This window comes from Furipterus horrens, unplaced genomic scaffold, assembly GCF_987537825.1.
Source record: "Furipterus horrens unplaced genomic scaffold, mFurHor1.1.pri manual_scaffold_5, whole genome shotgun sequence".
Lineage (NCBI taxonomy): Eukaryota > Metazoa > Chordata > Mammalia > Chiroptera > Furipteridae > Furipterus > Furipterus horrens.
In genome coordinates, this window is record NW_028327175.1 from 194,213,209 (window position 1) to 194,285,297 (window position 72,089).

General features: G+C 40.9%; 1 protein-coding gene across 3 annotated transcripts; it reads right to left on the reverse strand.

The window, feature by feature from the left end:
• Positions 1-9,699: 9,699 nt before the first annotated feature.
• On the reverse strand, positions 9,700-40,249 carry FAM204A (family with sequence similarity 204 member A). 3 transcript variants are annotated; one of them, XM_090278676.1, is made up of 8 exons: positions 40,162-40,249; positions 34,332-34,519; positions 33,693-33,780; positions 33,525-33,555; positions 33,240-33,339; positions 21,721-21,810; positions 10,640-10,746; positions 9,700-10,352 (listed from the first exon to the last, which is right to left on the reverse strand). In XM_090278676.1, exons 1-8 carry the CDS (start codon positions 40,232-40,234, stop codon positions 10,301-10,303), a joined length of 729 nt encoding a protein of 242 aa, XP_090134802.1. In that variant the 5' UTR covers positions 40,235-40,249; the 3' UTR covers positions 9,700-10,300. The 3 variants fall into 3 exon arrangements, with proteins under 3 accessions (XP_090134802.1, XP_090134801.1, XP_090134803.1); XM_090278675.1 differs by having other exon boundaries at positions 34,278-34,519; XM_090278677.1 differs by lacking the exon at positions 40,162-40,249 and adding an exon at positions 39,662-39,741 and having other exon boundaries at positions 34,278-34,519.
• Between the last annotated feature and the right edge of the window lie 31,840 nt (positions 40,250-72,089).

Below are 72,089 nucleotides of genomic sequence, written 5' to 3' on the forward strand. Positions count from 1 at the left end.
CTCCCCTTGAGTTTCCCTGTCAATCAATTACCAACCCTGGTTAAGTATTTTTTGAGGTCAAGCAAAGCACTTGACATGATTTAGTTTTAGAAAGTCTTCTCTTGTCTTATCCTCCTTTCTGCTTCCAGAAGGGTCTTGACATGACTGTTCGGTACCCAAGGGCTCAGGAAAGCTTGCTAATACTTTGACCCTTGGGTTTTCTCACATTTAGTAAAGGAAGGGGGAGGAAAAATATGCTTATAAAAAATGTGTCAAGTATTTTTAGGATTATAAACATGATCAGTAAGACAGAATGAACCTATTTTTAGAAATAACGTTTTCATTAGCTGATCTCGATAACCACAGCCTGTTGTAAGGAACTCCAAATGCCTAAACTTTAACCTTTGCTATTCCTAAATCACAAGGAGTTTGGGGATACTTAGGTGTGGCCTTGACTAGAGGGATGAAGTAGCCACGGAGCTGCAGATTGTCCAATAGTGTGCCGATTTGGGACAGATAGATGGAATGGGATTCCGGGCCTTCATAGCTCAGTGGGCTGGGTCCCCTAGAATGGGAGTATTTTCAGCAGGGACCTCAAAATGGAAGGGTTTAGTAGGTCTGGGACCCCCTGGACTCATGTCAAAATGCAGTATGTTCACATGCGTAACTTCTCAGAGACAGGGTTTGTCTGTAGCTCCCAGAAGGTTAAAAGCCAGTGGTAGAGAGGAAAGTAATGAGGAGCTTTGTCAAAAATCTCTTGGTTTCAGAAAAATAGCACTGAGGACACACTAGAGCAGAAATGTCTCTCAAAAGATGAAGAAAATACAATGTATTAGTAGGTACTTACAGCCATTCTAGTCAAAAATTTTTACTCAACACTTACTACATACTAGTCATTATAAAAGGTCCTACGGATACAGTCATGAAAAAGGAATGGCCCGTCAAATCATGGCATTGCAGGCTAGTGGACTGAACATTGGTTGAACACACTACACATATATGCTAAAGAGCTTTATGCACATTAATAAAACTTTCACAACCAGATTGACTTCAGATCGTTATACTGTCATACTAAGTCTCCGATTACATCCAAACAGAGAGCTCTCGTGGCCACTGTGAACGGTGGAACCTCAAGCAGGTTGCTCCATCTTTGTAACTTGGTCCTTCTTCTGAAAAACGGAGGTGACAGTACCTGCCTGCCAAGGCCGTGAGGATGTTTTGTCCAGTGCTGTATCCTCAGTGCTTACAATGGTGCCTGCCACATCACAAGCCCTCAATACATATTTACTGAAAAAATTAGGAAAGAGAATGGGGGAAATCCATTGCTTCCAGATTCTGTTCTCTGCCCTTTACTTTGGAGAACATTCTTGCGCCATCCGTGAGCAGTCTTGGAGGTAGAGGAACCAGGACACAGAATCCAGAAGGAGGCGGCTTGCTCCTGATGGCGCTGGGCTATTTACAAAGCTACTCACGAAGCTTTTGTTGGACCTGGAGCCACTTCTGATAATATATGGATTTCATAAAAATGCCTTCCAAGGTGAAGAGAAACATCTGAGGACTTTAATTAAGCCCCCTGCCATGGGGAATGCAACTTTTGTGGACATGGACTGGATTTTCTGTATTTTTTTCTTTTTGAGCGCTGCTGGCAGGGAAGCAATTACCAAGCGAGGATTCCAATCGAGTTCTTTGACATGGAACCTTTCTCTTTTTTGGAAAATTGAAGTGGTTGACTGAGTAGAGCCAGCCAGTTGGGGGATATGAGCATTTATATTGACAGAACTGGACTCAACATTTATACTACTTGGTACACCTCCCTCCCTGCGGCTTGTGATGAAACATGCACGTTTTGTTGGCTTGTTTCTCTTTCCCACTCCAGCATCCCCATGCAGGAAAGGGGTGCTACTCCCAAGACAATGATTTTTTAAAAAATTTGTTTGTGACAATGATTCTTTAACATTAGTATGCATCGACCAAAGGAGCCTATTAAACCGCAGTCCCAGGCCCCACCCCAGAGAGGGACCCTGGAGTTTTCGTGTTTAACGAACGATTCTTCTGCTTGCAAGCGACGCATGGGTCACATCTGAGAATCCCAGGAACAGAAAGAGCGCAGGCCTGGCCTGAGTTCTAATCCAGGTCCTCTCCTGCCAGGCCCTCTCATGTCTAGCTTTAGAGTTCTCTCTTAAACCTCCCCTCATCTGTTTCCCCATCTGAGAAACAAGTAAAATGTGTATTGGCTTCCTTGGATGGATACTTCCGAGTATGGAAAGTGATGAAAACATTTTAGCTTTTCAACCTGTAGACTTTCCTATGATGTATACAGAACTGAGGTGTCTTTTTAAGGCAGGAGCCTATACAACACTGAATAATCAAAGTGTTTTAAAAAATTAAATAGAACTATGACATCAGTTCCAAAGCTTACATTCCCGATGGGTCGTGAATACCAAATAAGGCTACCAAGACAAGGAAATGGTTTAACTGGGAGGACCAGGTCTTTATTCCCCATCCATCCATCCACCCACCCACTCAGCCATCCATCTACCCTCCCATGAACCCACCCATCCATCCACGCACCCATCCACCCTCCCACACACCCATCCATCCATCCATCCATATAAATGTGGGCCTGCAATCCTGCCAGGCTAGCTGCAGAAGAAGCACCTTCCAGCCTGCATGCTAGGAGATTCAGTAAGTCTAGGTTGGAATCGGAAAACTACATAATATAAGGGTGCAGAGGATGTGATTTCCATGCCCTGGGGACAAACGTCAAGAAAAACTAGGCAGTACCAAGATTTAAGATAAGCCTCAGATCAAATAAAGGGAGACGAGGCAGGGGAGGGGTTCAGCGCGCACTCCAGAGGGAGATGCACAGAGGTCCTCCCCAGACAAGGCTGCGGGGGCGGAAGTGTGAGATAGTCTAAGATGTTACTGCTCCGTGGGCATGGTCCAGTTAGGTTTGGGTGTTTCCCGGAGTGTGGACTCAATCTGTGTATTGTTAATAGTAGGTTAAAAAAATTAAAATGACCGTATTATTAAACAGAGTTGAGAAGCATTGTGACAAATATCAACAGGGGTCTACTGATTCTCGAAGCCCTTGAGCAACCAGGTGTATTGTCACGGTAACGGCGGCGACAACATGCCATGTTTCTTTCCCCAATGGACCTGGCCACAGAAGCCTCTCTTTCTGAACGGGCCGAGGGTCCACGGAACTTACGTTGGGGGTGTCTCCGCTCTGTGTACCGATATATGTACTAACTCGCCTACATAGTTAAGCATATATCCTACAGTAGTAGGTGGCTTTAATTTTTACCCTTTTCCCTTGCACAGCACCTGTTGTATGCACAGTGCTCACGAGGTGTTTTTTTTTTGTTTTTTTAAAATCTGTAAACAGCTCATTATTTTTCATACTATCTCAGGGAGGGTTGTTAAAGGGTTTCATTTATTCTTAGAATCCATAATCACAACACCGAGGACTTTGACAACTCCAGCAGGCTGCCACCTGCACTCTTAGTCCTACCTAGCTCATTTCATCGTGACACCAGGAGTGACGCGGATTATTTAAACCCGTCTGACGTCAGGCCCAGCACCCAGGCCTGTGCGTGTGCCCCCGCCCCCACGCGTCCCCGTTACTGGGTCTGTGTACCCATCCCCCAGCTGCCCCTTTGCCAGACACCTGCCAGGGCCGTGGGGCCCCTCTGCCCCAGGGCCAGCCCAGCCATTGACTGACCGAGATGCGGCCATTCAGAAGCGGGCCCCTTGGCTTTACGGGTGGTCCGTGGTGCCACGGCCTTTCCTTGCTGGGCTCTTTCCCTCTAGTGTTGCCTTAACTCCCTCCCTGACAGGTTTTTCCAGAAGTGCACACACACCTTTGTCAGTCATTTCACAAGGCATTTCTGAGACGTTGCTTCTAGGAAACGCAGCCGAAGCCACCATCTACTGAGACCAGGACCTGAGTCTCGGACGTGGCCCAGGTCCCCAGGGCGCTCTGAGGCTGCGTCAGCCACCACCCCCCCCCCCCGGTTCTCGTTGGGCAGCTCGGCAGCATTTATGGCTCTTGACAACCCCCCCTTTAAAACCCCTTTCCTCAACCTGTCCCCCACCACAAACTCTCTTCTGACCTCCAGGTCTGCAGGTCCACGTCCAGAATCCCACAGCTATCCGGACACAGAATACCTAAGTATGACCCACCTTGCTAAGCATGACATCACAAAATGTCTAATCTGACATCACTAGATACGAGGAAGTGAGTAACCATGACCCACATTGCCTGCCCTCTCCTACCTTCCGGATGACTCTCTAGACATTGAAGTCCAAACTCACCGGCGTGTCTCCCAAAGCTCCGTGCAGTGGGCTCCGGCCGCCCTCTCCAGCCCCACGCTGCAGCGGCTGGGCCTCCATCGCCCAGACCACCCGACACCTACATCCCCTGCTGAACCCCGTTGCTCCTCGGCCTGGGACGCTCTGGCCTCCATTGGTCTCACGAGCGCAGTCCCCATCACCCTTGCGAATGATACTAAGCATCACCCGCGCCATGGAGCCTTGACTGGCTTTCCGCGGGTGACTCCGTTCTCATTTCAGCCTCACTGAGCATGACTGTTTCAGCACTTACCACGGACCGCAGATCCTGGGGACCACACCACGCATGCTACCTGGTAATACAAGTGGCGATTTTGATCAGCTCTGTCCACACATCCTAGGAAAAATACCCACATCACATCACGAAGAGCGGCTTGTACCCTTCAACGTGCCTCAGTGCCAGTTACTACTGAGTCAAGGTCACGTGTGATTGGAAAACACTGCCAACTAGCTACTAAGTTATTTCAACTTCTTCCCAGGAAACAGCCAGTGTACATTTTGCAGCCTCCTTGCAGGTAGGTGTGGCGGGCCCATGACTGCCCAGGAGTGCGCTTCCTGCTCTTCTCGCTCCAGGTGACGGCGATGGTGACACCCAGGATTACGGGGGAAAGGTGGTGAGAGAGTGGCTGTCAGCCTGGGTCTCGGAATGACTACATGGAGCACAGTCCCCTGCTGACAGGAATACCTTTGTGCCATGAGCAAGAAATAAACTTCGATTGTGTTTGAGTCGATATAGGTGGGAGGCATATTTCCTGCACCCTACCATGAGCAGGTGCTGGGACACAGCCGTCCTAACAAAAGGATACATTCCAACAGTCTAAGAAAAATGTGACACTTTAATTGCCGAGTATTGTGCAAAAACAGTTGTATTGATTTCCTCTCTGACCCTTGTCTCTGAGCCTCAGAAGCAGATGGAAGTCTGGGAGTCGGGCCCCCTCCCTGGAAAGGGAGCACGTGCAGATGGGTCACTGAGCTAGCGAGGGGCTGCCACCCGCCACCCAAGTGGGAAAGTCTGCATCCTGCGGAGACTGCACACCCGGGTAACCAAAATGTTTAAGTCTAGGTTACTGATTTGATTACATGTAGATTATTTCTTTGTATTTAGCAAAGAAAACGTAACTGGTTTTCTAAAACCCCACCTAAAAAAAATCAGGTTGCCCCAGCATGGTTCATGACTATTTCCCATCAAGCTGTGCTTATTCATCTTGGCATGCGGGGGAGTTTGCTTAGCGTCTGACATAAAGCAGGCGTTCAGCAAATGTCTCTCGGAGATGGTGTAGGAAGGAATTCAAAAAACACGAGGCCCCACTGTTTCACTATTCCTTGTGACGTTCGTAATTACTTCTGGTATCACCCACATTACAAACGAAAACAGCTTTCATTCTGCGCAGTCATAATTGTATACCAGCCCATCAAACAATAAAACATTATGAGCTGAGGCACATTCAGCCTGAAGATGAAGTGATGTATTAACTTCCTGACCAAATGCCAGGACTAACAGATGAATACGAACAGACATCAATAATTACAGCTTGTACTGTGGCTGCTGGTTTCTAAGCCTTTAAGTTCAATGAACAAGTAATAACTGGGCAGACACACCCCTCAGAATGAGAGGTGGGAAAAGATGACCTCACTCTGTACCTGTCACAGAGAAGGCCCCCTGCAGCGATGCAGGAAGAGGCAGCCCTGGGCTCAGAGCGGGGGCGGACTGGGGCTTCCTGAAGAGGCCCCTGAGTAGGCACAGGAGGAGAACAGGCAGGGGGGCTCCCAGGAGCCGAGGCTTCTCTCCGGGAGTGCCCGCCCCTGCCCCCCATTCCTTCCCGTCCTTGCCTCCTTAAGAAACCTGGTCTAGATACAAAAGGCACATACCGAACTTAAAAGTTCTAAGCATTTTTAATGTAAATCTGAAAAGGGGTTCCTAACAGTAGTAAAAAGATTCTGGCCCCTCAGCTAACTCTGGACTCCAAGCACACGCACAGCATTGAACGGGACCCCACCAGAGGCCGGGCGTGCGGTCCGGGGGCTGAGGTCACGAGAGCAAGCGCAGCAGGAGGCCCCTCTGGCAGCGCCGCTGTATTTGGGGAATCCTGCCGAAACGAACACCCTTCTCCAGGGCGCCCACCAGGGGACAGAAGGAGCCACCGCTGAGCACGCCGCGCTTCGCTTGAGTGCAAGAGCACAACGGCCTGGCTCCCTCCTAAGGTCCTTCACGGCACCGGGTCTGCTCCGCGCGGCCTGCGGCTCCCGCCTGGAGTCCAGAGTCCCTTCCCCGGCAAGTCCCTGTGCTGACCACAGCTACAACCCTGTGAATGTGTGGGTTCCCTTCTCTTTTAAGGGGAGGAGTGTGGAGGGAAGATAAAATACTAAAGACCAGAGAATGCAGCTCTGCTCATTTTATCAAAATCTACAGGGCACCGCCTCAGACATGGGCCATGGGTCACATCATGCCGCCTCAGTGAGCTGCACGGGGTAAGATGGATACACAGCAATCAAACAAATAATCTTCTAATAGTTCACTGACATTCACTCTAACACAGAGTCTACTCTCTAGCAGAAAGTTTCTAATTTAAATCTGAAAACATACGAAGATGCTCTGATTACTTAATAAAAATTAATAAAAACACAGTGCCCTGGGTTTTTAACACCTCAGACTTCTCAAAGTACTTTAAGATCTATTACCATGTTAGAATGCACGGAGGCCACCCAGGCCGGTCTACATTTGGTTCTGGAGAAAGATGTTGGTGTATGTATTTTGTCCAAATATTACTGTTTGTTTCATGAAAGTCAGCTAAGACTTCAGCAGAGTTTAAACTTTAAGCCAATAAATAAAACAGTTGGCTTGAAAAATAATATTAAACTGACATGAAAAGCATTTACTGCTCTGCCAGATACTAAAAATAAAAGCGATTTCTGCCAACATGGAAAAACTTGAATTGTTTCTGAATTTGACTACTAAGTTACACTACATTAACTGTTCCAGAATGGAGTCTCACAAACATCATCTGGTTTTCCTAAACTTTTTCTTTAAAAAAAAAAAGCAATTAAAATCTTAAATATCAACCTTATATAATAATTTTATAGTTTAGTAAGACATACATTTAAAAAATATCTTAACGTAGCAAATGAAAACTTGGACATTTTGAAAACTAATCTTCATATTTTAAGAATTCAAACTTGCCTTATACAGAGTAAACAACAAGCTAAGTTATTAAATATTTAAAGAATAACATTCTAGACAAAAGGCATCAGGGAAATCAGTAAGACTTTAAATGTGAAGTTCTAAGCTGTTGTTACTTGAAGTTCAGATAACATTTCACTCCCATCCTTGGCCTGTCCCTCCCTTCGCTGTCTCTCTAAAAAAATAAGTGTGTTTAAAATATGGAGTTTGAGATTTATGATCAGTTGCAGAAACCTGTTTAACTCCTGATTTATAGTTCTGGCCAAGGTATTTAACTCTGTCATCAGAACTAATTATAGCAAACCTGAGATTATACATTCAACTCTCCGTGTGGTGAAAGAAACAGAACGTCCTGCTGAAAATCGGAAACATCCCGAGGGCTCCCCAACAGGAACGCACTGCCGACTTCGCTTTCAGAACCAGCACCGTAAAGCTCACAAGCCTTGTTCTTCAGCGAGTTGTTGTAGCCTGAAGTACTCAATAAATCACAGTTACATTAATGCCATACCGATGGCCTGAAACATATTCCTCTCCGTTAACAGTAACTGACATTTACGTTACTAGTCTAACTCAGGCATTCCGGGGTAGTAAACGCACATGTCAAAGCTTCAGGAACGGGAGTTATTGCTGATGCAGAAGAACACTTAACTTTGCTGTGACCAGGTGAAGAGGACAAATGGCTGACTACACTTTTTAGGCAACATGGGTACTCTAAGAATCATGTTCCCATTTTAATGCTTTAATGAGTAAAATGTCTAATACGAACTAAAGCTAATAAAATACAACTGGTTCCAAATGACCTGCCAGGAGGGCGAACCCAAGACAGCAGGTCCTTTCCTTTCCATCAAATCCCCCACTTCTGCTGTACTGTTTTTTTCAAAGCTCTTCACAACGCAGGCCCCCAAAGAGTGGGGTCTTATGAGCTACAGCTCCCCTTGCCATATGTGCCCCTGCTACACCTGATTCTGCCGTAATGCCTCCCACTCAGTCCAAACGCCCCGTCTGCGTCAGGCAGTAGGTGCAGAGCGGGCAAGCGCTGGCACTGGGACAAGCTGAAGAAGGGCTCCCAATGAGACAGACGCTGAAGGAGGCCACTCTGGCGAGGCCCCAGCCCGAGCTGCAAGGGTCGCTCGGTGCTCCAAGGAAGCAGATGCAGGAAAAGAAAACCAAGGCAGAGGCTGCAGGTCGGCCTGGCCCTGCGTGAGGAGGGAATTCTGCCCCCCGTCCCCCCCGACCCCGCTCAAAACCACTTCAGACAAAACTACTGGGTTGTGTGGTGGACTTTTTAAAGGACGGGTTCCTATATTCACCTCTTAGGATTTTAAAATGAGATGTACATAAGCAGTATATGATCGTATCTACAAAATGCAACGGAATATTAAATCATAAAATATAAGATGTTCCAATATTTGGTCTGGACATCTTTTCGTGGTGAATTCTCTAAGTAGATAAATAATCTCCTAAAATCCTGCTTCGCTATACTGGCTTTTCTCACCTAAGTGGAGGCAAGATATGATTTTTGTTCCCTTAAATGGCAATCTACTTATTCCAGAAGACCAATAAAACACTAAATATGCCTACAATAAATTAGTAAAATTATTACTATAAGTCTAAAAGAACAGAATAATAATAGGGTGACAGTCGTGGCTTATTTCCTGTGTTCCTAAATTTGTATCATCAGCCCAGAGAAGGTTTCTATCAGATAGCTAGAAAACGTCTGATGAAAGAGGAAAGAGGAAGGTGAACTGATGAAAACCATGATAAGTAGTTCCTACTCTCAACCGAGCAGCTGGCAGGGAGGTGCCAAAACACCTGAGGCCTGCCAGAGAATCGGGGCATCCGGCTGCGGGCTTGTTACCAGATGCTTATACGACTTCTCAAAGCCCCTTCTAGTTAGGACCAGGCCACATCCACCTAATGACACCCACTTCCCACGGCACCAAACCCTCTTTCGGCTCATTAATGCGTCAATCTTTTAAGCAGCAATGGGGGAGAGGAGTGAAAATCATCAAACCATGTTCTTAGAAGGTTCCAAGTTATACTGTCTTCCGTTATAACATTCTCATATAATTATACCCTTTTCTCTTCTAAGAACCGTCTCATAATTTAAAGAATAGCAAGGCGCAGAGAGATATTTAGGAAGACATTTCCAGGCAGAGCTGAATTTAAATCATCCTCCGAACACAACATTCTGTCCTTTTTTTTATTGCAATATTGTATCTGAAGGTTACACGGAAACTAACCAATTGCTTCTACTACATAACTGTCGAGTGTCAACTCTACTACATAAAGAACCAATAATTACCTTTAAAACATTAAGGCAGTCAATTGTAAAGACAATATCAATTGAGGCTTTCTTACATTTATGACTAATCCATCACAAACAAATGCCGATCTTAAAAAACACAATTGCGGAGTAAGTGCAGTCACGCCGAGGACAGGGAAGAAAGCGCAGGGAGCTCACAGGCTCTGCTGCGCCAGACGCATGAGAAGCAGAACCGACCTTGTACTGCAGGGCCCTGAAACAGTGAATAAAGCCCTACCTTCTCCCTGTGTGTGCGCTTGGATCCCTGTGCAATAACCCAGCACTCCGTTCCGTTCCCGTCAATAGAATGAACTCTTTAGGAAAAGACTGATAAGCAACTCCCGAATTTCATGGTTATTTTTCTACTTCTATCAATTTTCTGACATATTTAACAAAAGGAGGGATATCTTTCCAGTCAACTGAGCAACTGAAGACTCAAGTAAAAACTCAAGAAAAGACACAGTGTCTTGAAGAACTCTGGCAAGTTACATGTATCCCATGTTGCTTTTGGTTTCCCATCTCTTCTTTGCTTCAAATCTAAAATAAAGAACATAAAAAATCTCAATTTACTTTTAAAATATTTTATAAAGTAACACGTTTACTAAGTGCTGAAGTAAAAGAGACCTAAATTTTCACATAGTCCATCGATTACAAACTGCACATCAAACAGGATAAAGAAATGCTTCCTAATTTACAATCTGCTAGACATTCAGCACAAAGAACACAAAGAACAATTAAACACAAACCGGGTTCATAAAATGTGTCGCAGGATGTATTCATGTCTATGAAATTAGGAGAATTACTATTAAAAGTCTTAAACTTACCCCCATGCAAGTTTCTTCTTTTTCCGAACAACCTGTGAATTCTCAGCTTCCTTTTTGGCTTTTACAAAGTTATGGCAAGCAATTGCTTTGGCAATTTTTACACCAAGCTAGGAATTAGAAAGAAGGGAAAAAAATCAATATTCCAGCTAATACAAGAATACAAATATGTGAGAGCTTGGGGGTAAGCAAGCTGAGTCCAGCGACAAGGGTTTCTTCTGCTCAGGACCCCGGAACCACCGCAGAACAGCGGCCACACAGATGCAGCCCGCATTCCCCTGCTGCCCCCAGACCCTTCCCCCTAGTTGTACCCGTCTCCTGGAAGGAAATCCTTCCCGAACTGAGGCCCCTTGAGGGTCCACAAAGGTTGTGATGAAGATCTGGCAAGCTATTTCAGCATTTCAGTGGGCTGAGCAGGAATTTACCCCGATAAGACTGCACAGACTGACAGAGACATCAAGTTTCTTTGCTCTGGGCTAGAATTACAGCAACTCAGTACGGTCATACCCGTTATCTCACGCTGATCAGAAGCTCTGACTGGCAGTCCTAGATGTGATTAATAAAACATGGGAAAGCTAATTACTCCTTCGTAAGTGCACTTTGTATGATGAGCAACAGCTTTTAATCCACTGGTGTAAAAAAGAATATAAAGGATGCTAAGAGGTGAAAAGGCTGGACCACAGCACCCAAGTCTTCCCTCCGCTGGTCCCTCGGTTCATTCTCCTCCTTTCACCCATCTGCCAGTCCTGGAAGGTCCAATCAAAACGAAGCCTCCTCCTGTCCGCCCTACGAAGTCTCCTCTCTAAGTCAGCCTGCAGGTCTTTGTTTCTGTACCTCTCTGGCCCATCGGCTTCTCCGGTTACGGCAGGGCTGTTCCTTAGGAAGGGTCTCCAGGACAAGTACGGTGATCTGGTTTTAGTGGGCTCTGATTTTTAAAAACATGTGTCTATACGGATGGCTCAAAAGCATCTGTTGGGAACCCAGGCTAAACAACAAAGGCTAAAACTCTTTCTGGTGTCTCTTACCTTTGCTATCCCTGTATTCAACCAACTGCGTATTAGTGGCCAGCAGACTTATGGAAGAGAGAAAAGGACTGGAAGCCTTCAGAGTCAACGTATTGAGGCCCAAAGTTTAGGAACCCATTTGCCGAGAGTGAGGGACAGAGTCAGCAGCTAAGAGCCAGGTGTCAGGACAGAAGTAGGTTTAGCAGCGTGAGAGGCGGCGTGCTCAGGATTTCTCCAGTCTGTCCTGGAGAACCGTTTCCTTCGGGATGAAACTGTGAGCAGTGATCAAGCCCCGACCGGGGTTTCTGAATGAAAGCAAGACTAGATCTGCTTTCTCAGTCCCGGGAAGGGGCTATATAAAGAAGGGACACAAATGGAAGCACTGAACAGTTCACGAGGTGTTGAAATGGCCAACGCCACCAGGAAAGCCACCGAAGAGAAGGTGACCAGCTGTGACTGGAGAGCCCCTGGAGAGAGCAGACCGGCCTGTCTGTGCTCAGAACTCAGGCGGGGTGCGCGGTGCCCCTGCCGCTGCTGCCATCCCTTCCCATAAGGATGGCGTGCGCCCCGCAAGTATGTCACGCGCACAAGTGCGCTGGTGCGCCGGGCCCTGCTCTACGCATGGAACCAGAGCACGGAACCAGAGGACTCGTTTTCAAACTGTGGGGTTGGGGAGAAGGGGTTGCCGGTGACAATTTACTGCGTCAAGACTGGACTTGTTCTCTTGGTCGTCTTTTTACTTCCAGTTCTTTACTAAGGAAAAGTCCGTGTAGGTCAACTAAAAAAAGGCTAAGACTCGGAGGGCTGCAGCACTATCATCCGAAGAGGACACGGAACCCTGGAAGGATGCTGCGGTACGATTTATCAGTAAGAAGGGTTTCCTGTCCACTGGAAATCTATCTGTTTGTCATAAGTGAAAAAGCAGGCTGGCACCTGTCGGGTTAGGCTAGTCAAAACTGCAGTATCAGACAAGTCCCCAAATCTCACTGGCTGATTGGCTGGACTCTCCTCCACCTTGTGGTGCCAGCATCTCAACACATGGCTTCTAAGGTCACGGTGGCAGAGGAAGAGACAGCCAGAGAGTCTCACTCTGGCGACTAAAAGCTTCAGTCCAGAAGTGACACTCATGGGACCCTGTGAGACACCGTCCCAGGAGAGCAGGAAGCGCACCTAGCCAACAGCCTGCTGCTATGCAACACGGCCCGCTGCCTGCATTTAAGATGTACCCTGCGCCCTGACCGGCGTGGCTTGGTGGGGGAGTTGTCGCCCCGCAAACCGAAAGGTCGCCAGTTAGATTCCGGGCCAGGGCACCAGCCTGGGTTGTGGGTTCATCCTGGTCAGGGCACAGACGAGAGACAACCAGTCAACGTTTCTCTCTCACATCAATGTTCCTCGCCCTCTCTTTTCTCCTCCCTTCCTCTCTCTCTAAAAATAAATAAGTAAAATCTTAAAAAAAAAAAAAAAAAGTTCACTGGGCCTCTCCAGTTATGTTGACTATTTAGTCTCTTCCCTGTGCCCATTTCCAAAAAGTAAAACACAGAACCACTTTCTACTTAACTCTACTCCTATGTAGTATATCAAATGCAAAGTTTGCCAAGTAAACTAAAAACAACAAAAATACCACTCAGCCAGTTTTTTATTTAAATTGAGCTTATAGTTTGCATATGAAACGAAAATGCCACATACCATTAACACTGTGACCAAGTTATTTTCTGACACTGTTGTAACTTACGATGCATCTTACATTTTAACTTACTGAAATTTCCCATGTGGGTTTTCTAGATTTGGGACAGAGAAACCAAAGAGTGTCTCAATGTGTCTGAACACACAGTCAGCTTTCACGGGGCTCTTCACCGCAACATGGTCATGCGCACTAAGAAGTAAGAGCTGTTCGTTTCCCAGCAGTGTTAATGCCAAGTCCGGCACAACCGGCACCACAGTAAGGACTGAGAGCACATGTTCCAGAAGACACAGTATAAACTTGCAAAAAGTAATTCACTGTAATGTACAAAACATGCATTTACATGAGAGGGTGCCATTTTGTGGACTCAGTAAATATAACAATTGGGTACATAGGCAATACTTTCAAGCAGACCTGTTCATGTAAAAGTTCTATTTTCTATCTGTAATTTCCCTTGGATTAGGTTAAATGGAATGTTATTCAAGTGATAAACATTAAACAAACCTGGTCTATATATTTTACAAGAAGAATCTCTTAAGCTTGCATTGATGATGAAAAATTTTATCCATTTGGTGTCCTTCATATGCTTAAAATAAATGTTTCACTTATTCTTGTGGCAAATTTAAAAGTAGAACCACTTGGAAATATGAAAGAATAAGATCTTCTATGGAAGAGACAGTAGAGAAGAAACATTTTCCGAGGCAAGATGACTAACCCGAGTTCCAGAGATAAAAGAATATCGTGCTATGTGTCAGTATTACAAACAAATAATATAGGCCAACAGGAATCCCCAGTCATTTGTGTAAAAAGAAAAATGCATCTTCATGCCCAAGTAAACATCACAAAAGCCTGGTCAATGGTTTCTGTATTAAAAAACTGTTTCGGGTCATCAGATAACCACAGCAACACAATGTGGGAAGAAATTTTTTCTAATGAATAAAAATACATACAGAATTCCTTGTATGTGTAGCCAAAGTATCAGCATTTTCCATATAGAACATCCAATATTTTGCTGCATTTTAATTAAGGTGTCTAAACATTATCACAAAGAACTGCAAATTGGTCAGAGCAAGCGGTAAGGAAAATTAAGCTCTAAAGGCTTTTTATCACCATATTTCAGGAACCAAGGGTGTAAAATGTTCTAATTTGGGATATATTAAAAGCCATAAAAGGTCTTTCAAAAAGATTAATGGTACTTTGCTTGGATTTAAGATAAGGGCTTTAGCTGGTTGGAAAAGCAGGGCCCTGGCTGGACCCTTGAGGCGTTCATCTTTACAGCCACTTGGAAGATTTGTAAGAGCGGCTGCATAACCTCAAGCAAATGCTTGGCGACATTTTTTTAATTCCTTTCAATTTTACAGGTTTAGCATGTGTAAATCATACTGGGTTGTAAAATAGATATAATGGCACATCTTGTACCACAGTAGTGATTTTTAAAAGACAAACCTTCAAAATCAAGTTACTTTTTCTGGCGAAACCTTGTCACTCTGAAGTTTGCTGATAATTGTTTGAAGCATCTGATTCCAACAGCTTAATCTAGCCTAACTGTAAACTTCTTATCCATTTCATAAAACATTTTACTCATCTCAAAATTACTAGCTTGTAACAGATTTATAAAGTTTTCCTCCCTTTTGAATACTTTCAAGGCACTTATTTTAAAATACCAATTATCATACTTTAACTTTTTATGGAATAATAGGTTTCTATGAAAAATATTTATGCCATTCTCTTTTGTTCTTTAATTAAATGAAAACAGATGTTTTCTGAAGTAAAGCGGAACCATTACTGGAGTACTTAAAGTGTCAAGGTCTTTAATTTTTATATCAGTTTGGTCGACAATTCCTGATTGTCTTTACTCAAGCTCAACATTAATGTCAAGCAAGTTACCTAGGAGACGAAAGAGATCAAAGAGACAAAAACCCCTCCAATGTCTGATTAATCAAGTCTGCAAACAGCTTATTTCTTTTAGCCTGCATGCAAGTATGAAAATGAGATTCTGGGAGCCGAACATTGTGCAGATTTGTTCATTCTTATCAGAACAAAGCCAGCGGCAGCTTATTTCATGGATCATTGGCACTGTCATCAGTGCTACACAGAACGGGTGACAGCTCCTCATTTTGAGGCTTGAACAAAATTAGCAAAAAGTCGGCACAAATTAGCCTCTCATCTTTTTGGTAATATGACATTATTCATTTACTTTTTATCCAATTTTTAATTTTTTCCTTGTCAGCTATCCCCTTTCTAGTGAGGCATCCTAAAATGCCGCCTTAAAAACAAGCAAAGAAACAGCCAAAGTTGAAATAACACGCAAAGTTCAAAAAGCAAATTGAAAAAACACTTCCAATGACCGATAATGCCTTATTTTTTATATAACTTTCAAAACTTCGCACTAATATTGATAAACAGCTCAGAACACCATGAAGTGAAAGAGTTTTATAAAACTGGTAGTTTATTTCCATGAAGAAGATGATGTGGCTAATGCGTTTCACTCCAACACGAGGAATATGGTCTGTGCTTTGGTAAATCCAGGGCGTCTGCGTCTGGGTCGGTCCCTTTCCCTCCGCGGTCACACCTGGGATGCCGGGGCTCTGATGACGGCACAGAGGCCATGCCCTATCTAGTCGTTTAAACTCTGACGTTCAGTCAAATCATTTTCTCTCGTGTCACCTTAAGACGTGTATGCACAGGTTTGCATGTTTGTGGACTACATACATCTATGTGTATGTACAACTGCACAAACACCAATCATTATACCTACAATCTCATGTCAGTTAAACCCAAATGGTTTTTCTTTCAAAGTAGAACCCAACAAATCCTGTTTTTAAAACACATCATAAAAATCTGTTTATACGTAAATATCACATATCATGTGGATGTATATATATGTCTCTCTATGTGTGTGTGTGTGTGTCTGTGTGTGTGTCTCTGTGTGTGTATAATTCACCTTACAATTTACTTAAAAAATGCATTTGGCCCATGTGGTGTTAGAAGACATACTTTAATTCATACAATCAACTTTGATTTCATAGAATAATAGTTTATATAACACCTGTTTTAATGATGACTATTAAGGCTTCAAATTATAAGTAGATTACAGTACTCCAAAGGAGGAAGAAAAGATGTTATACTGTTGAAATTACTCCTGGATATAGACATTTATATTTAAGCAATTTATTCCATTCATAAGGGAAAAAAAAGCATTAAAAAATTAACCATAAGCTGTTAGATGCTTTACACAGTCCCCATAAGAAAGAGTTTTTTTAAAAAAACTGTAGTACTGTTTTCAGCAATTTCTTTATCTCTGTTCTTCTAAGTAAGAAAGCTTATTAACAAGCTTTGAACTTAAAATCACATTTACAATAATGTGCCATCAACAGTTTTATAAGCTAATTAGAAAAAGATTAATTAATGACTGGCTGCTAATAAAATGGCAATCATGAAGAAAGAAACCGAGGGTGCTAAGCTTCAACTACCACCAATTAAGAGCTAATTACAAACAAATTATATATGTGTTTTGCTGTGGGCTTTAATTTACTAAAATGGTTTTAATTAAAAGAGAAAACATGCTGATTAATTGAACTGCAGAAAAATCTACAGTATAAACTACGCTTTGTCTGTCTCTTTAATTAGACTTGTAACATCTGAAATCTTTTTTTAAGGTTTGTTAAAAGCACAGATAAACATAATTAAAAGAGAGCATAGGAACCGCATTCTAGGTGATCATGCACTCCTAGCCAAAGGTGAAAAGAAAGCGTCCTCAGTGCCACGGGATCTGAGTGAGCCCACTTGGAAACCTGCAGGAAAACCCACCACTCAGAACCATTTTTATTTTTCTTCGGTTAAAATGCTCCAACTGCAAGGCTGCACACAATTTTTCATGGGAATGAACGTATCCTGAACCTCGGTGTAAAGGAATTCAATGAGGCCGCCCCTCGCCTGCATAGGAACAGCTTATTTTCTCTACACGGTGCTAACTGTTCACCTACATAAAACAGCTGGACTGTGCGCAGACTACGAAACGATACACAGAGGAGCATTTAAATTTAAAGCCATTAAGAAATGACCAGTTACCATGAAAGTGAGTCAGTCCCAGATGATCCTTAACAGACACATGCCCACCCCTCTGGCAGCAGAGAGCGCCCACTTGCCAGGTAGCTGACCAAGCCGCTGACCAGCAGAAGCCTACTGATGAGGGGGGGGCTCTTCTCTCCCCAGTGCCCTACATTCTTTCCCACTGCTGATCAGTGGAATGTACCACAGAGAAAATGGCCCTAAATTCTACTAACTGGAAAGAGAAAAAAAAAAAAAAAACAGCAGTAAAATTTCAAAGGAGGACATAAAATATATTTTGCCAGAGTTTGCAGGCATCAGATGGCTTTGTATGAAATAATGAATGCATTCTTCATATACGCCTGGTACTAGATTAACAAAATAATCTCACTTCTACAAAAATAAAATGTTGAAATATAGATATTTAATTTTAAATTCTTAATATATAAAAATGAGTAATACTCAATGCACTTTTACTTCGTTTATAGAATCTTCAGTGGCTAGAAATCAAAATAATTTAGAAAATGAGAAGTACCTGCCATCCTTCATAAAGTCACAGGTTCTGCTGCTAAATTCCTATAGTGGCTAATAGGAATATAAAGTCAGCTTCATATCTAAACTGATTTACCTTAGAAACATGGTTGTTAAGATATTTCTACCCAAAAAGGGTATTCATGAAAATGGGAAGAACACAATTCTGCTCTCTGGATTATCAAATAAAGGGTTTAGCACCACAAAACTTCCTTCACTGTAACATGTCACTTAGTTCAGCTTCTTTGTATGTGATGCAAACACCTTTCCAAAATATTAGAGTCTGAAACAGCACTGATGAAAGTGGCTTTAAATTCACCAATTTGGCAGCATCTCTAGTCCCAAAATGTACACAAATGTTTCAATTCTGAATTCTAGATATGATCATGCTCCGGGTACTTTGACAGCTAAACCTGTCAAAATTGTATTATTTGAGAAGGATTTTGGGGGGGTGGGGGGGAGGGTAATCCAAGCTCTTATTCCATAAAGACAATATGGCATGTACATCAACATAAAATAATCAAAATAAAAAGGGTAAATTGTAGCCAGAATCCTCACAGGGAAACTAAAGCCCAACAGTAAACTGAACAGGGAAAATTCTGAATCCTGGGGTAAGTGCTCTGGCATCCAAAGCACTTCTGATGAAGGACCACTTCTTAGCTGTAAATACAAAATGCAGAAACTACCTCTTCAAATGTATATTCATACCCCACTTCAATGAGGATGCCTTCAGATTTCCTAGGAAATCGCCCTAAAAACAGTTGATGCTACTAATTTAATAACCTGCCCAAATTTAGACAGCATTTAACTTAGCTAGGAAAGAACATAACTCAATTCAAACATTACATTTAAAAAAAAAAACCATTCCTACCTTTGTTATTTAAACAGTCACAGGTTATTATTATAACATTATTAACTTTACCTATGTTTTGGAATCCAAACATTTACGTAGTCTATTTCATAAATTTAATAAGATTAAAATCCTTAGTTTAATTCATACTGCCAATGTTAATATTTTTATATCTACAAAAGAGTAATATTAACATGGGATTTTTTTTTTTTAATCATTTATACTGGTGAGATTGTAATTAGGTCCTAAAAAAATACTATGCCCAACAACACTAGTGGCAGAAGTCACTGCATTCATTAACCCAAGCAAAAAGCTTTTAAATATAAATCATTTTATATCATTACTCCAAACTGAAGGGTTTGGGCCCTAGCGAAGATGGCAGCAGATTATAACTATAATATCTCAGATGTGAATATTAATACTCTGCAAATTATAGAAAGTACCAGAGGAAGATCACTATTAATGAATGGAATGTACTTTCAATTGAGGCCTGAGGTTAACAAGCCAAAAATATGAGCAAAATACTGTGTGTATGTGTGTGTGTGTGTGTGTGTGTGTGTGTAAGATTTTTTTTTAAATCTTATTTAACAGATTCACCAGTATGACACAAAGCCAAGTGTATTTTTCACTTCATCTCTCCTCCAAGATCATTAACAAAAAAGTATTTAATCAACAGGAGGGTGTTCCAAAGCAACCAGATTATTATATGGCAAAACCAAAGGTAACAGCACAATCCAGGCTTCAAAGACATGAACTTGAGCCACCACCACCCCAAACCAGATTATACACATCCTCAATGTCATCGTTAATTTAAGGGGAAGTGATTCTGGTAAAACAGGCACTTGCTGTGTCAACGGCAGTGTACTGCCAGTCTTATTCTGGCCTATTTTTGAGGAACTGTCTTCAAGGCCCATCCTCAAATATGGTTCTATTTTTGGCTTCATTTTTTTCTCAATACTGATTCAGCCCTATTGGTTTCAGAGACTTATAAATGTTAAACATCAAAAATTAGTTTCACTTATTATGGTTAGAAAAGGCTTTAAGAACTCTGGGATCTGTGCCTCTGAGCAAAGGCTTTATCAGCAGGCCCCAGTCACTGCTTCTTGAAAAAAGAAAATGCTACTGATTAAAAACCAATATACCTGATTTCCAAAGGGACATCTACCACACATGTATACATTTAATTTATAAAGGGTTTCTGCCCCAAACTCACAATTACTTACTTCTCAAAATCCCATCTCATCTCCACAGTGTTCGATACCAAAGGGATAAATATAAAAAATTAAATCTCAAACTACACTATTTATTCAAGAATTCCATCTTGATGACTTTATAGTTATTCTTCGTGGATACTTCATTAACATGGCATCAGTATCTTTGCCATGTCTGTGTCTGAACAGCAAACACTTTCCAGATGTTTTTCCACGTACACAAAGACAAGAATAGGGCCCAAACTATTGTTTCTTGTTTAATCAGAATTCTTTAACCCCACACTAAATAAATTTAATTTATTGTACTAGAACAAAGCATTACTTTTGTATGGAAGTAAAAAGAACACTTCAGAAAAATATTTACTCTCCTTACAAATGCTGAAAATATCATGTATTTCTACAGTTATCTCATCTGTCATGAAGTGTGACAGAAAATAACAACCCTTAAAATGGAAAATACCCAGTCTGTATTATACAATTCCCACTTCCAGAACAGCAGTATGACAAAACACAACACGAAACCAGAAACCAAATACCCTCAAAGGAAACACGGTCCTGAGGCCTCGGAGGCACGATGCCTGTACATTCTCGCCAGCAGCCGTGAAGGGCAGAGAAAGGAAGGCTCACGCGTGAACAAGGGTGAGGCAGACAAGGTGGGGTTGACAGCGACCCTGCTGCTGACACAGGCCTCCGGTGGCTCCGGCTCTGCCCAGGGCATCACTGAAGCTTCGGGGGAAAAAGGTAAGTTCTGAACCCCTAGGCCGCACTCTGGACTTGTTTTCCCTGCCCAAAAACAGAAACTCACAAGGTACTGCCGGCCAGCAGCCATAAGCACACAGTCATCAGCGGCAGATTTCTGATGCCTGCTGATGTGGGAGGGAAGTAACAATCCCACAGAAGAACTTCCTGGAACAGAAATCTCACCACTAGTCTCAGAAGAAAGGCCCACCTCCAGGTGAGCGAGAAAGAACGGAACACACAGCCAATAGCTTACGCAGGTGCCTGATGATGTCCTCCACGTAACCAGACACCGTGGAGCAGTGCTAGCTTAAGAATACAGTGGAGAAGGGAGAGATGTGCTAAAAGTGAGAGCTACAGGAGAGCTTTTCTCCTAGGAAGGACAAAAAAAGGTTACAAACAACAGCCACAACAAGACATAGGCCAACACGAGCTCTTTACTGTGTGTGTGACCTTGCCTAATGACACCTAGCAGTGGTCGCCAACTGGACGAACACAAGTAGTCTCCCCAGAAAGTGCAAGTCGGAAGCTTCCAGAAGCCTGTGTGCTTGGAGAAAGAATACTGAACATACCCTATATCTATTAGTCTTATACTACAAACTACAGGTTAAAACAAAAAGGACTGGACGTTCTTCAGTGCTGAGGACGATGTGCAGAATACGAAGTAAAAAGCATCAGGGAGCAATGGCTAGAAAAGCACTGTGCCCCGAGGGCGAGTTAAACTGAGTTAAAGATGCAAATGGGAAAACGAAAGCAGCCTTTCAATCATAACGGGCAAAAAGCACTCTGAATATCAATCACCGATTATTTCCACTCTAAGTTTTAGACTTAATCATTTAGAAACATGAAAAACGAAAATATTTTTAAATTCATGCCAGAACAAGAGGGAAGAGAATGGACTAAAAGGAAAAGTCTTAGCTCAAACACCTGAGTACTGAACTTACGTAGGGGCATAAAAAGAACGTACATTCACGTTAGGAAACTCGGAAAGACAGAGCGCGCATCCTCCGGTGACTTACCTCCCGCGTAGCTAGCTGGTTGCTGAGTTCCTCAGCCTTCTCAATATTCCACTCGTCCACAGCCTGGTCGATGCTCTTTTCAAGGCCCGACTGGAAAGAAAGAAAACCTAAAACTTAAACGCAGGAAAGAAAGGCAAACAAGCACGTGCCAGCAAAGACTAGGTCTCGGGACTACACCAAATACATGACTCACTCAGACCATTTATTCTCATGAAGACCCTTTATGTAGTTGGTGCCAAACCATTTATTGACCAGAAGGCAACTCTGAGGCATCGAATGGGGTATCGAAGCTCATAGAACTTCTTGGACTAAGAAAACTGAGACTAAGTCCAGATTTTTGTGACCCCAAGGCCTATGCTTTCTCTTACTAACAACAATAATGGTAACAGTTAGAAATAATGGCGTGCTTATTATGTGACAGACCCTGGGCTTAGTACTATAAGCAGCTCATTTAACCCTTCTAACCACTCTATAAAATAATACTGTTCTCCTGTTTTGAAGGAGAAGAAACAGAGGCTTGGGCTTACTAACTTGGCCAAGGTCAGAATCTGTAAGAGCTAAGGTCAACGCATGATTCAATCCTCCTCTTCCTCTTCTCTCCACTGCCCATTCCCGTGGCTTGAGATCTCCATTCAACCGCCTCTCCTAGTCTTTGACCGTGGGTACCAAGTTGAATATTAAACATGGGAAGAAAGTTATATATGGAGTGATTTTATTTCCCTATGGAAATTTTTTATTTACTAAAGATACTTCAGAAAATCATAATTAAAACTTTCATGGAATTCCCAATCAGGTAGGATTCATCATACATTTATGCAAAGATGCTTAGACTTAAACAACTGAGGTTTAGCCTATGAAAGTAATTACTACTGAAAAATCAATTTTTTAAAATGGTCTAATATATGCTTCTTCCAAGACAATTTTATTTTAACAACGGCTTATCTAGTGTCCCCCCGAATGTCCACATTTGAGTTAACCAGCGTTACCCCCCCCTTATCTAACAACAGAAGCCCTGCAGGTAGGTCTTCCATCCGTGTACTGCTTGATCACACCCATCACCTAGTGAAAGGCTGCTCCTGTGGAGCCTCTGTTGAAATGAGACTTTAAAAGTCCCCACGTGTACAAAACAGAAACAAACTCTTAGATACAGAGAAGAAGCTGATGGTCACCAGAGGGGAGGGTAGCTGGGGGACTGGGTAAAAAAGGTGAAGGGATTAAGAAATACAAATTGCCAAATATAAAAATGGTCATGAAGGTTTAAAGTACAGCATAGAGAATACACTCAGTAATACTGTGATAACTGTGCATGGTGTCAGATGGGAACTGACTACTTGGTAAGATATTTTGGGTTGGCCAAAAAGTTCATTTGGTTTTCTCCATACGATGGCTGTAGTGGCACTTACTTGTCTTCAACTTCATTCAGAACAATTATGTTAAGACTGTATTGTGACAGCTGTCACATCAGCGTGCATTTTTGAAAAAACTCATCAAAATAGGTGAATTTTTGTGTAGTCATTTTAATATTGAAGATAGAAGAAAATACACAACATTTCCGGCATACTATGCTTTATTATTTCAAGAAAGGTTAAAACGCAACTCAAACACAAGGAAAGATTTGTGCATGGTATGGAGAAGGTGCTGTTACTGATTGGACATGTCAAAAGTGGTTTGCAAAGTTCATACTGGAGATGTCTCACTGGACAATGCTCCATGGTTGGGTATACCAACTGAAGTTGATAGCGATCAAATCGAGACATTGAGAACAATCAACCAATGGGAGACAGCCGACATGCTCAAAATGTCCAAATCAATAAAGTTATTGGTGAAAATGAAAAATGTGTCTTTATTTTTCTTTTTTTTTACGGAAAAAACTAACCAGAATTTTTGGCCAGCCCAATATTAGTATCTAATCACTATGTTTTACACCTGAAACTAATACAAAATTGTACCCCAATTTTCTGTAATTGAAAAATAAACTTTTTCGAAAGTACTATTACTTTATTAGTCTAAGTGAAGCTGTTAGTTTATGGGTCAAAACAATTCTCCACAGGCTTCAATTTATCATTCCATCACATATAAATATGACAATTTTTGCCTTAGATCGACTATTTTTATTGTAACAAAAATGGAATCAAGGTTATACTAAATTAAAAAAAATTACCCACACATAATTTGCCCCAAAAGACCACAGAGACAAACACCAGTGAGGCTGTCACTGATGCCCATGCTAAATGAAGATTGTTCCTTCTCAAAACCTCTCAACCCACCTAAGACCCTGACAGGATGATAAACTTCTTTTCCTTGTTCTCGAAGGTAGCTACAGTGCACTCAAGTGCCCCTAAGCCACGAGGCTCTGTCCTTTTTCCATTCTGGCCCTGTGATCATCTACCACTCTCCAGAAATGAACTCTTTCTTATAAATCTGCAGAATTCTTCTCCAGAGGGTCCCAAACAACACCTTGGACTCACCTTTCCAACATCCTTCATCCTTCATCTTCAGGGACCTCTAAATCCACCCCACCTCGGCAGTCTATACCAAAGGCCACTGCCTCTCCAAGTGTGGTCTTTGTACCAGTTTTGGTCTGCTAACAGTCTCAGCTCATGAACGGAGCTTGTGCCAGAATGTAAATCAACTGCATGCCTATGCAGTTTTGTTTAGCTGACTTATTTCAGGGGAGGAGAGATAAGAATGGAGAACAAGACCTTCTTGAAAAAGGAAGCAGGACAGTGAATTGCATTCAGGCACGAGCTCCCCAGCTCCTGGAGGACGCAACAGTTGAGTAAGCCTGCACTAGGCCATGTAACAGACATCACCAGAAAGCTCCACTTGCAAACCTTTACAATCTGGAATTCTTTCTAGACACGAGTTGCTGTCCTTCCACTAATCCCAAGTGTTTGTAGCCAGTGAGCCTGCCTTGTCTGCACTTGGAACCCCACACCTTGGCCCCCCCATATTTCTTCTCAGCCCTTCAGTCCCTTCCTGGATTCTTTTCCTGCCTCTCCGGCCGGCAACCCATGACTAACCTTTTCTAACAGACCATGCCAGTTCTCAAAGTCTGAGTCTGGACCAGCGGCATCAGCACTACCTGGGAACTTGTTAGAAATGCAAATTCTCTGAGACGCTCAGGGTGGAGCCCAACCACCCACCGATTCTAAGCGTGCTACAGTTCGTGAACCACTGGCCGAAGCAATGCCTTCAGCTCCCCCCACCTTCTTGTTTTGGCATTTCCCAGCCACGTCTTCCCACTGCCTTACCATCTGGGTGTCTCAGCAACGTCAGAGAACATCAAGCAGCTCAATTCGCTTTCTGAAACTCTCAATCCTCCCCTTCAAAGTTCCCTACGTCCTTCCTTTTCAGCAGATTATAACTCTACCCCCTACTTCACAGGAGTCCAAGGTGAGGGAGGGGAGGGAAGAGAAGAACCAAGAATAAGTATGTCCCTTCCATCCTCAATAGGAGTCATCTTCCCGTACTGGTCTTCCATCCTTACTGTCTCTAAGAAGGACTAATGCCACCACCTGTGCTCATCACAATCCCACCTACTCACACGCTATCTAGAACCCTGCTCCTTAAATTCTCTCCTCTCTCTTTGCATCTTTCTCCCCCACTGCAAGCAAGCCTGTCCTCCCCATTCTGGACCAGAGGCTAGACGGGACGACTCAGCCCCTTTCCTCACACTGATTTCTTATGTTAGTGCTTCTTCTCTTTTCTAAAACATTGTATCAGTTGCCCCGTCACCCCATCCTAACCCTAACCCTCTACAGTCACAGGTGACACCATCTGTCGTCCTTGTACTTGATCATTTAGGTTAATGTTCATTCTTAAAACTATCTCCCCAAATATCCATCTTCAATATCCTTTGAAGGCCCTGGTCTCCTCTTGTTGCCCCTTAGTTAGAGTAACCCTGCAGGTTCTGTGATGGGCTCTCCTTACTCTTCATTTCCAAGTAACTCAACCCTAGTGCTTCAGTTAATTCACATAAGCTGCTTTGTATCCATCTAATTTAACACCACTGACCTCTCACCTGTATCAAGATCTACAGCTCCAGCTACTCGCTAGATACCTTCATATTAAAGGCAGGGCCTTCAATGTTTACATCTAAAAACAAGCTCATCACTCCGCCCTGCTTCCTTCAGAGCTGACCACCCCCTTAGTCACCCGAGAAAACCCTCAGGCAGCGTCAACGCCTCCAATCCTGTGCTCTTATCTTAACTCGATTTCTGCAGCATCTCTCACTCCTCCTTGCGCTTCTTCAGGGCTTCATAACCTCTTGTTTGAAAGATTATAACTGTCTCCAAACTGGTCTCCCGTCTTTCTAAAGCGGATACCATGTCATTGCCCAGCTTAACACAGTATCACTTCCTTACTCCTTTTGAATGGCATCCAAATCCCTTCACAACAGGGTCCCAAAATGTTTTCTCTGCCCCAGCTTGGTCAATGCTGTACTTCCGAATCTCTGGCCACAGTCACAATTCTCCACATTCCCTGTGCCTTCGATGTGTTCCCATTTGAAAAATCTTGATCATCCTTGTAAGCCTCGTGTCAAATGTTGCCCTCTCCCTCCATGCAGGTCCCCCCCCTCCCTGTACACCCAGGCCCCCGCCCAGCACCTAAGTGCTCCCCACTACCCTCCAGCACTGGCTGATCTGACACGCCACAGCGAGCGGTGTGTCTGCCTCCCCCCCGGGTTCCGGGCTCACTACGGGTAGCACCTGAGTTACTGGCGTGGTGCGTCTCAGCAGCCAGACCAGTTTCTCCCCCACAGGGGACACTCACCCAGCCTGTGTTACTGTGTGGTAACCCAGGGGTACAGGAATGCTGGAAGAACCCCACTCAAATGGGAAACATTTATACACAGCCACTGCTTTCACAAGTTCCCAAGAGAACTCTGCACAGTCATATTAGGGTAATAGCACCCTATGTTTAAAAAGTCACATTTTATTGCACTTATTTATATATAAATCTTCCTACTACTAGAATCTATATTGTTTGAGGCCATGGAGAATATCTTCTCCATCTTGGGCTCCTAGAACCTAGGGCAGCATAGTACCTGCACGTGGGACATTTTAATTATTATTTATTTTTATAGTAGAAATAAAGTATTTCATCCAAGGAACGCTAAAACCATGGCCTCTCTTTCCTGCGTAGAATATTAGGTATCCCCACAAATGCCTCTGAGCTATGTGGAAACGGCACTCATATCAAACTTCAGTTTTCCCTGTACCACAAATTCTGGGGTAGTCGGATACCTCAACCCAGAGCTGATCTCCAGTCTTTCACCTCAGCAGCCCGGGCACTCACAGCCTCCATTCCTGAGCCTGTCCTGCTCATTCCACACGGCAGCTCTGTGTGTTTCCCTCCAAGTGCCTAGGCTTCCTGAGATCATGTCACATCTAGGTGCTACGTTCCCTTATTCCACAACCTTGACTAGGTCACAGGTCAGTAAACAAAAGGGCATCCACCCTGCTTTTACCACCAATGTCTGTGAATAAACCAGCGGTCTGCTTATTAGGTCAGCTTGCTAACTTCCCTTCGGCCACCATGGGTGGGGCCACAGCTTACAAGTCAAAGTCACAAAGGGCAAAACGAGAACATGCCCCTCTTCTCGAAATGTGTATGGCTGCTGAGCTTATTAAGAATTATTTTCACTTAAAAATAAATCATCTAAAATTACAGATTTCTCTCTTCACCATCGGCCGCCTTCCACTGCCCAGCCATCTGGAGCAGCCCCTAAGGGAGACAGCGTAATATGGTAGGAAAAACACGGGACCAGAAGTCAGGGAATGTGGTCACAGCTCTGGGTAAACAAGGTACTTCATTCTTACGTGTCAGTTTCCTTAAAGGAAACGAGAGTATTGGCTTGGAAGACCAAAATACTCTCCTAGAAATAAAATCCTACAATTCCACCTGTACGGTCAACTTTGCTTTTTATCTCTTTTAATTAAAAGGTGTTGTTTTTTTAAGTTTCTACAAAGTTTCACTGGATATAACTGTTTTTTTCCCCTCCTTTTTCTTTTTTGGCAACTTACTTAAGTAAATATAATAGTTCCTTTTGGCTCTGAAAATTTTCTGGTTTCATGTGCACACCCAACCTTTCTGCTTTTATAAGAAGACATTAACATCCAACGCTTACCTTAGTACAAACTCATTCAGGTAAGACAATCCCATCACCTCACACCATAACTTAACAGCAATTTACAAAGAGCATGGCTGGTGAGGTCAGGCCCAGGTTCATGTTCTAGCTCCTCTACTTACTAGCGAAGCAACCTGGGTGAGTTCCTAAACTTCAATAGGTTATAACTATCTCACCTGTAAAAACGAGAATAATGCCACAATCTTTGCAAGGTTATAATGAGGGCCAAAGAAAATATATATAAAATACCTATCAAAGTTCTTAAAATATGGCAGTTATTCAGTAAGTTGCTCATATTATATCTAAATATGAGGCCACCATTAAAACAAAGAGAAGGCTTAGCTCTATATGGCTACAGACCTAACCACAGCTCTTCAAGGGCTTGGACCCAAGCACAAGGCCCAAGGATTCTACCTTGAGTCAGCAAGTCTCTGGAAATAAGATTTGAGTATTAAGGCTCTTTAAAAGTTCTGAGTTGGACCTAAAAGTAAGCTTTGCAGTGATTACCTAGGATGTCTTTTACCACAGGAGGGGCAGGAGGACAGAAGGCCGCTCATACCCTGCAGGGCCGTGGTGTGCTTTTAAGATGCCTTTTGGCAGGAATCACAACTTAGCTTAAGATATGTCTTAATATGGACAGACAAATTCAGGGATGGCAATTTGGCCACAGGGGAAAAATCACCGAAGGCCAGAATTTAACAGTTTCCCATGAGGCAAAAAGTAACTTCTAGTTACTCGTAAATTTAGCTGCATTTGTGAAGGAGGCAGTACTACAACTATCCAAGGAATTCATGGGTTTAACATTAAGGATCAACCATCCACACGTGCTTATGGAGAATATCTTTCAACATGCGATTAAAGCTTTTTAAGTCAAACTGTACCACAATATAGTTCTAAAGAAATTTTGCTAAATATTTATTTGAATATGTAATATATTCAATTTTTAAAGCTTAATACAAGTGAACTAGCCACTCAAGTTTGCTGAACTATGATTAGACCTGAATATCTAGAAAAAAATTAGGTAATCTCTCCATAAAGAAAGGATAGGGATAAGAATTAGTGTTGTTACCTTCATATATGGATCCTATCCACTTAAATTATTTGAGTGAGGTAAATAAAAACTTAAGTTGGGCTTTACTTCAGAAAAACCTGTATTTGGAGTCAAATGACTTGGGTTACAATCTCACTTCATTTCTCACCTGTTCTGTTTGTTTTCTTAGACGAATCTTGCTGGGCTTCAGTTTCTCATCTATATTCTGAGAATCATACTGGCCCTACCTGCTCACCCCACAGGGATCACATGGCTCAAGAGACAATGCTCTGTAACTGACACCAGGGGAACACCATGGTACAAGCCCCCACCCAGTTCCACACCCACCACAACAGCCCTGCCCTCCTGCCTACCCACTCAAGCCCCAGACTTTTATCCAATCTGTGTACCGGAATTTCAAGTAAGATGCTGGTTAGAAAAAGCAGTCTACTAAAAAAAGTAAATTTGAAAAAAGTTACACTATACCGTAGTCCCTCTCTATATCGTGGTTCACTTATCGCGGCCTCCATGTATCGTGGGATTTTAAAAATATCATATTTAATTATTTATCGCGGATTTTTCGCTATATCGCAGGATTTTGCGGTACTGTGTACGTATGTTGTTAAAGTTACGTAGGTTTAAGAGTGTAGAATAAATGTAAGGTTCCTTCTTCACAGGGGGGGTCTGAAACGTAATACCCGCGATAAGTGAGGGAATACTGTACAATACCAATTTCCTCAACAACAGAAAAACTCATCAAAGGCATTGTGCAACTACTCGAAAAATTAAAAGCATCCCTGGTTTTCCATGCCGGAAAGTACCCATTAAGAATACATAAAGCCCTGGCTGCTGTGGCTCAGTAGATTGAGCGTTGGACGGTGAGCCAAGTGTCGCTGGTTCGATTCCCAGTCAGGGCACATGACTAGGTTGTACGTCAGGTCCCCATTTGGGGGCGCAAGTGAGAGGCAACCACACAGGGATGTTTCTCTCCCTCTCTTTCTCCTTTCCCCTCTAAAAGAAAATAAAATAAAATAAAAACAAATTATTAAAAAAAAATACATAAAACTACCTCAATAATGACTGCTAACTAATCTAATTAATTCAACTAAATAATACTTGAGACATTTATAATGAAATTGATGAGTGAAATTTATTCTAAATAACTTCCCATATAGATTGAAAATAATGACTACAGAATTATTAGTAAATCCCAAGACTGCTGCCAGAAACACAATTATGGTTATACTTAATACAAAGTACACTTTAAAACAGCTTTGGAAATCAGGAAGATTACTTTAAAAATAGAAACCTCTCTGCCCTGTTGAGGAAAGAGGAAACAGGTGGAAGCAGTGTGTAAATGTACAACCGTGACCGAGCAACAGTTTTAGCTCGGCAGTTTCAGGGGAAAAAAAAAAAAAAGACGAATGATAGACATAAGATTAAGAAGTCGTCCCCACCCCTCCAAAAAAAGTTTGCTTTGTGTTACCATTCTTGAGGGTCAGGGGAATAGAGAAGAGAAAGGCCCTCTGAGCCATGGTAACAGATCAGCCTCTGCCCCAGAGAAATAAAATAACGAACTAGGAACCTATGCTGGTTTTGTCTGTTTTCCTCTCCAGGTTTCCTGAGCATCAACCACCACCTGCTGGACCTTCCCTCATTCTTAGCTTTCACCTCGGTGCCTCCCCCGCGGACAGTCTTTACTGTCGACCTATGTGTCTGCAGAAGGGGTGCATGCCGAGCGGAGATCCCAAACCAAAGGATGATGGGGACCCCGCTGGCAGTGATTATGCTGAACTACCACGAGAATATGAATCATCTGGCTTCACTAAATCTTTCCTTTCCTTTTAGGCTTGCATTTCTTCTTAGAATAGTGTTGGCAAATCCTGGGCAGATATAAGACTGCCCGGCATCTGGCTGCTTGTTTTAGAAGATTGCCCTTTCTTAGATGCCATTCATAGAGTAACGTCTACCGTTAAGAAAATGCAAACATAAAATACATCAATGGGTGATCACAAAAAAATTTACAGCAGTCTTCCTTTAAACAGAAACCTCATTTTTAAAATGATGTTTGACTTATAATTTCTTTCTAGAATACATCTAATATGTAACATAAAATAGAACACTAGTTCCTAAAACTGAGTTGTCTTAAAATATTTTGCACAAGGAATCTTAGTCTCTCTTATTAAAGTTACTCTACACAAATTACAAACTTTAGACAATGAATAAGAGTTAGGCATATCCAGCCAGTATCAAGAAGGTACAATTTCATATATGTAGGGTAATAATAAAATTCTAACACAGATAAATTGTAAAAAATACTCTCAAAAGTTCTACTTTTTACAATGATTAAAAATTAAATTTCATGGCTTTAACTTCACTGAGAAATAACTTAGACATTCTAAAGTCAGTACAGTTATGAGAAAACAACAAATACTATAAATAACTGAAGATCAAAGACCACCTATTTCACAGGTAAAAATTAAAAATAAATTTCCTATGAGAACCAATATTTAAGCCTTTTTTTCCCTCAAAAGAACTATCTAGTCCAAGGATGGCCCATGGACCACGTCTGTCGGCCCCTCTTTCTTGATGCTTCGGAACAGGTGTGGTACAGTCAAGAGCATCCCCCTCATCAGCCCACCAGAATCTTAAGGGTCAAATGCATGATGATTACATTTTAAAATGCTTCCCAGCCCCTTCCCCAGCAAAGCTAGGGAGCTGAGGATGGTGTAATCAACACTGGGTTTTAGCTTCAATTCTACCAATAATCTTTCTTTGTAAGAAAACTCTGCAACTGCTTGAACATTTGTGTAAAAAAAGAGATTGCGCAGTGCCTGTAATTAGCTGTCACAGAAAATGATCCTGGTTTCTACTCCCCAGTGTTCTAGGAACTAAACGACAAGAATACTTGACAAAGTTGGAATCTCAAGTTCACATGTAAAATTCTGTCGTGCTAGTTCCTTAACGCACATGCCCTCAATGATGCAACACCACCCCACAATGGGTTGAAAACCAAAGGTTTATCACAAGAAAGACTGATTAATCAGAAAATGGTAATGGTCTCTATGGACACACCATAGTCTAAGCAATGACCCATAAAGGAGGTATGTGTCTACACACACAAGATATAATATACCTGGGGTTCAAACGGGCAGGCCCCTGCGCCTCAACAAGACAGGCCCCTGCGCCTCAACCAGGCAGGCCCCTACGCCTCTAACCTTACCACTCAGTGGTGTTTTCATCACTCTGATGTGAATATTTAAGTTATTCACTCAAGCTTCTACTCGGTATTAATATCATCTAGGGACTGACAACTCCCAAGCGTGTTTCTAAAGCTTAGACTCTCCTTCGAGGTTCTGCCTCATCTTACCAGCAGTCTATTCTGCTCCGGCTTGTTGATATCGGCCATGCCCCAAACTGACCTCTGGAGAGGCCCCACTCTGGATCTTCTCCCCTGCCAAGCTTTCCCATCTTCATAACGAGCACCACTATTCATACCACTGCTTCAGGTAAAGCCTGGGTTGGCTCTGTCCCTCCTCATGCCCCAAGCCCTCCCCATCACCTCACAGACAACCCAGAGGCAAACACTGCCCTAGTGGACTGTAAACGTCCACCGTAAGCCTCAAACCCTCCCACTTTCCTCCATCTTCAGCAGCAGCATTCTTGTTCACGCCGCCATGGCCTCTGGCCTAGAAGTCTCTTACCGGGTCTCTCCTCACCTACTTCTGCTGGCCCACAGCCCGTTCTCTACATAACAGCAATCTTTTAAAACACAATCTAGATCATGTCACTCCTATAACTTAAAACCCCTGAGTGACTCGGAACTGCAATGTGACTAAAACCCAAGTCCTTTCTGTGGCCCTTACAGCCCGACACAGTGTGGACCCTGCCTGCCTGTCCAGTCTTATCCTGGGCCACCCCCCAGCCCCCTCACTGACTGCCTTCCAGCCAGGCTGGCCTCCTCGCAGTCACTCGTGTGCTGTGACGACGCCTTCTCCCCGAGGACCTTGGTCCAGGTTATGACATACTAGCACTCCTGTTTTAGGCGGCTACTTCCTGTCCTTTAGGTCTCGGCGCAATAGCGTCTTCTGAGCAGGGCCTTCCCTGACCACAATGAGCTCAAGTGGGGCCTCCATGTGAATTTCTTCACAACACCCTGTTTGTGTCTTTCTTAACAGTTTTTTTTTTTTTTTTAATGATTTGTAACTATATATTTACTTGTTTAACTAGCATCTTGTTGGCACCAGTAAGCATTTTAACATTTTCACTGAATGAGTTAATGAGAAATACCTTAGGTAAGGCCAATTACAAACATTTCCTACTGGGTAACACAAGATGCAATAAAAAAGACCTTACCTTCTCAACTTTTTTCTTTTTAACAGGGGGTTCAAATCTGTCATTGGCTCCAAAATACTGAGTAAGTTCCTTCCACTGGGCTTCACTTGAGGGCTGTTCACTATAAAAAGATAGACAATACATTTTTCCCTAAATGTGCTCATTTTTATTTTTATTGTTTTTAACTGATTACTGCAATTATATTACAACCAACTAGTTCTTATGTTTCAAAGGTTAATATTGAACTATTTGTACAAATTCCACAAATACTGTCTACAATAAACAAATTTTTGTAATTCCACTTACCTATGAGATTCTTCTTCATTCTTCAATTTACCTGAAAAGAATTCACAAAGTGTTAATAGTTAAGTATTTAGTTGTTATTTCAAAATTACATTTACTAAAAAATTAATGAGCTCAATTACAGTTTAACATTAGCACTATTGACAATTAACCTGAATTAAAACAAAACACCTTTTCTGGAGCGTTTTCTCTTTTTCCTTCTGAATCTTGAAGTGGAGATTTTCTGTTCAGAGTGTTTTTTATGCAATTCTTGAAATTTCTATGCAAAAGTAAAAAAAAAAAAGAAAATATATTTTGAGGTAAAGCATACATTCAAAAAATAAACGTATTAATAAAAAATTAAATTCTAGTACTTATAAATGTAAACTTAAGTTCTTCTTGAGATACTCCATTCTCCAAGACTCTTTCACAACCTGAATTTTCATCTTACCTTAATTTCTAAACAAGTTAATCTGATAACCTGAGAGGAAAACCCAATGACTCACAGATAACAAAAAGATAAAATTAAAATAGAAATTGCTCCTATATCATTTTAGGCAAAGTCGCTAATCCTACTAAATGTTTTCTTCCTCTTTTTATGAAAAACAAAACAAAAATAAAGCACGGCTCTGAGTGGGCCACGGACTGATCACAGACCCACAGAGTAATAGAAGAATTCTGAGTCAATCTTTCCTCCCTATTCCCTCCCAAGAACATACACATCCTGACCATGACAGAGACACAGGCTTTAACATGAACACATCAGAAAAAACCTACATTCCACACATGTAAGGGAATTCCGGAAGGACACTCTTCATAAGCATTATTTACATTTGCCTCTGCTTCAGTTTTTGGTCCATCTGTAGGGAAATCTGAGCTCTCTGTTTTTGTAATGGTCTCATCTTTATCTTCCTGTGAGTTAAATCCAGAGTTCTCTAACGTGTCTTCATCTTCAGAATTCAACTCCACATCACTTTCATTTAGGCCAGGAGGGAGCAGCCCACTCCACATCTTTTCTCCTAAAGGGAAAAGGATAAACTTAGACCTCTTTGAAAGAATTTTAAAGCCATTAAATGACACCCCCAGAGTCTAATCAATGTACCTAATTTGAGAAGAGTCCATCTAAACTTTTAAAAAATATTATGGGCTATGCCCTCCATATTAATTTAATTAAACTCTTTGTTGTGTAACTAGAAAGTGTAAAATAGTGTAGCAAGTTTTACAACACACACCTATAGATGAATGACCTGAAGAAAACAGGACCTTGATTCTCTATTATATGCATAATTTTGCCTCAAAAAAAAAAAAAAAAAAAAAATCCAGTAAAAGAATCCATTACTCAAGAATGCTAAGAGCCTAACAATATACACCGCGGGCAATTTAAGAACGATAATACTGCATTCCAAGCCGTAACAACTGGAGAAAACAAAGTTGACTGTTTCACCTGTATTTGAATGTATAAAACGTTCAGGGGACTTACTGAGGAGCAGGCAAACAATTATTCAAAGAGAAAATATTAAGTTGTACAAGTAGTTTGAGAAAAGTGTGATGGTAATAAAAAATATATATCTCCTCGCTTAAAATTTTTTACTGTTTGCTAAAATAATATTAACTGGAGTATAATCCTAACATTTTAACAAAAACATAGAGCTTTTTGAATAATAATACTATATTTGGGAAACTAATGTTAAAGTTCAGAATAATATTTAGCATTAGCTATACTTCCCATGGTAGAAAGAACCATTAGCTATTGTTAAGTTTAATAAAAATTATTTTAAAACACTGAGAGTTGCAACCAATTTACTCAGTTATGATAACTGAGTAGATTTTCACCTTTAACCCGCTGCACAGTCCATTTCAGCACACATATTGAGCCAAAACCAGTTTGTGTACAAGTTGTCTAAAAGAAAGAAGTTAGCTGTACTGCTCATGACCTACTATCAACCTGAAGGAATAAATGGAAGGATGGAAATCTTTTTTTGCTGAGTTTTCTGCCCCCAATATGATTCACCTAGTGACAAAAGACAAAGACATCATGGACTTTTCCATGACCTTGAATAATGCAGTCCTGATAACTTTAAGAACCTCCTCCCAGGTCCAAAGAATCAGATCTTCCTTTTTTGCCACTTCGGTCCAGATGCATCCGTTGTTAGCTCTCTGAAACAGCCTCCCCAAAACACTCTCCTGGCTTTTTAAGAGGAAGGGCTCTGACATCTAACTGCTCCAAGGCTAACCCTGTCCTACGTATACTAGCGGTATGTGAGAATCATTTAACCCTTCAGTTTCTGCATCTGTAACACAGGGACAATTATACTGCAGACAGGGTTATTCTGAGGATTACATGAGAGAAGCCATGGAAGCGCTCACATGGTGTTCAGGGGGTCCTAGGGGACTAAGTTCTTTTTGCTGTTATTATTTCTGCAGCTATGTAGTACATTTTGATCACTTCTATTATGGGTGGCAGCATTCATAAGATAGTTTTGAAGTTTCTAATGTCTGAAGTGTATTCACTTAAAAGTTGATGCAAATCATTTCTCCCTGATTTCCATAGGTTCACGTGAGGTTCCTATAAAAAATGTTGGTATCTGGTTTTCTGAAATGAGCAACAAAACCAGAAGCAAATGAAGCTTAAGCTTTAAGGTTCATTTCCACAAAACATTATACCTAATTTTCTATTTAGAATATGTATTCCTCTTTTTCTTAAACAGGAGACCCAAAATTATATAAGCTCCAGGCTCCATAAAACTTGGATGCATCCCTACGCCAGGCGTGAGGATTTTAAAAGTTGGAATGGAGGTCATCTTGAGATACTCTACCAGCACAAAGGACATCATGTAAAATATGTCAGTATTAAAAAATAGGAGTTATGCGATGAATAAAAATATTTCTACTGCTCTGAAAAGCTGGGGGAGGAGAGCAATATTAAGCTCTAATATGGCTTTGATACTGGCATGTAATCTACCTTTAGGCTCATGATCCATTTCAGGATTTAAGCATAATGACAAATTTCAAATTTAGCTTTCTTTGCATAATTGGGATTCTTCTATGCTTGAAACCATGGTTTCCTTTCCGTGTCCACAGTATCTTCTGCAGGCCCACTATGTGCCAGGCACTCTTGCAGACACGGGGACAGCAGTGCACAAAACGGTCAACAATGCCGAACTTCAAGGAGCCGACATTCAACATAGGCAGCAAGTTTCTGTCCACCAGCAGCCAAGTCCCACTCAGCCCACACCTCACTTGTGGCTGTTTTTAAAGACACGTGCCTCTCGGAGAGGCCATTCTTTTAACGGACCGCGACTTCGGCACCCCTACAGGGGAGGCTAGGCTTTGGGCACCCCAATGTGTGTCTCAGCTGCCCTGGAGAGGACATCCCTTTCCTCATCAGCCCTCAAGCAGGCATCTATTTTTGATTGCCTTTTGGACTCTCTCAACTCACGTTTTTAGCTCTTGCTGCTGTGACATTAAGAACTGCCGTCAGTGCGGCATCGGCTGGAATGATTTCTTGTGTATGCCCACAGGAAAAATAAAATCAAAATAACTTATAAAAACTGGACTCTACATCTAAATCCAAAAAAATAGGACAAAATCTGAATACAGTATGTTTTACAGCTCACCTCCTAAAACATTTTTAATGAGCCATTCTCCTTAATTGTTTAAAAACAAAAACAAAAAACACCTAAATACAAGTGGCCCCTGAAAAACACAGAGAACTCACTGAGGAACCTTCGAAGTGGAGCTGCCCACAGCAGCAGCTTGAATGTAAACCAGCCAGAGTGGGTGGATGCTTTGTCACACGCTTTGGGCTCATGTTCCAGAACTGTCTATTCCAAGCATACACATATCTTTCATACGTTTCCAACTGTACTATGTTAGGCCTCATGTTACTTCTGTTTTGGCTATTCTGATTCTTTGGAGCATCTCTCAAGCCGCACCTTTCAAGTATATTCCTTTATTTTAAAGCAGATCACTCCAAATTATCCTTTAAATCTGAAAATCAGTTATCCCCAAGAGATGTGGTATACCAGACAACTAGAAACTTAAGTCTTTTAGAGTAGATTCTAGCCAGGTCCATACAACAATCTATGTATTATTAATATATAAGCTTTCAGTTTTTAGTCTGTAATGCAAATAAATTTTCATTTAATCATGTTGCCCCTCAAATGATTCAGAAGCCCTTTTACTCCATGGTTTCGAATATCGCCCTCTTCATTTCATATACTCTCTACTTTTTAAGTTAAGGGTTTTCTTTTTTTTTTTTTTTCCATTCCACAATTATTTTTTAAAATAATTCTGTGCACACTACAGCCAAGAACACATCCTGGGCTGACACAATTTATTATGAACTGAAAATATTTATGTATCATTCTAGTCTGAATGGCTGGGTTTTCTCTTGCTCTTAAAAACCTACCACAGTCACTATTTATTTAGCACACTTGGGCAGGTCGCAATGCATCAAGAAGACATGACACAGTTCAGCAATTCCTAATCAAAGGTTTGTACAATTTTATAAAGATGGTAATGGAGGTCTCTAAGCTACTTTCAATATTCAAAAAGACCAACATACTTTTTTCCCTTAAACAACATCATCCACCTTTAGATGAGGGGACTTAAATTCACTGAGGCATTATTCTGCACCATATATTCATTGGTCGGAGGCTCTGATTGGTGGCTACAGACCTGATTTTTATTTTTTAAAAACTAATATACTTTAGTAGATACAATTTTTCAAAATATGGCACTCATAAAGATATCAAATTATAGTAAAAGAGGTTTACTATAGGTTGTGAAAAACTTGGGAATGGCTGGTACAGCAGGAAGACTTGGTCTTAAAAGTTGAAGACAGGTTTCTAGTCCTGAGCAAAATGATTGCAGGCAAGCCAGTGCATTTTGTCTGGGTCTCCATTCTTAAGCTATAAAATGAAGGTCTATTCAGATAATCTCTGAGATGTCTTGCAGCTTTAAAACGTTTCTTTATGGATTTCAGTATTACATGTCACTGCATTCTTTCCTGCAACAATCCATTCTCTCCCAGCCAGATGTAATAGTGATTAAACCCCAATACCCCAACTAGCTGCCCCCGCCAAAATTAACAGTCCCCAATTAGACTATGCACTTCGCACAGGACACCTGAAAGATGCTCTAGCGAAAGGGAAGAAAACCCCAGCTATGACAGCACACAGAACCAGAAAAAGGAAACAAAGCAAGTCACTGCTATACATAGCATGCAAACGATGTGACAGGCACTGATTTACCATTAATCTCACAGCCATCCTTCCACTAGGAATTATTACCTTTTACAGATAAGGTAATGGACTTGCCTAACACATCATGATCCACTTCTTTTACAAAAATGGAACCCTGCGGCTTCAAATTATATACTTTTAAGTGGTAATATATTCTTGGAGACAAAGGTTTGAAAGTGGGTCTGACGGATGACTCTAGCCCGTAATCCTAGAGTTGCTAAAATTTAAGAAAAAAAAGAAATTCTCACTGTTCAAGTGCAGAAAGCTACGTAAGATGCTACACTAAAGTGCGTATATCAAAGTCATGTTCAAGGAAGACCGTCACATTTTGTGGGCAAGCAGGCAGCTGCTTATAATTAAAACACAAAAGATATAATCTGAGCAGTCTAACGAGTAAATGTCTCCTGTCTCTCATGTTCCAAAATGTAAATTTCATTTTCACCAAATGAAGCTTATTTCCCATACTTTGTATTCAATTACAAATAATCAGAGGACCCTGAACCTTGTCTGATATGAGTGAACCTTCTTTGTATAATAATCATACACCACCACCCACCAATCTGAAGGGGTTTCTGTGACTTGCAATTAGTTACTTAACTAAAATACTTTAAACATGTATCATCAACATTAATGTAAACATCCTATTTATTGTCACGAAATAAACGTGTTCCCTCTTCCCCAAAACTTAGAAAGTACAGGCTTGCCTTAGGATTTCAGTTACCAATCCGATCACCCAGATGAACTACTGTATATGTGTATTTAGCAGGATTTTGCATGTTTGCATGCTTTAATTAAAGAGAGTGTTTAGTCCAGCGCTGGGAAACGCTTCCTCAGACAGACCCAAGAAAGAGTTACAGGGAACCAGTAACATTTCGAGGCTCATCGGAAGTCCGACGTCGCCGTGAAAATACTTACGAGGCTCAAGGAGGTGGCTCTAGAGAGGTACGCCTCCTCCTGCGTGGCTGCACAGCCCGGAACGCTGCGGGCTCTCCGGCAGCGGTGCCCCACTGCGGTCCCCAACGCGGGGGCCCCGTCCCGGGCCCAGGACTAGTGCCGAAGGTTCCGGGACGGGATGTCTAGGCTGCTGACGCCCCCGTTAGCTGCAGCCCTTTCCCGGGACAGAGCGATGGTAAACAGGATCCTGTTTCCCTGACCCAAAGCCTCCTCACCTCTCTTACTGGGGCCGGGGTCGGCCGGAGAACCCTTCTCCACCCACCAGGCTGGACACGGCGCTGCGACGCCCCTTCCGAGCAAATCGGGAGGCCGGCCCCGCCGACGCTCCCGTGGGCCCGGGCCGGGGCGCCTCGGTCTACAGGCCGTGAGGCCGCCCACACTCCCCGCACCCGGCCCTGTCCGACCCCGCAGGCCCGAGTCCGAGCCGCCCGGGAGCCAGGCCGGCGATCAGTCCTACTCACCGGTCAGGAGCCAGCCGCCCGGCAGCCATCTTAAGGCCCCGCCAACATCGCGCTTTCTCATTGGCTCTGACATCTCAGCCAATGGGCTGAGGCCGTTCTGGCTGGTGGGCGCCATGGCAACCGGACCCGCTCATCTCTGCGGTGAAAGCGCTGAGCTGATGAGAGTGGTTCGTGTGTTTCCGCTTCTGTTCTCTGTCCGTTTTTCCTCTTTCTTCTGGTCGTTTCTCCAGGCTGTGCTGTTTCTTCATCTCCTCCAGGAACCCGGTGTTGGCTTAGACCTTGCGCTGAGGTCGTTACACAAGGAGAGAGAATCGCTGCAGACGCTCTCCGGGCCCTCGTGGGAATGTTTCCATTCGTTCATCCTTTTTCCTCCCTCCCTCCCCCTTTTATTTCCCTGCACGTGTTTATTGATCAGGCTTCCTTCCGGGCTCTGTGTAGGAGGAAACGGCCTGTCTCCTGCTCTCGTGGAGCTTACCGTCTGTTTATCGTCCGGGCTGCTTCACCAGCCAGCGTTGTGACCTTGGCCCAAAGCCTGTTGAAGGAACGTTCCGTGGTAGCCTCTGTTGTAGGCCCCGAGGAGAGGCTTGGAGGAGCAGTGGAAAATAAGCAAGGAAAAAACAGCCAAGGAAGAAAAAGCACTATGAAGAAAATGAAACAATGATACGATCGCGATGAGAGTGGGGCTCTTCTAAAGGGGCTTCCATTTTCTGAAACACTGTTCTCTGATAATGATAAAGAAGACTAAGAATGTTTCCCATTTTCTAGCGTTGTAATGTTTGTATAAGAAAATACACATACAGCCCTTAACCTATTTATTACCTGGGCCACAGCAGTTTTCTCTTAGCTACTTATTATTAACATTATCAATAATGCCTCTCTTTGAAACGTTCTGAAAATGATCGACATGTACGGCACTCAGTAATACACCACGATTTAATATAAGCAGGTCGTGAAGCTCATTACTTGACTATCTACTGCCTCACCCCCAGTGTCTTCCAGAATATGTGCAGGTTTGTGGAGTCATTTTCTATGACCCTAGAATCATAGTGAAACCTGAATTGACAAGCTTGGGAGGCTAAGGTCCTTTAAACATGCTCACATTCTCTGATTCTAGAAGCAGAGCTGAGCTATTAAGGATCTGTATGACACTGGCTTGGCCAAACGTGTCCAGCTTTTCAAGGGAGTTTTCCCTGAATCCAAAACCTTAAAGAGTTGAAGAAAGGCTGTGTGTGAAAGCGCTGTTGTAGCCGTGGCATTTGGCCTCTTAAATGCTTTAAGAGTTTGGGCACAGACTGGGCGACTTAAGCTAACAGACAGTTATTTCTCACAGTCCTGAAGCTGGAGGTCGGGAAGTCCAAAATCAATACCAGCAAAATGGGTTTCCTTCTGAGTCCTGTCTCTCGGCTTGTAAGGCAGCAGCCGTCTTGCTGTGCGCTCCCACGATCTCTTTTTTGTGTTAATACATGTGTGTTTGGAAAGAGAGAAAAAAGGGGGGAGGTAGGGAGGAAGTGGGGGAGAGAGAGAGCCTACTGAGTCCCATCTCTCCTCTCTCCTTCTGAGGAGACTAATCCTATCAGGGCCCTGCCCTTATGCCCTTAAGTAACCTTAATTCCTTAGCACCCACATCTCCAAATGCAGCCACGCTGGGGGTTAGGATTTCAACATATGGATTTTATTGGCACACAAACATTCAGTCCATAAAAATGCTTATGGGGGAAGTGGGGCCAGAATGGGGAAAGAGGGTACAGAGGGGGAAGAATTAAGACATAGAATAGGGAGGAAGTAATGTCAGCCTGTTTAAGAACTATCTAATTGTTTCCACATAAATTTCATCAAAGAATACTAATTTTTTTTTTACTACATATAAATGTGCAAAATAGAGGGAGAATATAATTGTTAGTACTTGAAAGATCTACAAACACATCAAAGGTTTTTGGCAAGCCCTACTTTAAAATAGGTATTTTACATGCTCTGTTAATTTGAGAATTCTCAAACATCTGGTTGTTTACTCTGTGACATTATTGGATTCCTATAATAAATGTAACTATCTCAGACTTTTCTTCTGGTTCTGGCTGTGAGACTTTTATTCTCCAAATATTATCGTTTTGCCAGTTTTCTGTGGGAACTGTCAGTCATTTGATTTATTTTAATCACTAAATTTACCTTCCCTCCAGCAAATTCCTGCCCTGGAAATCTGCCAAACCATGCATTTTGTGAATGAAATGCTTGTATTTGTGAGATGTCTATGAAACAGAATTATTGAATACTTTTTACTAAATCATACTGAATGTGATGCAGCTAGTGAATTGAGCTCGAATTGTGTTGCATCTGGCACTAATTTCAAACATGTAAGTTTCACTTAAATTATCAACCATATCTTAAAAATCATAAGCAGTTTTTCTTTGCCAAGAAATATTATAGTTTCTGAATAGGTTTTCCTTATATTTTGTCATTTTTTTCTTAGTGTAGAGATTACAAGTCACACTCATGTTATAAAAGATTAATTGTGGAGGTCTTTTTTGGTGGCTGCTAAATCTCTGATTGATGAAAATTTCCCCAAGTATAATGAAAGCCCTTCAATATTTCTCAGTTGGAAAAAGTGAATACGACCTTGTTGAATATATAATAAATGTGTTTCTTGCTGAAACTGAGAAAGAGAATAATTAATTTCCGTCTGAACCGAATGCCTTATTTTCTGCATTGAAGAAAAAGTGGCCTAGTGACTTATGCAAAAGAATAGAAACTAGGGAGTTCTAAATTTTAGGAATTGTGTGGCAGTTCCTCTCCTGGATTTTTTTTTTTTTTTTGAATTTGCAAACCATAGCATCTGTAAACATTGTTAGTCTTCCAGGACTATGTTAAACAACACTGTGGTATCCGTAAGAGTTAACATTTGAGGAAACAGCATTTCTGTAATACAGATTGTTGCCAGAGAAAGGCATTTTTTTTAACTGGGTATGTCTTAGTGCTTTCAAAATCTTCTGATCCAATGGACTATACAACAGAAGAGAAAGAGGGCAGCTTATCAGACATTTATATGCTCGTTATTTTGCATCTAACATCATATAATCTTATGGAGTGGTTATTATTGTATCCATTTTACAGATAAGGAAGTTAAGGCTTCAAGAGTTTAAGAAACTTGCCTAACATCACAGAAACTAGCAGAACCATTTGGGGAAGTTACCCTGGACTCTAAAGCTCATGCTCTTTCCACCCTCACTCACTGTTCCTTTTAAGCTAAAGTTCCCAGCACAGTATAGTCAATAAAATATAAACATTAGGACTACCCAGTGGGATGTGCACCCAGTGGGAGCACATGAAAAGAGGGGCCTCAGGAGCAAAATATGTCTTCCCTCTCCAACCCCTGGGTACCTAGTGAGTGATCAAATCCTACCAGAGGAACCCTCTTGAATCATTCCCGCTTTGGTACATTGAAGTCTACATTAGTCTCCCTTTTTCTAATACATTACCTTCATCTTCCCAAACAGCCCAAGGCCTGATTAAACTCTCTAAATAAAGGAACACATGTAACGCTTTAACAAAGAGCCTGGCATTTATCGACTAATGGTGAAAATACTCAGAACAGCAACCATAAAGATAGATTCACGTCCTATGTTTCTCCAAGCTTATAGAATATGCAACACCAAGAGTGGACCCGAAGGTCAAGTATGGACTTCAGATGATGCTGATGTGTGCTGTGGGTTCACCAATTGTAACGATGTACCGCCCTGGTTGGAGATCATAACTGGGGAGGCTATGCACGTGTGGAGGCAGTGAATGTGTGGAAAATCTCTGCCTTCTCACTTTTGCCGTGAACCTGAAACTGCTCTAAAAAATAAAGTTTTTAAAAAATCAAACCAATAATTCGTTACATGTGAAAATTATGTAAAACCCCAAATTTAGTGTCCATAAATAAAGTTCTGTTGGGGTACATAGACCAAAAAAAGCTAAGGAGTACCTCAATGTTGATAGATTACCATACTCACATGTCAGTACCTTTGTGGACCTTCTCATGTACCCAAGGCTCAGCACTTCGCTAAGGTTCAAGGAGAATCCATAGGAAGCATGTTGTTACAGAACCCCTGGGCTGCTCCAGTTGAAAACAAACCCATGGGCTCTTTAGTTAGGGGCCCGATTGCCCGCCGCCAAAATTATAACTCTCAATACCAGAGTTTGGTGAAAAGAAAAAGAATTGTTTATTTAACAGTTATATAGATTTAGTTATTTGCGGATTTCTGTTGTTAAGTCTTATGCTCTTTAAAATACCCACAAACACATATCCTTGCCTCCCCACTTCCAAACCAGGCTAGTTTTAGGAAAGTTAGAGAAACCGTTTCCCTACTTTCCAAACACAGTTCAGCTTTACCAGCAGCTGTCAATCATTCAATCTGATTGGGGAGGTCCTTCCTGTGCTGTGGTGCCCTCCAGCTCTCAATGCAGAACCACCTGGATCCTCAGCCTCCTTGCAAACTGTCTTCTTCCTGCAAACTGTGCAGATCTCCTCTCCTCCTCAAAACCGCATGGCGAGAGCCTCTTAAAGCAGCCTGGAGACCCCTTCTCCAAGCCACATGGAGAAGGCCCCTTCACCAAGCCACGTGGAGGGAGCACACGAGAGAGCGAGAGTGAGAGAGCCCGAGAGCTAGAGTGAGAGCCCGAGTGAGAGCGCTAGAGCGAGAGCCAGAGTGCCAGTGAGAGCCAGAGCCCGAACAAGAGCTTGAGAGACCCGAGTCAGAGAGCGAGAGTGTCTGAGAGAGTCTCCGAGTGAGAGCACGAGCGAGAGCCAGAGAGAGTCTAAGCGCCAGAGCCAGAGCGCGAGTGAGAGCCCGAGCCAAAATGTCTGCAGCTGCTTATATATCCCTGACGGCGTCATCTGACGCAGTGGGCGTTGCAAACAGTTCTGACCATTCACAGAACCTTACGTAGGCTCTGTGTGCTTTCCATACCATCCCCTGGTTCAAGACTCCTCCCATCTGCCTGAGGCTTTGGATGCATTAAAGCCATTTTGCATAAGAAAGACAGTAGCCACCAGCCTCAGGCATGTGGAAGCATTTGAAAAGCTGCTTACTTCTCCCCATCCCCCAGCAGCAAACTCTGGGGATTTTTGGACTCCCCTGTTTCTGTAACAATGTGACCTAGTCCCTCAAGAAATTTGGACTCTGAGACATGTGATACATTTTACACCATAAGTACTACAGTTGTGAGAACCATGATGCAAGTACAAACCATAGATCCTAAGAATGGAAAAGTAAGCTAGATGGAATTCAGCCTGTGCTGTTTCCTTGGCCTGGAATACCTTTCTCTTTTATGCCTTTGAACTTCTTTCCATCCTTCAAAACCTGGATCAAATATCACCTCCTGAGTTAAACCTTTCCCGATTCATGCCGTTCGTGCCTGCTGTATGCCTTCATAATAGCTGATGCAAACCACATTGAAATACAACTAGGCACCATAAGTCAGTCTACCCCGACCGATAGACTGTGCGTGAGCTCCTTTAAAGGCACAGTGCTTGTCATGGAGTAGATGCTCATTAAATGTTTGTGGAGAGGACAGACCGATGACAGACGTGGAGAGGCCAATGCATGGGATGAAGAGAAATGGGGAAGGTGTTTTAGGAGAATCATGTGAACAGATACGGAGGGGCAGGAATGCTGTGATTTAGGGAAGACAAAAGAAACCAGCTTGGATCAGACTACGGAAGGCTTCCCCAAGGCAAATAGACAAGTTCTGCCTTAATGTAGTGGAGGGAATTAGGAGCCTATTCAAGGGAGTGATCAGATAAGGCATGTGCTCCAGGAAGATTAGTGTTATCATCTTGTGAATACAGAAAATGGATTTGGAGGTAGGTGAGCCAATGGGAAAGGCACCTGACTACAAGACCATTATGGAATAAATGATTAGCATTGGAAACAAAGGCAATGGGAATGGAGGATAAGGGACAAATCTGAACATCAAGTCTAATATTTTCCTTGTTCATTCATTCACCTATTCTCTTCATTCTTGCCTTCATACCTTTGTTCTTACTATTGCTCCCTTCTTCCTGCCCATTCATATTCTGCGTTCAATTTTATAAATTCAACTATGGACGCTCATCAATCATTTTAAATTAAATCTGACTTTCAAATACCCCTCACAAACAACATGCTGTAGGCCACCTGTCACCTCTTTTCCACCTTCAGCACCAGCTTACTCTAAACAATAACAGAGCTCTTCCAGGCAAACGGTGGTCCTGCAGGTGACCTCCTAGTGTTCCGTGCGGAGGCTGCCCTAGCACACTTTCCTCTTGATGTAGAGAGAATGTTCAAAGTGCTCTCTGTCACTCCTTTGGTTCTTACAGTTCAGAGTATGGAAATTCCACACCAGCTAATCTCTTCCTTACAAATACAGGTACACCATCTGGAAATCTCTTTTTTCAGTCTTAGCCCTGTAACATTGGGGTCTTGTTCTCCACCCATGTGTGTGTGTGTGTGTGTGTGTGTGTGTGAGAGAGAGAGAGAGAGAGAGAGAGAGAGAGAGAGAGAGAGAGACCCATAAAATACCACAACCCACCACACTAATCAGGACCGCTAAGCACATGGTGAGGATGTACCTGCAAAGAAAAAGAAAACTGTAAGTTTAAAGGGAAACCACTAATTAAAGAACCAACATCTCACTCTGAGTGTGTCCAAAGAACACTTCAGAATGTTTTCCAAAGTTTCCACTATTCAAAGTAAGGCAGAATCATTTCTTATTCAATATTACTATTTAATTATTTCATTTTATTTTATTTCAATGTAGCATCATATTTTATGGCCTGGGAATCTAATAAGCATTTAGGATATTGTCTCTAATGAAAAAACTGTTCTGAATTTCCTGTAACTCTTTGGAAGTAAAAGCCTTGAAACCATATACCTGCTAAACTGAGGACATCCTAAATGATCTGCCTCAGAACCCTTGCTAGGTTCTGTCTTAGAAATGTCTTCAAATTGCCTTCTATTTTTATATGTTGGGTTGGTTTACTTATTTAATTCCAGTTAGGAAAAGCACACTCCACTCTGTAGTCTGGAGTCATAACACATGTTCCCAGCCAGGCCAACCAAACCTGATAGAATCACAGCCCCCTATACCAGATCATCTTGCTCGCCCAGATCTGAGCTTTGCCCATCCCTACAGCAATGTCTTCCTTCTTCCCCAGCTCACTTCCGGAGTCCTTTCCAGAATTACATTCGAATTTATATATTGGCTTTTTACCTTTACCTGTTTGTCTTACATGTTAGTGGTCACCTAGGAATTACAGTACCCACCATTTTCACAGACTACTTAATATTTCAACAATTCATGTAAAATATAGAAACCTTGGTTATGAAGAGGTTAAATTACACATCTGGCTGGTGTTGTCACATAGGCTACATCTACATACATTATAAATCCCACAGCACAGTGCTTTGTTTGCTCTCAGCTACATATATATCACATATATGGTTTCTTAACAGTTTCAAAGAGCAGAAGTTTAAATATATATATACATATACATATGCATATATATATTTAAAAGGAATAAAGAGTAGAAAATAGTTTTTACATTCACTCACATACTTACTATTTCTAAAGCTCTTCATTCTTTCCCGAGTGGATCTGAGTTTATGTCTCCTTTTGTTTACCCTCATTGTGAAGAATTTCCTTTAGCACATCTTATGCTGTAGGTTGCTGGCAATGCATTTTTTTGGTTTAGTTTTATTGGAAAGTATCTTTATTTCACCTCCATTCTTTGTTTTTTGAAGTCAGGTTTTATTGAGGTAGAGTTTACATACAATAAAATTCACTTCTTAAGGCTCTATGAGATTTGACAAGGACCCCTAGCTGTGTAGCCACTACCCCAATCAATACATAGAATAATGCCGTCACCTCAAGTTCCCTCATTCACCTTTATAGTAAAACATTTCTCTCACCCTCAGCTCCTAGAAGACACTGAGATATTTTTTTGTCCTCATAGTTTTGCTATTTTCAGAATAAGGTCTTAAAAGTGAAATAAAATAGTATGGAGTCTTTTAATTTTGACCTATTTCATGTAGCATAATGCATAATGCATTCGAGGAGTATCCACGTTGAATGTATCAGCAGTTCGTTCCCTTTTTATTTCTGAGTAGCGTTCTACGATGCAGCTGCAACATCGTCCATTCACTGGTTGGAGCACGTTCGGATTGCTTTCCATTTTTAGCAATTATGAATTATGAACAAAGATGCTAAAACACTCACCTATAGGCTTTTGTGTTAACAAAAGGTTTTCATTTTTCTTGAATGAATACTTAGGATTGGGATTTCTGAATTATATGATAAGTTAATGCCTAACTATGTAAGAAACTGCCAACTGTTTTCCAAGAGGTTGTATCATTGTTTACTTCCATCAGCAACGTGGGAAAGTTCCAGTCACTCCACCTTCTTGGCAGGGACACCTCAGAAAATTTAGCCACTCAGATAAGTATATAGTGGTATCTCACTGCGGCATTAGTTTTAATTTTCCTAATAACTAATGATGTCTGCGACTTGTCTTTTTATTTTCTTAGCAGTGTCTTTCAAAGAGCAGAAGTTTACAACTTTAATAAAGTTCACTTTAGCGATATTTTCTTTTAGTTTGTGCTTTCTGTGTTATATCTAAGAGATTTTTGCCCTATCCAAGGTCACGAAGACATTTCCTCTGTTTTATTTTAGATATATTTACAGTTTTAGATTTTAGAGCTATGATCCATTTTGAGTTAATTATATATATGATGCAAAGTATAAGTCAAGATTTATTTTTTGGCAATTTGTTGAAACTTTCATCCACTGAAATGCCTTTGCACTTTTGCTGAAAATCAAATTGACTATATATATGTAGATCTATGATCTGGACCCTCAATTCTATTCCATTGATCTATGTTTATATCCTTTCTCTAATAACACATTGTCTTAATTATAGTGGCTTTATAGCCAGTTTTGAAATCAGGTAATATGAGTCTTCCAACCACATTTTTTCCCACAAAAATTGTTTCGACTATTCTAGTTTACTTTCTTTTTTGTACAAATTTTAGAATTATTTTGTTAATTTCTATGAAAATTACTACTGAGGTTTTGATTAGGAATGTGTTGAATCTATAGATCAACTCAGAGAGAACTGATATCTTAAGATTATTCTGTCTTCTGATCCTTGGACATTTTATCTCCCAATTTTTTTTTAAAATTTTTCTCGTGAAAATTTTGGGGTTTTCTGCAATAAACCATGCACCTATTTTAATTTTTTCTTAAGTAGTTCCTGAGGTTTGTGCTATATTGTCTATGGCACTGTTTTTAGTTTTAATTTCAAACAGTTCATTGCTATTAAATATAAATAAAAGTTTTTAATTTTTGTCATGCATTTGAAAAGAATGTGGATTTTGCTTCTTTTCTGTGGATTGTTCCATAAACATCAATTAGATTAAGTTGATGGATAATGTTCAGATTTTCTATTTCCTTACAAATTTTCTGTCTACTTATTAAATTGATTACTGAAGAGGAATGTTGAAATCTCCAAATGTTTTTGTAATATGTCTGTTTTTCCTTTATTTCTATTTGTTTCTGGTATTTGAAGCTAGTTTTAGATGCATATGTAGTTGAGTTTATTACTTTTTGTGAATGACCTATTTGTCATTAAATAATAGCCAGCATCATCCTCGATGATGTTCTTTGTTGTGAAGCTGACTTCATTTGATATTAATATAATCACTCTAGGTTTTAATTAGTATTTCCACAACACTTTTTTCCATTTTTTATTTTTAACATATTGATACATTTACATTTAACGGTGTTTCTTGTAGACAATACATACTTGGGCCTTTTGTGTTTTTTAATCCTATCAATCTCTGTCTTTTAATTGTTGTATCTGGAGTACTTACATTTAATGTAATTATTCATATGGTCAGATTTAAATCTATCTTTCTACTTATTTCCCATTTTTAATCATATCTTCCTTCTTTCTATCCTCTCCTTAGATGAGCCAGAGCTCCTACCTTATCTCTCTCCCTGACTGGGTCTGTCATTCTTTGGATTTTTAACTACTTGTCAGCCCAGTCAACTTAGTGCTCTGATGGGGTCAAGGAAAGTTATAATTTTGTCTTTTATACTGCACTGTCTTATTTTTAGAGGGTGAACGATGCTTTCTTCAGCTTTCTATATCCTAGGTGGAAGTGGAACTCATTTTTATTTTTTAAGGTCAATGGGTATTTTCTTTTCTTTTCTTTTCAACTGTTGTTTCACTGTCTTCTAGCCTCTGTTGTTTCCGATGAAATGTTAGATGTCCATCAAATTATCGTTCTCCAGTATAAAACATGTCATTTTTCTCTGGCTGTTTGCAAGGTTGTCTCTTTATCTTTGGGTTTCAGCAGTTTGACTATAATATTTCTAGATATGCAGTGTATATTTTCTATATTTTGCTTAGAGCTAACCAAACTTATTGAACTAGAAAATGTATGTCTTTAACCAAGATTAGAGAATTTTCAACCACATTTAAAAAAAAAAATTTTTTTTTCTAGCCCATTCTCTCATTTCATTCCTCAGATATTAGACATTATGATATTAATCTGCAGGAGCCCGGGGATCTGATCATTTATTATTTTTTCTCTCTGATTTCCAGGTTATATCATTTATATGGGTATGTCTTTAAGTTCTGACTCTCTTTTTTGCTATACCCATGTTGTTGTTAAGTCATGCAACAAATTTTTTATTTTATGCATATTATTTTTCAGTTTTATAATTTTTATTTAGTTTATAGTTTATAGCTTTTATATGAGGTTTCCTATGTTTTCATTCACTATATTTTCCTTTTGACCCTTAAGCATAACTATTTTTAAACCCTTATCTTTTGACTCCAACATTGGGGACCTCTCAGGGTTAGGCTCCACTGATTATTTTTTCTTTTGAAAAGGTTCATGCTTCTTGTTTCTTTATATGACAAGAAATTTTGAATTTCATCCTGGAAATTGTGAATGCTATGTTATAGAAACTCTAGATTTTGTTGTGTTTCTCCAAAAAGCATTCACTCATTTTAAAAGCAGGCAGTGAATTGGCTGAGCCTAAAGTACGAGTTCTGTCTTCCTCTGATAGGTGTCAGTTCAGATCTCAAAGTTTAGGTATGTTGGCATTAGCTGGGCTGCTTGGAGTCTGTTCTCCACCTGCCTGCTTTAGTGGTCATTCAGAGGTCAGGGCATAGTTATATGGAGATTCTTTTACCCTCATTTTGTGTATGAATAAACTAAGAGAGAAGAGAGAAAGAGAGAGAGAGAGAGAGAGAGAGAGAGACAGAGACAGAGAGACAGAGAGTGAGAGAGGGAGAAAATAAGTTTTCTCATGGACCAGGAAAGGAACCTGGATATTCTACATAGCATTCCACAATTCTACAACTAAAAGATCCCTGTCCACAAACAAATTGGATCTAAGTCACATCATTTGATGGTCACTGGGAATGTGTGTGTGTGTGTGTGTGTGTGTGTGTGTGTGCGCGCGCGCGCGCGCGCGTGTATTGCTGGAGTTTGTCCCAGTCAAAATGAAAATCATCCTGGGAGTGAAAACACAGGAAGCTCTATTAGCTAACTACACTGCATTGTAACCAAATGATCAGCTGATTTCAGACAGGGTGATTTAATAGGGGGAGGAAGACTAGGAGCCCCCAGGGCACCAGGAAAGAAGGAGCAGGGCCTGGCTGGGAAGAGGAGGGGAGGAGACACTATTGAGAATAGAAAAAAACCAGCTTCACCTCCTTCATGGTTTTCTGGGCTTGGTCTTGCTAGAACCAAACCTGCATTTGAAATTCATGATGTCAGTGAGGCAATTAGGTGAACACACTGTATTCCAGCCTGGACGCTAAATTAAAGTCTATTTGGTTCTTATTTACCAAAGAACATGCTGTACTTTATGTGAGATTAAATGCTAAGAGCTGTACATCTATCGGGCTCTGCCAAATATTAACTCAGATTAATTGCAGGTGATAGTTTCAAATTCCAAACTGATGGATGAAATCGTTCCTCTGTTTTTCCAGTACTGTAGGTCCTCCTAACTGCTTGAGTGTGTAGTGCTGGGAAGGACTCCGTAGGAAGAAGAGAAGCACTGAGTGGGGACGGTCTTGGGGGGAGGGTCTTAATGCTAATAATTACGTCCATGTGTGATATTGAATTAACTTAACACGTGGGTACTTTCTTAATCATAAACTGAGAAATCTCATTCCCAAGAAGTTGTTTTGACTTTTAAGCAGAGGATACTAGAAAAGGTGGACTATTATAAACTCTCCTGAAGCAAAATATTTGCTTTATGTAAATAGCCTTCTCAAGCAATAAATAATTAAGAAGTCTCAAAATAAAGTAATGTATGAGGCTCTGAATTTCTAACCAAAAAGGTTTCCAAAGATTTACCTTTGGAAATGATCTGTCTTCAAGAAGTACTGAAAACACACCAAAGTCACACGTGACAATTAAGGGCAAGAATTAAAAGGAAGAGCACTTTGTTCTAGGAGCCATGAAGACTTAGGTACTACTTTTTTTCTCCCAGGCAGGTTGCTTAACCTCCCGGACCTTAGATGTTCTCATCTGTGAAAACAGGAATAAATAACATCTGCTCTGCCTGCTTTCATGGTGATTGTGAAGATCAAGTGCAGAGGCCGCCATGAAAGTGAAGCAGCAGCCGCATCAATAGGACACTCGTGCGTAGAAGGTCTGGTCAAGTCTGGCACGGGGACCCAGCTTGCAGACTGTTCCTGACACCCTGGCACCCTGCTGTGCTGTTTAATGAAGCGTTATTTTGGAAGGTGGTCATTCCAGAGAGCCCATGAGAGCTAAACCTGGATGAGAACTTGCTTGAATGTTCTCTTGAGGAAAGCGGGCGGAAGGAGCAAAGTGTTCAGCACCTGAAACTCCAGGAGTCACTCAACTTTAGAGGAAGCCAGCAAATACCGTTGTTGAAACGGGTCACGTTGGAGACTTAGGGGCAAATGGCGTCGTTTTCCTAGGACCTCTGGCTGGAATGGGTTCAACAGAAACATGATACTAGTGATTTTGTTGCCACCCATAAAGGGTATGTAAGCAGAAAACTAGTTTATAAAACTGGGTGCTAGACACTAGCAATGGCGGTTACTGGGTGATGGCGCTATTAGTGAGAATCTGTGGCTTTTATTCTTTTTGTTTATCTATACTTTCTAATTCTTCTATAACAAGAATGTATTATTTGCACAATAAAAATGTTTTTATGTAAAAGTAAATATCGATTTTAAGTTTCACAGTATATGTGAAAAAGAACACTTAATTTTTTTCAGTGACTAAGCCTATTATTTTATCGGTAACGTCTTTTAAGATGGAAAAGGTGCTTCTTGATCATCAGCAATAATTATTTATGGTCAACCAGCCCTTTGACTCTCACTTGGTAGTTGCACGCGCCTTTCCTGCTAGGAAGGGATTTGTTGTGTGATGGGGCGTGGCAGAAATAACCCTTAGGAATACGGGCCACAGAGCTAATGAAGTGCCCCAAGGAAAGAAAGTCTTACCTATCAGCTATGAATTCTACCCCCCCCCCATTCCAGATACCTGAGGGCGCATGACCTAGGAATGTGCATCCCAAGATAATACTACTTTCAGAGAACTCTACTTATAGGTAAGTAACTCTCCTTTATAGGAGGTATCTTTGTGTGGCAGACTGTTTATGGGAGCAATTTGAATTGAACTTTAAATGAAAAAGGCATATCTCTGTAAGTGGTAATAATTTTAGTCATTTCGCTGTGGCTAGGGGTTGTGGAATTCATTAGCACAGATTAACATATAAAGTGGGTGAGATATCTAATAGCAAACGGAGAGGTTTAGGGGCCTTAATTCATCACTGAATGAACAGCGTGTACAGTATTAGGGACTATGAAATTTTTAATTTACACAAAGTGTCCAAGAATATAGGGAATAAATTTAAACCCAAAACAGATAATGGAGCTATGCCCTGCCTGGCTGGCAAGTTGAATTGTTTTTACACTGAGTGAAGAAAGCTAATTATCCCAAGCACAAGGAGACTGCTAAAAATAATAAGATTATAAGGAATAATTTGCTGATATAATTACAACAAAATTGGGTACACACAATCGTCAGATACATGTATTGCTTGACCTGGGTGAGAAAGTGAAATAAATCCTTCTTCTATAGCCTTCGTAAATTTGTTTTTATCATCTCCAAGTGGTGTTTGCACAGGCAGCACAATTTGCATGTGTAATGTGGCTGTACAAATTGACAACAAGTAAATTATTCAAGGAAATAGGCTGGTCGCAGGTCTGAACTATCTCGCAAAGCCTATTCATTTTGAAGAATCACTGAGACGTGAAGCTCATACATCAACCGTTTTCTGACAATCCTCAGACTTATTGTCTCCTAAAATGTCATTATGGCTATTATTTATGAAGCTAATTCATTTATTAATATATATTTAACTCTGACTTGTCATGCACCTCAGCAGACATTCTGTGCACTGCATATTTGTGAATAGATGAAAGACTTTTGCATGCTTTAATGATTACTGTAAGCTGCTATAGATTTATAGAATGCAGCTTTATTATCTACTTGCATTAATACCTTTTTTATAACTTTTTCTTTTTTGCTTAAAGCCATCAAATACAAATAGCAAATGACGCATTCAAAGGATTGTATGGAATAAGATTTTTCCCAGAGTTTGTTGAATTTTAGAACAAAATGGGTATCTGTCAGTTAAGACCTAATTCATCTAAAAAGATGGGTATATACCAATTATGCTGAATTTTCCTGCAAAATATAGGCTGTAGTTTTTCAAGAAAAAGGAAAAGATGCATGATTCATTGAGCTCTTTCCTTCTGAGAAGACAGCCCACTGCTGAGGTTGAACAACAGTTGCCAAGGAAGCTGGATTTTAGGTGTTCACCATTACTGCGACCCTTGCACTGTGCTGTTGACATTGTCTCTAATCAATAAATGGGTGTTACATGAATGAGTGAATAGATGAATGACTCTCAGGTTTTCTGATAAGCCACAAATAAAATCAGTAGAAACAGCATTGACCAAGAGTGCAATTGTATACATTTCTGCTTTAGCACATCCAATCGGCAGACAATGTTCTGTGACTCCCACTATGATTTAGAATAAACCACATGTATATGCAATCAAAATACATAACACATTATCTTCATAGTGTGCATAAGAAGAGCTCAATACTGGACAGGGACTGCTATTCCTGGGTGTCGCTGCATAAAGTCTGCTCACTAGCATCTTCTACTGTATATGACCATGGCTACTCTGTGTGTGTGTCTTTATGTTGCTGAGGTAGAAGTAACTGGAGAATGAAAAGGAGAAACAACATAGTTGCTTGAGATATTCTGCTCTAAGAATGATTCATGCAAATCACTTACGTATTCCCAATTTTTCTAATGTAACACTTCTGCATCTGTGTTGGTGTGACATAGAATTCTTACAGTAACAGCCAAGGAGTCGGGCGGGACAGGCGAACGGAACACCACTGCGGTCTCCAAGTGGATTTGAAATTATTGCAAACCAGATGCTTTGTTTCTAAAGACAAAAATAATAAAATAAAGAAAAATGCCTTTACTGAGGATTATATTGACTGTATTAGTTTTAATAATGTCATAAATCATCAACAATTTTAGATAGTAATTAAAATTTGTTTTTAAAATACTAGTTAATCTATGGAGACAGAAAGTAGATCAGTGGTTGCCTAGGGCTGGGATGAGGTGGAAAAGATGAGGGGCATGACTGCTAATGGGCGTAAGGCTTCTTTTTGGGGTGACAACAATGTTTTAAAATTAGGTAGTGGTGATGATTACACAATTCTGTGAATAAACTGAAAAACCATTGAATTGTGTACTTCAAATGGGTGAACTCAATAGAACTGTTTAAAAAGTACTGCTTGATATATGCCAAAATTAAATACTTTATACTATATAGAACCAACATCATGAACTATAAATAATAGCATAAGGAAATAACTACTTAGGAAACTAGCTTATGAATGAAATTAAATTGAAATATAAAATAAGTAATCTATCCACGGAAGTATGGGAAGGAGGCCTGCCTTTTGGAAATTCAGCCTTCAGCAAGAATGGTATTTTGTGTCACGTGATCTGACAAGAGGAAAAAACCGATCCCTGCCTCTCCAACACTGATATAAGCCATCAAATGCAGTCGAGAAAAATCTCAGCTGCATAGGGAGATACAATTTTTCATTTAGAATTATTGTATAAGACTAACAAAGCATCAAAAATCTATTTTCTAAAATAACTTCCTCATATTAAGCATTCTCTCAAAAGGCCCTATTAGATTTGGAAAGCAAGCCCCCCCCCCCCCCCACACACATCCAAAATGTCTTTCTAACTGCATAACCCTAGCAGGGAAGGCTGATGACATTTTTATTAGTAATATTAATCACACGCTTAAAGGGAAAAATGTCTCACTTTTCCAGGAACCATAATATTTACCTATTTACACCTTTTAAAATTTCAATAACTCCAACTTAGAACCCTTAACCCTCATAACCTTCAAAAAAGAAGTAAAATGAAAATTAATAAATGTTCCCTAGTGTGCTATGAACCATTAATTGTACAGCCTGAAAAGCTTTAGCCTAATAAGAAACATGCCTTCAGCAGAAATGTGAAAGTCATCTGCGATGCTCATGATTTAATGATAAAAATGTGCAGTCAATTTTCAATGAAGTTGAGACCTATAACCCAGGAATATTTTAACTCACAAATTCTTGCAGATACCTGAGGAACTCTGAAAGGTGAACAACTTGGAGTACTGAAATGTTCTTAGTGTGAATTAAATAATTCATCTCTAAAGTGATCTCAAAATAGAAGCAATGGAATTTCTAGCAATAACAGAGGATCAGAGATAGGTCTGGCCCTCACACCAAAAACACACAGCATTTCATTGATCTAGCAACAAATCAGTTTTATTAGTAAATTTTTAAAGAAGTATTATAATAGTAGGAATAAAGGCATGTTAATAGCATCATTGACCATAAATCTCACATAAGTTTTGAAAATCAGCTTTGTGTTTAGCTATAAAAGTACTAAACATAATTCATTCAAATAAATATTCAGTTCTCACTCTGAGCCAAGCCTGGGGCATTCTGGAACCAACGTGGGCAGATTCTGGGGAGATATAAAGATGAATAAAACACAGTCCTTGTCCCTAAGGAACTTAAAATCATGAGAAGAGTGTGATGTTTTTGTAAAACATTTCCCATTATTGTTTGAGTTATTTACAATGAGCAATGTTTTATTTTTGTAATCAGAACTGAGAGCATTAAGATGGATCTTTTTTAAAAGCACTTAAGTGCTATTGAATGAGGTGCAAGGTTTTATAGACATTCATAAAGGAGATCTTTGCCAAGAAAAATTTTCAAGGAAGGATTAGCATGTGAGCTGGGCCTGGAGCAATGGCCAGCATGATGATAGGACTGAGTTGGAGAAGGTATTCCAGATGGAAGAGATTGCGTAAGCTAAAGCTGGAAGTGAAAATCATGTCATATGTGATGTGCTATGCAATATGGCTGCAGATTGGGGTGCACATAGAAGAGAAAAAACCAGACCCCCATGTAGAGGCTGAATCATGAGAGGCCTATGCTGCCACACTCAGGAGTTCAGATTCGGTCTGTGAGGTCATATGTGTAATAACTTAGCACATGGCACCGTGTGCATTGTAAGTGCTCTGTATATATGAGCTGTTACTGTCATCATCCAAGGTCTCAGAAGGAGCTGAGGCAGAGCAAGGTTAACAGTCTTGAATTTATCGTCCTTTCTATCCCAAAGGTAGACTCTAGATGAGGATCCCCAATAGGTAGGTCTATACTGGGGAGCAACGCACTTTCAGATGGCCCAGTCCATGGCTTTAGCTCATGTTGGGTGTCCAAGAAATGCTTGTTGAAGCAACTTCCCACCCCCATTAGGTGTGAATACTCCCAGATAAATGAACAAGTTTGTACTCTGGCTATGCATCAGAGTACATGGCCTATTAGTTGAGTAGTCGAATTTGTCATCTTGGGACATACTAACGATACCTTGTTTCTGGACCTGCCAGATTCCCAAACAAGGTATTGTCCTCAGAGGCCCTGGCCTGCAACCCTCTGGGTATTGAGTCCTATCAGTTCTTCCCCTTCAGCCCCAAATACCACACCCGCCCACATAGGGGTATTGTGAGTGAAGTAGGCTTGGCCAGTGCCTAGCGTTGCACCTGGTACACGCTAACATTCAGTTAGTTTCCCTAAGCATCAGATTTGTCGACTAATCTGCCCATTGGCTGGGACCTGGCACACCATTTAGAGCACCGTTTGGAAAGTGAAAGGAATAGGAGCAGCCTCACTTATCATTTTCATCCGAGTGTCTCCTGTAGACATATGCAGCCGCTCCTGCGGACACTGTCACGCCTTTCCTTTTCCGTGACTGTCTGCACCTCCTTGCGTCTCAGCTCAACCCTTGCAAACCCAGAATTGTAGGTTTCAGAGCTGCGCTGTAAGTCAAGGTTTTCTGTTCCCACAAGGAGCGAAGGGATCGCAGCCCAAAGAAGTCAGGGACTAAAGAAGTACCTTTGACGAACATTGTCATGAAGTATGAAAGAGGAAGAGTCTTCAGTTTTAACCCGAATTTCTGTCATCACCAAGGCAGTGGAGCCTAGTGGTTATGAGCAGGGATAGGTAAACGGTGGCCTGCTGGCCAAATCCAGTCCAAAATTATTTTTATAGTTTTATTGGGAGAGAGTCATAACCACTCATTTATATATTGTCTATGGCCGCAGAGTTGAATAGATACAACAGGAACCATATGGCCTGCGCAGCCTAAAGTATTTAGTATTTGACCCTTTACAAAAAAGTTTGCTGACCCTAGTTCAAGACAATGGCTTTGTCAGTCAAAGCTGAGTTTAAATCCTGGTTCCAACTTGGGCAAGTTAACCTCTTTTTACCTCGGTTTTCTTACCTATTTAATGGGAGTAACAGTATTACCTACTTTGTAGGAATATTGTAAGCATTAACTATCCCAAAGTACCTAACATAGCACCTGTAACATGATATGCATATTACATGTGAACAAGGATGATGATAATGGTGAACATACAGGTAAAATTACCATACAGGGAACACCATACCTCAAAATCTTTTTTAAAGTGGCTTGTTGAAGGCCCACAATATAATGTACTATATATATACACATATATATATATGTGTATATATATACATACTCACCTTCATACATACATATGAAATATGCAAACATATACTTATACATACATAATAAATATGAAAGATATATAAGTATTAATACAAGTAGAATACCCACAAACATATATACACCATATATGTATTACATATGTGAAAAATGAAAAATCAGGTATTAACAAAAATATAATACACATAACATAAACACACACACTTAAAACTCCTGTGCACGCCCCCGCCCCAACAAAAGAAAGTACTTCCTCAATTTCTGGGCACAAAACAACCGCTCTGTGATGAAATTACTCCACCTGGTTGTGTGATCTTTGCCTGAAAAGCAGATGAGAAATCACACGGAGAGTTAAGACTAGGCTGAATTTAGCAATAATTGAACAATAGCTTTTCCTTTCCCGTCTACCCCTTTGTAAATCCCTCTTCGGCTCCTCTCAGTTTTGCCCACCCAGTGGTGAAATGCCGTCACTGCAGCAGCTGAAGCCAAGGGTTTGTTTCCCTCCAGGACTCACCGCCTATCTCAGTTCTGGGAAAACAACTCAAGTCAGTCAAGTTAAGGGAAATGAAGATGTTGCAATGATTATGATTCCAAAGAGCCAAAACTGCTTTGGAAATGAGAACAAAGGTGGCCAATTACTGCCTTCTAACACACTATCATGCTTATTTATTGTCTATTATTCATTGTGCGTGTCCCTCTTCATAATGTTACTTCCCCAAGGGCAGGATGTTTGACTGTTTTGTTTATCAATGTATCCAAAAGGCCTATAACAAAGGCTTGTAAATATTTGCTGAGTTGAAAAAATGGCTCAGGTCTCTAGACCATGCTGCTTTGAAGAAATGCTGAAGTCTGGTCTAAGACGAGGTCATTAATATCCTTATCCCATCTGGCCCCTTGGACTTGATTTGAGCTTCTGTGATTAGAGCGACAGGCCTATTGAAACTGTTTCAGGGGGGGACTGTGAGACTCTGGGCACCAGAAGGGTCGCCTGCCCTGGGGCCCGGAAGGGAGGGGATGTGATAAATAGTTAAGAAAAAAACATAACAAACAAGCTCAAAAAAGGTAAGGAATGGGCTTCTGGCTTCTGGTAATCCTCCTGCACACAAAAGCTATAAATTGTGAATGTAATATAAAAAGCAGCTGTCCAAAGGTACTACAGAGTAACGAAACAGCCAACTACAGGAGTGGGGTCTGCATTTGGAAAAAGAAAATGGCAGTGGGCCTGTTTCCTGTTATTCCTGCCTTTTGCTGGAAAGCAGGACCCAATTCGTGCCAAAAGAGAGTGGCTAAAACTTGTATAGAAAACCTGCAGTCTTGCTGGCATGAAGAGCCAGGAGATAGAGTTCAAGGGGATTACAGTAACTGGAAATTAAGAAAGGAATCTTGGAAAGAAGAGAACTCAAGAGGGGTGGCAGTGTGTTTCTGCGTCTAAACTGGGCATATGCCATTGCTGACACCCCAGCCATGCGTGTGCAAGCAGCCCAGCAAAGGCTAGAGAAACTGGACAGAAATTTCTGTTGCTTCTCACTGCACAGCAGACCGTGGGGAGATTGAGGTCCGTTAAGTTAGTTGCCTGCTTTTAAAAAAATCAGTACCCTTCAGAGGAACACAACAGAACCCAGAGGCTTTACAACATATCATTCACAATTTCTTGGATGCCACCCACAACACTAAGCACATAGAGAAAGAAAGAAAATGTGAGCCAAAGGCAATCACTGGAGACTGATACTGTAACAACTCAGTGGCTTGAAGTAGCAGACGAGGATTTTAAATCAGCTATTATAACTGCGCTCAAAGGGAAAGGGAAAGTTGAGTTCCTTTCACAATGTTAACAGAGTTGTTGTTTTTAACTTACTTTGAAATAATTTATATATCAAGAACCACTTAAAAATAAGGTAGCAAACATTGTGTATTCTCCACCTAATTTAAGAAATAAGCCTTACTGAATACTCTTAAGTTCCACCATATGCCCTTCTTGGAATGTGTTGATACACACTCCCAGTATAACCACTATATTGAGTTGTATCATTACCTTGACCTTTTAATGGAAGTCCACTTACTGTTCAGCACTACACAGTTGAATTTTGCGTGCTTTTGAACTCTAAATAAATTACACTATATGCTTTCTTTTGCAACTTATATTCTTACACAACAGTGTATTTTTTTATATTCATTCAGGTTGATGCACACACCCAGTGCTGTTCACTTGCACTGCTCTACAATATTTAATGCACACATTTCCATTTACTTTTTCATTCTCTCTTCTGTAAACATTGGGGTTGTTACAGTGTTTTGTTATTACCCTAAAATGCTGCTATGCACATTCTTATACATACATTTGTATTTACGTGTTTAAGAGTTTCTCCAGAACAATGCTTCTCAAAGTGTGGTCCTGCACCAGTAACCTCAATGCCGCCTGGGATCCTGTGAGCAATGCAGATATTTGGACCCCACCATAGACCTCCTGAATTAGAAACTCTGAGGATGGGTCATTTGGTTGGGCATCATTCCACAAAGCAAAAGGTCACTGGGTCATTTTTAGGGCAGGGCACAAGCCCAGGTTGTGGGTTTGGTCCCCGTCAGTGCACATACATGAGGCAACTGATCAGTCTCTCACATCGATGTTTCCCTCCCTCTCTTTCTCCCTTCCTTCCCCTCTCTCTAAAAATAAATAAAAATAAAATCTTTAAAAACAGAAATGCTTCCCTACCATTAGAAAATATATTTTTTATTTTCTTTATTTTAATATTTGCTTTTACATTTAATTCTCATAGCCACATTGACTTTATTTTGTATAATATGAGATAGAAATCCATTTTTTCCATATAAATAGCTAATTGTCCCGGTAGCATTGAATGTATAGATTCTGAGGAGAATTGACATCTTTATAACACTGTGTCTTCCAGTTCATGAATATAGTATACCTGTCTGTTTATTTAGGTCTTCTTTAATATATTTCTATAAAGTTTCATCATTTTTGGTAAACTTATTTCTAAATATCTTATATATTTAGTTGTTTCGTGAATAATAGTCTTAGTTAAGCAAAATTACATTTTCCTAAGTGTTTGCTACTGGAATAGAAAAACACGATAAACCTTTGTAGGATAGTGTTCTAGCCAGCAACTTAGCTTAATTTCAACGTGGTAAACACCAGAACATCTTTATATTTCTGGACTATAATAATTATTACAAGTTGCTGGAGTAACTCTATAGAACCCTTGGAAAAAGACTTTAAGACCTTAGAATACTTCACTTAGTCAAGTTGTCACCCATATACAAAAGCAGAAGAAAGGATAATCTCGGATCTACAAAGTCTCAGACTTTCTTTTTAGCAGCTTGCTTGAGGCTATACCCCAGAATGTTAGGAAATGAATTAGAATTTTAAAATATTGAATAGAGATGCTACTGCAAAGGTGAATATAGGGTAACCAGTTGTCAGTACAGAAATAATTAGATAAGAGCTCAAACCAAAAGGCTCTGCTGCTATCTGGCTTAAGTGATTTAAAAAATAGTGCAAAAAATAAGTAAACACTTTAGAATAAAATAGGGGTGGTGGGGTCTTAGTATCTTAGATTTAGAAGTGACAGTGGGATCCAATGTGTCAAATCTTGTCTTTCATTCAAAGAAGTAAAGAGCCTATTGTTTTTGTCAGATAGTAGTGATTTTAGAAGCTGTGAAATACCATTACGATTGACCAGCAGAATAAAAAATATAGGTGTTTATATTCCAAATTATTTTAAAGCTTCAAAGGAGACAATATCGTACATGTGATAAAAGGTTTATAACAGAAGGAGCAGCAAAGGTGTAAAAATGGGGGAAATAACTCTATGCAATGATAAGGAATCTAGATATAAAAATTCCCCATAAGCTCATATTGAATTAAAAACAACTTTAATAATATTTTACTCAGGCTTTTTGAAGCCAACGTGCTGCAAACATGATTAGAAATAAAACGATGGTTATTTCATAAACGTTAAGTGCATTGAAGAAAACAGTTTTATTTGGGAAATGTTTCTGAAGATTTTTGCTTTCTATGGCAAGATACAGAAAGATATGTTTAAATTGACTACAAAAGTTTCGAAATCTCATTTACTTTATTTATCTCTCAAACACTTATATAGTACTTACATATGCCAGCCATTATTCTAAGTGGGTTACAAAGAGAAACTCATTCTATTAGTTGGGCTTCTGGCAGCAAACAGATGGCACCGCTCAAATTGGATAAATTGAAGTGAATTGAATAAAAGGAATATTTGCAAAGGTGTGAGTGGAATTTAGAAAATGCAGTACAGGGTTTTGCAACACCCTGGCTATCAGGCAGCGGGGAGCCTTCACCTCCACCCCCAACCCCAGGCCTGCAGGTGCCTGGAGAGCGGAAGGTTGCCGACAACCATAGCAATCAGGCAGGGAGGTACCAAAGGGAATAAACACCCCACCCTCACTCTCTTTCTGCCTCTTGCTCTTCTGACAGGTGCCTCCCATTAGCCAAGCAGGACAGAAAGCCCGAGGGCAGAGAACTCACCGTTGCCTCTCCTGTGGGCCAGCCTCCCCTCCCTGGGTACAGAAGCAGGGCGGAGCAAGGTTGGAGGAGGATCTGGGGGAGCAAAGGTACTCAGACACTCAGTAGTAACCCTGTGCAGTAGGTACTCCTGGTGCAGGAATTTTCATAGCAAGTGATACACAGAGAGGTTAATATTTTGCCCAAGATTGCAGAGCTGGGAAATGGTGGATACAGCATCTGCACCCAGGCAGCCTGGTTTCGTTGAACTGGGCCTCTCTCTCTTATCATAGTATTATACTATAACCTTATATATCTTATAGCCATGTTCTATTTTTTTTTTATTATTTCTTCTAATGCTGTCTGATATATGGGGATTTAAATGGATGAAAAAAGACCATTGTAAGAGTCATTTTTTACTACCTTCTACCACCTGGTTAAGGGCTGGGAGACATTTTTATGTTATTGTAGACACTTAACTACCAAGACTCCCATTATGATTCATAGATCATTTTGAAAATTGAGCAATTTTCATGATAGGCATACTTCCCAGCAGCTCCTCAGCATAGCTGGGAAGATTATAGCCAGAGGAAACACAGGAGGTGAAAATTTGGTATCAATTGTAAGTGTTCGGTTGTATATGTGGATTGTGGTCTCGTTAAGTTTGTGTACGTGAAGTCTTTCAATTTTCCAGTAGAATCGTAGAACGCTGGCAATTCTTAATAATCAAGGCATAAATCTTTTCTGGATTTTTTTGGTAAATATTTTCAAATATTACAACCACCACCACAAGTTCAGTATAAAATAAGCGTGTTTCAGCAAACAAACTGAAGCGTATTTTTAGAAGAGAAAAGAAAAAGTTTGCTTGTTGATTTCTATCATTAGCTTGGTGTTCTCTTTAGTGAAGTACCCACAAGAAGATTCAGAATTGGGCATAATAAGTACAGGGCTAACGTGACGGCCAAGGCCAATGCTGTCTTCCTGGAGGCCATTGTATCATTGGGTGCTTGTCTACTACCATTTTACACCTACCCTCCTGCCCTCTTGGGCCGCAGCCCTTTCCACCCTTATTCTAGTATCTACTTGTCCACTGCTCACTCCACGCCCTGGGCACACTGCCATTCTCACTCTTCCCTGGCCATCACCTTTGCTTTTTCACACCTTTGAGCCTTTTCCTTTGCTCTTGCCGCTAACCCGATGCCATTCTCTTATTCTTGGTAAGTCCTGCTCCTCATTGGGAGACCAAATGCTACGTTCTGTGAGGCAGCGTTTCTAGCCCGCAAGAAAGAGATTCCCACTTCCTTCTGTGAGCTTCTGGGATGTTGTATGTGCGCTTCTTCTGCAGACCTTACGATACTATGTTCACATGATCTGTTTGCATAGCTCTAGCCCACTCAACAGTCGCTTCTTGAAGGCCAGGACCATAAACTGCTGAGTTTTCCAAAAGTTGTTGAATAAACAACCAACGAAAGAGAATTCATTTTATGACTCTTGGCCATCATACAAGGGCCTTGTTTATAAATCTGTTTATATCTATCTGTCCGTGTCTGCCATTTGCAAAAAAGAGATTCGGAGGATAACATAACGGTGTGAGAAGCCATACCATCCTGCTGTGCATTTTACTAATACTGGGATCGATGAATTAAATCGAGTTCCTCAGTAGATTTCCTGTGTGAACACTTCCTGTGTGAACCCAAATTCCCAAACTATTAATAGCTTTCTTAACGTTTTGCTTCCTATAATGATGCCCTCAATAAATTCATTTAATATTAGGTATACTAAAAATTATATTCATGATCAAAACATTAAAATTATCTAAACATTATTTCAGTTACCTTCCTCTGAATAAGTATTATAATCAGAACGTGAGATAGGTCCATATTACCACAAACAGGGATGAACTTCTGATTTAAAAACAAAAAACAAAAAAAACCTCTTTAGTACCCGAGTATTACAACAAGCACAGCATCTCTGTTTTTAATTTGTTTGTGAGAGTTGGTCTTTTTTAAAGAATGAGTGAGCCTCTTCCTGGATCTCTTTTTCAGTCTCAAAAGATGCCTTCATCAGTAGGTGTCATTTCAGACTGCTCCGAAGTGAACTTTTCAGTATCGAACCATGCAGTCTACCTGCCTCTTCACCCAGTCTCCCCCCACGATATCTACCCACACTGCTTACTTTAAATTCAATTTCCTTCGAACCATTTTCTTTTATCCCCTCTACACTGATTTCTGACTGTCCCTCCCTCTGCTATATTTGGGAGTGGGACAGAGTGAGGCCAAGTTCATGCAGCATTTAGCTTCTGCATACCGTGCTGGAGCTGGAGAAGTAACAGCCGAGTAGCAGCCTTCGCTGTTCTTATCTCTCCCCAGGAGCACCAAGGCAAATATTAAACTTTCAGTGGTGTAGTATATACACTCATTCCACTTGAGGTTTCGTTTAGTGGAGATCTTTCACTGAAATAGCTTTTTCTGCGGCCAGCTAAGTCATCGGTATTAGTTACCAGCGAGATGCTATCCACAGAAGTGTGTTGTAAACCACGCAGCAGTACGTAGGAGTAAAACGTGATTCTTACATAAAATGGGAGAGAGCAAAGATGTCTGTCAATGTTTTTGAAATAGAATCAACTGAGTAATATCTTCCTTGGTTTCCAGACTATGTTCTTACTTACTGAGAATTTGTGACTTAAAAAGTGTTATCTAAATCCCCCACTTGGCTAATGAGTTGGAATCTTTTCCTAAGTTATTAGTTGAACTTTCTAGTATTTTCTTTCCCCTAATCTGCTATATGGTATACATTTATTTTTAATATTAATGCAAATTAAAATTAATTTTGTTTAGGGAATTTGGAAGAATTTCATAACCTCTCTTGAGGGAGTGTTAAGTGCCCTGGAGTGAAACAGACTAGGATTGGGAGACACTAATCTAGATTAATGTTAAGAGATACCAGGTCGGGATTAATCATGTGCTTCTGTGCTTTCCTTCATAAGTAGAGTGGTTACATTGCAAGTAATAGTTAATCTCAACATACTGAAAATAATATTTAGTTCTTTAATATTTCTCAGAAGTTAATTCTCATGATGCAGCCATGACTCATTTTCTTCTTATGGTTTATAGCTCTTATTTGGATATTAATAGTAAATGAATTATAGTCTCTTTGGAAGCTTTTTAAATTGCATCAAAAATATACCTCGTGGTTTACTCAAAGAAACAATTGTAAGTTTTAGACAAGTAATTTAAAACTAATAATGTATAACAAGATAGGCTTTGCTGTTAAAGAAGAGTACGGTGGATTAAAAAGCACCAGATGAATGATAAGTGCTCAGGGAGTTTTTTTGTTCTTAGCGTGTTGGCCATTCCTGTCATGAATAACAATACCTGGCTCTAATGGGGCAAATTTCATTTTGGATGTTTAAAGTACTTTAGAAACATTTGGTTGTTATTCTTCACGACATTCCAGGGCCACGTGTACTCTACCTCAGAAGAAGACAATTCGTTTCGTAAGGAATTAGAAGTGGGTTCAGGACCTAAAATAAGCCACAAGTCTATGGGAAGGGAAATAAAGATTACATCAAATTCCAGTAGATTCTTCCCTGCCAGCCTCTCGAGCCTAGAGGCGAAAGCAGCAAAGAGAACCCTGTCCTTGCAGCTTGGGAATGAGATGAATTATTCCTCCATATGCAAACCCTCAAAATACTTCTGTCCATGAGTCTAGGATAGGTCAAGCCTATGAATGAAGAGTTGGAAATCGTTGCTCAATGAGTCATATTCTCAGAGTGGTGGGTCTTTCCCTCCCCCTTGCTGTTAACTTATGTTCTCTAAGCTGTGATTTTCTACCAAGAAAACTATGAGACATCTCTTCTCCTTGGGTGAGAGCTACGGCTGGGGTTTTACCTTTTCATCTTTGTAGAGCCTGGAACAGGGGAATGCTCATGCGCGCACACACACACAATGGTTACCAACTAATTGACCAAATGAATGTCATAGAGAACTATACCCCCCTCAGCCCTGTAAGTAACATTTAGTATGCAAAGTGCAGTAATACGTTACATCAGGGCTCGCTGCCCTTGTTTCTTATTAACAGTTAAGGAATGATATTCCTTATATCTCAAACAGCCTAGCTCTTGTTATTACTTTGGAACCCACACCAATTTCTCATACATGTGTTTGAACCTCAGCAAGATAGCGGGCCCCATACTTCAAGCCACAGTTCCAATGAGCATGTCTTGCAGAATTATTAGTTTGGATTCAGCACACAAAGATTACAGTTACTTTCTTAGTCCCCGTAAATAAACTCAACAGGTCTAGCAATTGTGTGGCTTTCCAACAGCCTTGGCAGACACTGGCAAAATATTCTAGAAGGTCCTAGTCTTATTTTTTCCTTTGTGGCTAGAAATGATCTTTTCATTGTTAAGCACGGCTTTTGAAAATGTTAGGAATGTTGAAAGCAAAGGATACATGTGGGAATGAAATGGAGATGGGGTTGGTCCCGCAGTTTTGCAAGTGGGTTAGAGGCTGAGGTCAGACGTTCCCAGATTATATTGTACTTTGCAGGCGTCGAGCGAGCCAAACAGAATAAGAAGAGCCCTGTCTCTGCTCCTGCCTATGCAATTTATTCCTGTTTAGTTAACAGAAACACCGCTCTTCCAAATTTCCAGGTTAATCTTCAATTTTGTAATTACATTAGTAATTAGTGCAAATTAGCATAATTAATTGAGAATAATTAACACGCTTAACTGAGAATTATTTATTCAGGAATTTAAAATATTATTGTGTTCTACATAAGTAATCTAAAGATGCTGATTGGGCCTGAAATAGCACTGATTTTACAAATTATTCACCTTGGATATTTTAAATTTTTTATCTTTTAGTTCCTTTAAGAAGAGACAAAAGGAAATTATTTCCAAGCATTATTTTGTCACTCTAAATTTATACTTCTTTCCTAGATTACAGGCTAATTATTAGTGATCAGAATCACAATTAAAACTATTCCCGTTAAAAACACACAGAAATAGTAAATATTGTCCCAATTACCTCAAGGAAATGAGCTTAAAGATGGCTCTTCTTTATCAGGGCATACCTGAGGCATAGCTCACAGGTGTAAATTCAGGGTGGAAAAGGGGTTCAGGCTATAAATCATGCTAATGACACCACAGTAAACTCCTTGATCTCATTTAGTCAGGCTCTCTACATGCCCCAAATCAAATCCAATTTATTTAATCTTTCTAAATAAATTTTTTTTTCAGTTTGGCTATGAAAACTATAGTTTATTAACATGATTCCTATCTAAAGAGAGAGCCTCATAGGTAATGTATCAGCACGCTGTAGAATTGCACTTAAGCCACCTTGAACCCTATGCAAAGGGTCCGTTCCCTTTTTCTGTCCCCTTGAGATTATGGAAGAGGGGTACTAGAGGTGCTGAATGCTAAGGCTGCTGTTTTTCTGGCTAGAAAAATGAAGAAGTCACTTCCTGATTTATTCAATAAAAATATGTTAGAGTCCTGGAGAGTAATGCTGGAAATAGAAACCATGCAAGGGGTGTTACAGAAAAAAACCCAGAGCACTCAGAGTCTTGTCTTCCATCACAAAAGACCTGTCACGTGAGCTAGGAAGACAAGGATGTACGGAAAGTGCTGTCTGGGGCCTCCTCCCCCATCCACCCTTGAAAGAAACAGTAAATTGGGAGGCACTGAAAGCTGGGTAAGTTCAAGCAAGTAGTGTCAGGACAGTCAGTCCAGGCTCCTAAATCTTCCAGATCCACACAGAGCCAGCCAAGTACCAAGTCCCGGGGACCAGAAACCTTTGATGTCATTTTCCAGCATGTCCACCGTAATGGGTGGTGAAGGGGAAAGTCAATTGGAAAGATAATGGTGTGGGGTTGTTACAGTTGCATTTGGCACCCAGGTTTAGATCCTAGCTTTACCACGCATTAGCTACGTGACTTAACCTCCTTCAGTTGGAGTTTTACCATCTGTAAATTGGGGAAGAGAATAGTACCTAACTCACAGAGTTGTTCTCAGAATAAAAAGAATAATAGCTAATGTTTACTGAGCATTTACTGTGTCTGGCCTTGTGCTAATCGCCTGATATTTGTTGTCTGTCTTTTTTCTTGACACACCCTTATTACTGGATCCTTGGTCCAGCTATCTCTGCTTTTATTTAGTTATTATTTTTAATAATGCAGTAGGCACCTGTGAATCCACTACCCTAAATTAAAACTAGGACTTTGACAATAGCAGGCATCTAATTAGGCGGTTCCTCCATCCCCTCACCCACCTCTGTTATCTGTTATCTGTCTTAATATTAATATTACTCTCATTTTATAGATGAGGAAACTAGAGCTTAGTAAGGTTAATTACCTTACTCAATGACACTCATCTAGGAGGAGGCTGGGCCCTGATTAAGTGAAAAGAAAATCCATGTAGTATGTGATTCAGGGAGTAAGCGTCACCAAACACTCCAGACATGACAATGATTATCATTCCCATCTATCTAACCTAAAAGTGTTGTGGCATCACATACCATGGTGGGAGCAGAGGGAAGCATGAAGCTACCATTGACTCCTGGGTTGGAAGAGCTGGCAAGCCCCGGTGAGAACAAGGCCACACCAGCGCTGTGCCCCAGGCGGCGGAGAATGAGTCCATTACCCTCCTCAGCACCTGCCTCAGGTGTCCTTCTTCTGTTCCAATAAATAAAGCACTGGACTGGCATTGAGGAGAGTTGTGTCCTGGCCCATGGATGAGTGTACTCCTTGATTGTATACATAGGTGTGCGTCTGCCGTGTGACATCCTGGGAGATCAACAATCAGGACAGGTGGCTGCGCGATTAATTTCCTCTCAGGGGTGGGCATCGCTAGGGATGAGACGGCCTGAGCTCCGGGAACCCAGGGGGTACAGAGCTGCTCTCCCCCACCCCTCAGCTGTGGATGGGACCACCACAGACCTGAAACCGAGAGCATTGCTCTCAGTTTTAAGGTCTCTTCATTTCTTCACTAGGCTGAGATCTTGAATAACCACTTCAGCAGAAACAGTTGGTGGGAAAAGAAAAAAAACAGGGAGAGCTTTTATAAATTATTTTAAATAAATAAATTATAGAATGCTACACTCCCCAGTATATTATTTTTGCCATTAATTTTGCTTCATTGGCTGACCGCAGAAATGAGAATAGAAAAGGTATTACTCATGAAGGTGTTCTGTCTCGCATTTTAAAGAAAATTATTGTAACCATTCTCTGAATTATTCTATAGGTGGAACTTCCATTGGTAAAGGAAGTTCGGGACAGCAATGGGATATTTTCTTACAGAATCTAGCGAGAAGATGTGTAAAAATCTCAGATGTGCAGCTCCTACTAAAATAAACACGACCCGTGCTCTTAAAATCCCTTCATGACACTTTGCATATCCTGGGAAGTCTGAAGAAAGTGCCGAAGGGTCATCAGAACATCAGCATCACTTTGATAAACTTGTCACCAGGTAAAATAAAATACATGTATGCTTGCTTCTTTTCCTCTGAAATATAATTACGACTATATAAAAAAACCTTTTACCATAACTAATTAACTATGAGCTCCTCATAAACTACGTGGCGACAGCACCGTATGTCTAATTATCTTTTTTTGCTTCAGAATTGTGATGTTGAATAATGAAGAAAACATTACCTGATGAAGTCTTTTATTTTATGATGGTATCTCGGGAGACAGAGGAGACGCAAAGGCTTAAATGCCATCTTCAATTACATCTTGGCCTTGGCAAGCTTTCAGCTGCTTTTGATTTGCATGGAAGCCACATTATTTTCGAAAGCTTACAGAAGGGAGGGAGGGAGAGAGGAAGGAGGGGAGGAAAGAAGAAGGAAGGAAGGAAGGAAGGAAGGAAGGAAGGAAGGAAGGAAGGAAGGAAGAGGGAAGGGAAAAAGTAATTGTGATCATTATAAAATTATCTCTATAGCTGTTTAAGCACGCCACTAATCCTCAGCAGGAAAACACCCTCCTTGTGCGTGGAAAGTCGGGCCGCAGTGTTTACCTCCAGCCCATTCCGTTGGCCATTGTGGTTCAGGTTTCGCCAATTCCATTAAAATATCCCTTCGCTCTCTGCTCCATAATGAACCACTCTAACAAATTCAAACCAGACAAGCATGAGCCTATATGACAGAAACAGGAAGGTGGGTATTTTTCTTTGGCATTTTTTAACTTTTGAAAGCAATGGCTCCAATCCATACCTGCAGACACG

Excerpts from the sequence above, each read along its gene's own strand:
- FAM204A (XM_090278675.1), bottom strand. The coding sequence starts at position 40,234 with ATGTCAGAGCCAATGAGAAAGCGCGATGTTGGCGGGGCCTTAAGATGG. Across the intron at positions 33,781-34,277 it reads TTCCCTTACATGTGTGGAAT|AAATTTCAAGAATTGCATAA; the intron begins GTAGGTTTTTTC and ends ACTTTTGCATAG. Across the intron at positions 10,747-21,720 it reads ACCAGCTAGCTACGCGGGAG|CTTGGTGTAAAAATTGCCAA; the intron begins GTAAGTCACCGG and ends TCTAATTCCTAG.